Here is a 72,089-nt window from a genome sequence, read left to right on the forward strand (position 1 = left end):
ACCCCTTCTAAAGACACTTCTCGTTAACCTCAACATAATGAGGAAATTGGGAACCCTAGTGCTACCCCTAAAGAAACTCTTGTGTCGACTACTTCTCTAGCAGTTAGGAACAAGAAAAGAAAAATAGTTGCAAATGAAAAAGAGAGTGGTAAAAATAAAATTAAGACTCAAACTCTTGTTCCTAAGAACCCTAAGCCTAAAAAATGAAAATCTAGAGAACCTGTACATCATGTAGCCACTAAGAAAGTAAAAAGGGCTAATAAATCAATAAAGAAGCCTACGAAGAAATTAGAGAGGGTTGTTCAGAAACCTATAAGGAGTAGCCACAGGCTTAAGAAGATGTTTAAAAGTAAACGAAAACCAAATGAGGAAATTCTTATCTAGAGTACCGATACAGAAGAATCTCTATTTGATAAAGAGGAAGAGGAACTTCCTCATGAACAACCCCCATTGCTTCGAACACCTTCATCCCCATCATCATTTTCTCATCATACTGAAAAGGGAGAGGATGTTGAAAGGAGTTCATTGGAGAAAATAGAGGAAGTACTAGTTCATTATGGGGGAATACAAATTGACCTTAATATTGGTCTAGATACAAACGTTAATCAAAAGAGAAATACCCCTAAGAAAGACAAGGATGAGGAGCAATCGAGTAGTGGTTTAGAGAATCTTGCGGTAGCAGTAGGCTGAGACAATTAGGGTGAAAATACATATGCCACCTCCATTTTCATGGACCTCAGTTGCAATGGAACTATGGAAGTTAATGGAGGATAGAGAACAAGAATGGAAGGAAGAAAAGGAGCAGTTATAGAAGATACTCAAGGAGAAGAATGCAAAAATAGATAGTTTGAAAGCTCAAATGGAAAAGGCAACCACTCTTGTCCTTAAACTTGTTAAATCCAGACCACCACCTAAGGTCTATGATTTAGATCTAAGAGAGCTATACTTTTCTTACAAATTGTTTAGGGAACTTTCAAGCTTAAATTCCTCTCTTATTAGACCTGATGATTTCCTCTTTGCATATAAAACTTCCACTCCTCAACTAATAAACCAGGTCTGTGAATTTTATTTACACAATTATGATATCCCATATGATTCACAATGGAACCCCTTGTTCACTATAGGAGACATACATTTGAGGGCATTTATGTCCTACATTCATAATGGGAATAACATGGGTGTGCAATTTAAAGATTATCAGGAAATGGAACAAGTTTTCCACTACCCTTGTGAGTTGAAGTAAATGATCCTGACAAGATATTCTATAAATGGAACCAAAAATATTATAATCTTGAAGAGAAGGACATAGTCATGAATCTAAGAGAAGAAGCTCATGAAAAATATGAGGCAATGGTAGAAACTTCAGCTAGAACAATTTTTGGCCACCTAGCCTGGAGGTGGAATTTCTTGCTAGATAATTAGAAATAAATAGAGCCTCATTCATTATAGAATTATCATGCAACACACCGAAGATCATACACACATATATAGAGATAGGCAGGACATTATTGAAAGATGGATACCATTAAATTTTCAACCACCATTACTCTAGTGGCCCATTCCATACTGGGAAAACCTTGCATCTTATGATGATAACAAGAAAAATCAAGGTAGGAGAGCTTGGCCAAAGATCAGGGATTTTACTTGAGTCCCATTGTGAAGACTATAGGTGCAACTACTATGGGACATTTCAGGCTTCTAACCTAGTAGCAAAATCATAATCCTCTTGCTAGGGGACTAGCAGAAGATTAAGTCAGGGGGAGTGATGGGCCTCATTTTTTATATCTTATTTAGACCCTTATTTTTTTAAATCTCCTTTATATTTTCAATAGACATGATATTAGACAAGTTATGTCTGTATTAAACCACAACTTTAAGTAAACCTTTGATATCTTATAGTCTTTTTAAATGAATGCCATGAATGCTAGATAAATATATTTTTTGGCTATGAATGGTGATAAATGTTACATTTTAAGTGATCTTGAATGAATATAGACCTTTTCATTCTTAACCTCTTCAATGCAGTTGTTATAAGAATGGTTTTAGGTTGTTAAGAAATAATTTAATGCAAGTTGCCAGGTTGTAGCATAGCCGTGAAGATATTGGAAGTAGCAATCCGAGAAGGAGTCAATATCATTATAAACAATTAGCCAACTGTTATGACATTTGAAGACTCTTTGATTCAATCCAAGAGAAGACATCTTCTTATTCACTCATCATGTTTGTTGATGGAGTAAATATAGGAGAAACATGTTTTTTGTTCTCAAAATTTGATTCCCCTTAAAAACCCTTATAATAAAATGATAAACTTTGTCTGCAGAAGAGAGATCAAAGAGAAGGAAACTTTAGAGAAACATATGACAAGGTTTTAAAACCTTCTACACTTCAAACTTATCCAAAGTTCAGGCGGGTATACCTTATGTGAATTGAATTCACACTTTTAAAAGACATATCCACAGTAAACCAGTCTAAAAACCAATGAATCCTATCGCCTCAAAACTAACTGAAATAAAGAAACAAAGCTTATACTCATGTTCAGTATTGACCTACAAGATATGTAAAAGATAACCACAATTGATACCAGTGCCTTATCCAGGCCACAGAGTCATCTAAGTTTAAACAATAGTCCCACAATCAAATATCTCTGCACATCCCATCACCTAGGCTTCTATAAAACCCCACATATGCTTGACATACATAAGAATTTACCCTTATCAAACTAGACTGCATTCATCAAATTCAAAATCTCCCACAAGGAATTTACTGATAGAAATGCTTCATGCGTATTTAATTTCTCTCCTGGGGAGAAAAGCTAAGAAACACCTCTATTTAAGATTTCCTTACAATCCATGCTCAAATGAATAACCCTAGATTACTCATATTGAAAACAGTAAATATTTGCAAGTACACCAGAAGACAACACAAAATTTAGGTTCGAAAGTTGATAGTCTGTATATTGATATTAATTTTGAGAAAATATTACAAAACTCAGAGTATTCTCCATAGGACTAGAAAATCCCAGATATATTTCTACAACGTTTTCTTACAAATTCTTGCGATCATTTTTTAGAAGTCCTGGTATCCATTTATAATAACATGGATGCATACAAGCTTCAGACCTTTCAAAATAAAGTTTGTTACAAATAAGAGTTCTTTCCAAGAAGCGGTTACAAGTCTTTTTCAGCATATGCAGCTTCCTCTGCTTGTTGTTCTATTGCAACCTCTTCTAACTGCTCTACATCGAGCACCGTGTACTTTCTTGTCCATTCCTGGTATACATCGTTAGCAGGCCACGAGAAATTAATCACTTTTCCCTTCGTCTTGGCTAATCTTTTCCAAGAGTTTCTCATTTTGTTGACCTCTGAATTTAGAAAACCATAGCGTGATTTGATTTTCTCTATCTCCTCAATTGTTTTGAAAAATAGGGAAGTATCATCTGAATCAATGATTCCTTTTATTCTTAATGATAGGTTGGCATCTATTTCATTAAGCCATATTTGTTTATCCTTCAATTGAGTAGGACTGGCAAAACCCCTTGGGAGTAATTCAGATACTTGATTAGTGTACTCTTTCTTGTACAAGTTGATCTTTCTATCTGCATTATCTACTCCTTCTGCTAACTTTGCTAGATCCTTTGTCATGTCACAAGTGGATTTGATAATGGGGTCAGCCCCTGCCTCTTCATAAGATACACAAATAAGTTCTAGATCCTGCTCCCTGGGTTTCCACTTGTCAAAAATAGGCATCAGAATAGCCTTGTCTCCATTGAGCTCATTCCACATGTCCAAAATTTTGCTCATGTTGTTGTACATTAATGAGGACCCTATGGTGTCAGCAAAACTCAAAATTATAGCCCTCACTCTCTCTTCATATTTCTTTGCAAACAGGGCTTGAGCCTGTTTTAGCTTCTCCAACTCATGGGGAGTGATCTCAACCAATTGGGAACTAGAAGGTGTTGGAGATGGTGGGAATTCAATGATGGGGCTAGTAGGTGGAGGTTGTGCAAGAGAAGAGGCGATCATCAATGTTGAGGACTCACCTTGACGGTATTGTCCTGCCAACTGGCTTTTCAACCTGGCAATAATTCTATATTTACCCATTACCTCCTCCTTGGCATTGTTGTAAGCTTTTAAAACTGTCTCTAACTTAGCTTGGAGATCTGCCTTTTCCTTTGCTTCTTTCTCTACCACTGCAACACTGAACTTTGCAGTCTCTAGGACTGTGCTTGCAGCTTCTACTACCCCTATGTCTTGGACTCTCTTAACAATCATGCCTCCAAGGTAGCTTGACCCTGGGGTATCCTTTTTCTTTCTATTTTCATCTCTTTTCAGAGACCACATGACCAGGGCAACATTATCCTTGCTAAAGGTCACTCCTTCCATTGGCTTTGTCTCCTTCCTTACTGCATCAAGAATCAATGCATCAGCTATATCCCATTCAGGGAGAATCAACACACTAGCTTAATCCAACATCTCTCTTCCTTTCTCAAGAGTGATTGCTTTGAACTCCTCCATCATTTCTTGCTTAACCTCTTCCTCCACTTGGGTTGCATCCTTGAGAGGCTGTTCACTTAACTTTTTCTCACATATGATCTTGAATTGATCAATATTTTGCTTCCATAAAAACTGCATAAAAGCTCCTGATGTGACAAAATTACTGTCAGCTTGGAATTCTTCACTAGCTTGCTTAACAGTAAGGTCCAATTCTTGGCCCTTTAACTCACCATCAATCAAATCCATTTCAACACTAGGTGGCTCTTCGGGCATCCCCTCTTGGGTCTCCTCATAGGTATAGGCAATCTCACCAAGACTCCCTAACTACAATAATTGTTTAGCCACAGCTTGTTCATCTCCAATGTGGATAGGAGACTGAGATGGAGAATATTGAGGCTCGTCAGTTTCAATTTCCTTTCCCACTCTTTGTCTCTTAGGGGAATCCTGAATGTCAATGACATCTTCAATCTTCCTTTTCCCTTTTGAAGTGGAAGGATCGCCTGTCACTGGCATCATCATAGTGTACTTTGAATTCTTGCACATTACATAGTCACCAGGTGGGATAGCTCTAGCAAAGGCAAGCTTAGCCAAGACCATCTTAACCTTATCAGGCTCATTTTGCATTATCACCTCTCTCTTTTCTTTTAAGGTCTGCATGAGGTCTTGAAAATAAAGAATCAGGAATTTTATTTTCGCCTCAAATGGATTGAAGCTAGAAAGAGGGTCATAACTAGTGTCAATTTGATGGATAAAATCAAGGGCTTTCTTATATGCAACCCACTTCTCCTTCCTCAGTTCCTACTCATCTAAGCTGAATTCATTTCTAATCAGATCTTCTGGGAACTGAAATTGATGTGGCCTACCTCTACACACTGCTCTTTTTCTGAACATGTCGTTGAAAAAGTTTTCGGGGTATGCACATCTTGACACTACAATTGACAACCTATATGGCTTAAAGAATTCTTCAAAATATTTCCATCCACCCTTAGTGATTACAAAATAATGGGCCATGGTAATAGTTGGGAAAATTGTCCCTTTACCCCTATTAGTTAACTCAGCCTCCTGCACTCCTCCAATATGTCTTAATACTTCTGCAATCCCTATCTTTAATGGGACCTGATAGGGTAGTAAATAGGGGGTGCCTCTAAATCCAAACACTCTAAAAACAGTAGACACAGGGTACAAATATATGTCTCCCCAATTGTGAACAATCTTGATATCCTCTGCAAACTCCTTAGGTCTGAGAAACTCCAAAAGAGCCTTAGGAATTCTAGGGTTTTCTCTGCATAGAAGAATCATAATTTTAGATGCAAAGCATCTATCAAACTTTAGATAAATTGCATCCTCTCTATCCCAAGATAAAACAGTACTCCACAATTGCACTGGCATCTCCTCTTTATCCTTTATCTTGATCAGGTCCATTTCCTTTGCACAGTAATCAGCACCTTTCAACAAGAACATGTGCATTAGCATGGAATACCATCCAAATGGCCTATCCACCTTACCATTCTTGATTCCTACTAGCCCTTTATGAATTGCATCAGCAAGGTATGAGGCATAATCAAATGTTATTGCTAGGGAGGGGTTTAGAATTTGTGCAATCATTAACATATAATGGGTTGGCATATTCTTTTCAGCATCTTCTCCAAAGATCTGGCATAATGCCCAATACATACCTTTAGCTCTCAGAGTAAATAAGTTGAGAGAGAATGGTTCCATTGTGCTGGGGCCTACAACTGTTAACCCCCCTTATCTTTACAAAGAATTATTTCAATGGGACACTTCTAAGATGATCCCTTTGTGCGTTGTAAACTTGGGTTAATGACTCAAAGTCAATAGGCTCTAACAAGCTGGAGGACTCGCTAATTTTAAACACTTTCCTGAATTCATCTTCATTTATCTCAATCAAGACTGATCCCTTTATGTTCTTGATGCATCTTTCCACAGGGTAATAATTCTGTACAATCAGGGCTAACAGATCTACATCCATAAAAACACCTGGGACCGCAAGCTTTCCTACATCCTATTCGCATATGCCATTCAAAGGAGCTGGGGAATTCCTCTGCCCAAAACCGACTTTGAATATTCCTAAGCCTGACAATCCTATTTCAGGGTCCCTCAACCAATTCCCCTTATCATAAAGGCCATCTCCAATTTTTAGACAAGGGTTCTTGGGTACTAGCTCTTTGGCCTTAGCCCCAGCGTTGGTGGACATGGTTAATTGCTCTAAAAAATCATCATAGATATTTGGGTCCGGGTAATTCACCTTCCTTGTTAATTCTCTTTTGGGTGCCAATCTGGTCAAATAATTATACCATTAGAAGCTGGCACAGACCTCCAATGAAGTAATTCACACAACAGTATTTGAGAACAAACCAAGAGTTATTAAGAAAAGCACAAAAAACCTGTTTATTCGCCTGAAGAAAATCGCCCTGCAACAATTCGCTTTGCAACAAACTTCGATGAAACAATACTTAGCAATCAAGTTGATGCGGACTCAACAGGACAAGTTGGCATTTAAGTTTTTTAGAAATTAACTCTGCATGCTTCGGCTTTCTTTTTAGAATTGAATTCGCCAAATCGAGTTCAAAACTGGCTCCAACGGGTCATAATTTCTCTAAGTCTTTCCTCTGTTTCGCTCTTTCGCTATTTCGCAGAAAATAAAACCTGTTCTCTTTTCTTTCGCGAAACAACGCTGGCCGTTGGATCGCGGGAACTTACATCGCCTTTATCTCTGTTTGATCTCTTTGCTTTAGTGTCGGGCCCTACCTCCTTTTCTCCACTTGCGGACTTTAACAGTCGTGCACTTTTCCTTCGCAAAGCCATGCCAAGCATTAGATTGGACTCAAATCACCTGGTCTTTAACTCCAACCGGGATGGTCAATCTTACTTACTAACCGCGCCTCATCTTGACGGCTAACGGTTTTTGCCATTTCGCTGAAGTTAAGTTGCGGGCATTTTTGGGCCACGAAACAATGACAAGTGTTGGATCAATCTTGAGATGAATGCCTTTTAAGTGGACCCTTTATCCAGGAATTACTTACCCCACTTCTTCTCCGGTTAATAAACGCCACATGGCAGCCGGCCATTAGCCCTGGAAACTTCTCTGGGTTCCACCTTTAATCCGCCACGTGTTATCTATATTATTCCCACATAACTACCGGTTACACCTAGGTGGGCCCTCAACCACTTTTTTAAAACCATGTGTCACTCGACACATCACTATCGAGCTCTACAAAAGCGGCAGCTGTTATGCCACATCACGCCTCCGTGTGATTTCCACCTGTCTTTCGCGACTTTGCGAATATTATTCTTCGTTTGGCTTGCAGCCACGAAACCACGAGAACCGTTAGATCAAAATAGACCTGGTTGGCTTTTAACTTCAAACCCTGCCTGTCTTTGGGCCCACCCACCTTTTCGCCACTTCACGAAGGTTAACCTGCTAGCATCTTATCTTTGCGAATTCACGCGAGCCATTAGATCTCAAAAACTTGCTCGTTCTTTACTTCTTTCTACGACAACTGTGCTCGAGCCCACTGCAGACCGCCAACTGAGCGCCTCGTCACTGCTCTGTCACTGCCAGCTGGACCTACCACGTTCATTGGCACCTTTAGTGGGACCCTTTACCTTTTCGCTACTTCGCTGAAGGTAGAACTCATGCATCTCCTGGCCGCGAATCAACGCGAGCCATTGATCCTTTTCCAACCCGATCACTCTTTAACCAAAGAAGATCGCTTGCCTCTAGGACCCACCAAACCCTTTCGCCATTTCACGAACGTTAAAACACGTTCAACTTGATCTCACGAAACCACGCTGTCCATTCGATTAGATGAAACTTGATCGGTGTTTAGCTTCAGTCCAAACCTATATGCTGGGTCCACTTTTGCCTTTCGCTACTTTGCGGAAGCTAACTTCCGAGCACCTTTTGGTCGCGAATCAACGTGGGCCGTCAAATCAACAGATAGTTGCACAATGCTTATAAGGCCCGACAGACATTAGAAAAGGCAGATTAAAAACGAACAAAAAATTAAAACATTTAAAGGGACCGCCTAGGTAAATGACAAGGGGGGAACACTTTTTATGATAAATGGACCCATCACTTAAGTGAATAAAGTAATGTCAAATTAGAAGCCAAAGGGTTTTTATCAGACATTAAAGCGATTTTAAAACCTAAACCCTGAACCCCTTAGGACTCAAAACAATTTTTAAAGAACATGGGCGATTCCTGACTCAAAAACTTCATAAACTTAGCCAATCATGGGAAAAGAATACCCATTTTTTGAACAATGATAACAATGTTATGAAGACTGATTTCCATGACAAGCGTCCTACTCTGTTTCACTTTTTTTATTCCTTGTTTTCATGTTTTCAATAAAATCCCTCCTCCTGATCTTTAGGAGTGGAGTAGTTGAAGTAGTTAGATAATAAAATATCTTCTCCCCTATAAATTCAATAAGCCTACTCTAGAAAAGGCTAGTGTGAGAAGATATGCAATTTCTTGTTTTTTTTAGCATTAAAAATGAAGAAACAAGTTCATATTATCTTTGTTATCTATGTGAGTGCCTAATTAAATTATGAATACACAGTCTTTGAGTTTTGATTTAGTTGTTGGAAGAATCATCCCACGGGAGGCACTTGGTGAGGATTCCATTTGTTATTTTTCAGTTGGTTTTAATTATGATCATAAGCATAGTTTCAATGCTTGACTCCTCTTGCAGCCACAAAAACTTTGTTCAGTGATTGTTCCTATAGCCAAGGCAGAGAAAAACTATTTCTTTTACTACTTAGAGTTTTATTGTTCTTGAGCCATGTTTGTCAACATTTATCTCAGTAGAAATGTAGTTGATGGTTTCTAGATTTGATTGATTTCCATTATTTTCCTTTCTTGATTTTTGTTTTAGGACCAAGAAGCTCTTAGTGCACAAATAATGTTGTCCCATTTCAAGTTATATGTCCCTAGGTTGATAGGATAAATGAGCTTTAATAATGGGATCTAATGGCTACTTAGAAAAGATATTATGTATCTGAGTTGAGGTGTTATGGTCAGTTGTCTGTCCATTGTTAGAGACCAACAATGTGACTGTGGCATATATAGGAGGAATAGAAGGAGTAAGAAAAAGACCAATTCTAGGATGAGGAAGATGAATATTGATGGGTGTAGGGTCTCTAGGTTTACTCAAGCCCAATATAATCTTATTTTTTAATTTTTGGTAAGATAAGAAAATGATGTCATTTTGAGGCTTTAAAGGCTTAAGTTGTTTAGGCCAAAAGTAATCAAGAGTGAAATTTCCACACTTCATTGTGGGTTGGTAAAGGCTCCGATTAAGAATTAAAATTAATGCCATTATGAGGGAAGTTTAAACATTTATGAATTGTAGAATGGAAAACTTTCATGTAAGAGAGCCAACCATGTCCCAAATTCACATGAAATTAGTCTAATGTAGGAATAATAGAAAAAGAGTGTTGGATATTAGAGTTGTTGGAATGTGTTGTTGTCATTGATGTCAACATATTCTTGCATTGCAGAGAATTGGTTTGTTGCAGAGAGTTGAGTTGGTTTGGGTGATCTGTTGCAGATGTACTGATACAAATTAATGGGTTTTGAGATGCGTGTCTCTAGTTGATTCAGTATGAGTTTCAGTGTTTTGGAAGGTGATTTGGTCGAGTTATGTGATCTGGTGTGATGGTTGGTTTTTTTGTTGGTTCTGTGTTGCAGAGAGTTATGATTTATGGATTGTATTTCTTTGGAGTTGACTCCTTATGTTGTGTGGATTTTGGAGAGTGTTTGGGATGTTCATGTGTGTCCTCAGATTGGATGGTTCATGATTTGGAACTTCACAAGCATATCTTTCAGTTTGTTAGTTGGTGTTCTTGAGCTCCAATGATGGGATAATGGTGATTCTTGTTATCTGAGTTACTGTGGTTATTGTGGTGGAATTCACATTGCTTATTGATATTCTTTGATCGTGTTCTATGCATTTTGGTGGTATGTGTTGATCTTGGTGTGCGTTATTGAATATTTTATTGGTTCGGTGGTATTCTTCGTGTTATGCAATGTATTTGGTGGTGTTGCATGTTCGAGGATTTTATTTGGATCCATGCTATGTATTTGCCAACATTGTATTGGTTAGAGTATTGATTTATTTATCGTATGATGTAATTTTGTAATTAGGTCTTATGTGTTGAGTCGACCTTGTTTTTGTTTCAATGCAAATTTAGTAATATACTTTTAAATTTGCACCTAGTGAGGTTTGGCTTATTCACAATGTTCCATAAGCCATGGATTTTGGTTTAAGAGAAAAACAATTTCAATGGTAGAGAAGCTTGGTAGTACTCTTGAGGTTTTATGTCATGCAAGTATGGCTTGACTAAGTAACTATCTACACTTTGGGACATGATCTTGGAAGAAGAAATCCCTAGCAGTGATTATTGAAACCCTGTGAATGATTTTGGTTGTACATAATGAATATCTCCATAATAGAATATATATGTTATGCAAATATTTATCTTGTGGTTTCCTTATTAGTTTTTCTTTATCAAATTAGATAAAAGATTTTAGATGACCAAATTTTAGGAAACTTCTTTGCAAATAGGCTATTTCATAAGCACTACATGTATGACATCACATATAAGTCAAAATCGTTATAACTGTAGACAACTAAATTTGGCTAATTAATTTAATCAAATTTAAATCTCATTCTTCCAATTAATTAATTTCCCTATCCCTTTCTTCTAATATTCCTAATTAATTAATCTCTCAATCCTATTCGTCTAATTAACTAATCCAATTAATTAATTCCCCAACCCGTTTCCTCCTAATTAATTAATTATTATTTTTCTTCCTCCCTTTTTGATTAATTACTTTAACTAATTAAATATCCCCTTTCCAAGCCCATGGATTAATTAATTTGGTTCAAATTCCTATTTGAGCACATGGCTCCTAACTTTTGTCCCTAACCTCCTTCCAATCCTATCCTAACCAACCCTATCCTTCCAACCCACTTCCCTGGCCTACTAATCCCTCCAACTAACCTTATCCTATCCCTTCTAACCTCCTCCCCTCTCACATATGTGTGGACATTCTAACTAATTTTCCTACTTTTTAGGAAGATATTCATTTATTTGGGTGGTTATTCCCCAAATAGACATGTGTACATGTGTCCTTGAGGACACATGCCATTCCTTCCCAAGACATGTGTCCCTCCTTGACATGTGTCCTTGAGGACACATTTCATTCCTTCACAAGACATGTGTCCCTCCTTTGGGACACTTGTCTTTTCCCTTTGAGCCACTTGGCTCTCTTTGGCATGCCACTTGTCTTCTTTGAGGACAAGTGTTACATTTTGGGATCCCCTCTCCTTCCTCTCATCTCCTATTTAATCCCCATCATTTTAGACCAAATGAGGGACCTTTTCTTAATTATACCGGCACTCAGCTGGAATTATCACTCAACCCATCCTTTATCATTTTCATCCATCAATCCATTATCATTTGCATCAACGTAATGGAGCAATATCGAACATCTAAAACTACGTCATGAGCACACATCCAATCGTGGAATAATCAAATTAAAGCGGGAATTATGGTTTGCATTTGTTTATCATTTTGTTCTCCGTTTTAGTTTTACCATTGTAATCTTGAGGTGTATGATGTATTTTGTTTGTTCAGTTAATTAGCTTTCTTTTTAGCCCTTAGTTTATCACGCACATTTTTCATCGCACAATAACTCATATGACTTTCAATAAAAATGGAACATTCATTCAAACATGTAGGTCTATACTCTAAAACATGTTCACCATGTTTTTATGTTTATTTGTAGAATTATTTGAGTACAAAGATTGATAACTAGTCCTCAAAACAACATAAGAAAGACAAAAACAAAGTTTGTTTGACAATGCAATACTTATCCTTTGTGATAGTTGATAAAATAATCACATGCAACTCTTAAATGATTGATATAGGTGCAAGGATCTTGTAATTATTCCTTGTTCTAAGTATATGTATATGTAAGTACCACAACCTCTATCGAAAAGTTGGTATACTCACTGAAGACCAAATAATGATACACCAATATTCTCTTTATTTTTTTAGTGCATAGTTGTAGAGAAGGTTATATAGAGGAGTATAAATTTATTATAAGGTATTCCATTTGAAATATACATGTAGATCTATAACCCCTTACAAATGTAGATTCCTCAAATATAGGAACACATTTTCCCCTGCATATAGATGTTTCTTCCATATCACTTTTTTTAAGTCTTTTGAAATTAAAATGCGGCAATTACATGTATGGCTCATGTCTTATTATATAACATTTAAAAATTATAAGAAATTATACTTTCATTACAATCATTATTAGGAACTATTACAATCTTCTATATGTTTTTGCATGTATCAGCCTCTAAGTTCTTTTGACACTATATCTCATTATGATTGTTGGTATTTTCTATCATGCAAACTCTTAGTTTTTTAAGGGATCTGTAACCTTGATTTTTTTCATTTAGATAGTTATTGTTTCATTTGTTTACTTGAAATTGATTGTTGATTACATATGGGTACAATTGTTTTCCAAGATTGGTTGAAATTGGATGTTAATACTATGTCATCAAATTCATAGTCATGGTCATCTTCATTTTTTGTCACCTTATTACATCCTATTGACTTCCCATCTTCATCATTGGTTCATGCAATCCAAATGTTCCCCTAATTGAGAAAACATATACATAATTACAATTCTCATTGTCTAACAATCAATGTTTTACAATTTGCATACAAAATTGTTGTAAGTCTTTTCCATGGGTTTAATGTATTTTGTTTTGAATAAAGGAAAATCACCAAAAAGTAAGAGTGAGGCAAGGTGTGCTTGGGTCACTGGGTTATCTCATTTAATATAAAAAATCGAAGTGAACGAGTGCCCACACAAAATTATTAAATTATCTGTATGATAAGTAATCAAAATATAACAAACCTATAACAAAATATCTCTTTTGAATTCATATGAAATTAATGCTAAGCTTTGTACAAAAGATTATACATTGTTGTGTGATGTATGAACTCCAATTTCATTAATTAGTAAAATCTTTCTGAATTAGGTGTATCATATAATTAAGAGTGATATTAGGAAAATTATTATCCTTGCAAAATTTTATTAATTTTTCATATTTATGCCAACCCTATTGTAATTTATACTCATTGAATCCAAGTAATATTGATCTTTGCAAGGATTGACATAAGTATGAATAGCTAGAAGAAAATTTAACTATATTGAATATATATCATTCATCAAATAGTTCTCAAGTATAGTACAAGTATGATTTTATTTGTTTTTTAAGCTAGCCAATCAAATTAGATAATTTTAAAATATTTGTATGCATTTATATAGTTTTAATTTTGACACATAATTTTATAATAAAGATAATCTTATTTTTCTGTTTTCTTATTGACTTACCCTGCAAATGTCATTGAATAATTCATTTTTCAATGCTTTAATTTTATTTTTTTTGCAAGCATGGCATATAGATTTTGATGCCAACGAAAGATCTAGACAAAGCTTTTTGCATTGAATGCAAATTTTCATATATCTCATCAGATTAATGCAAATTCTCACAATTTGAATGTATATTGGAAACATCAAGCAATTCATCAAATAAATTGTACAGTAAATATAAATCTTACAAAATCCAAGGAAGAGTACGTGTAAGCTATTACAGTCGAAGCAATTACAAAACTAGATTTTTTTTCCTTCTTTCATTGAATGCAAGCTTGGGAAATCTTATCGGCTCAGTTGAAGATTTTTGTCTTCTGAGTTATGTCATTTAATGCGTATTTAAAAAAATCTGAAATTGGATACCATTTTTTTCATATGTGCTCGATTGCGACGCCTTGTACTTTGGATGATAATAACAAGCCAGCTGGAGAACAAGAGGAAAACAATTCACTAGGGCAGAACAAAATTCACTCAAAGTTTTCCAGAACCTACTTGATAAATTAATTAAATGAATCCATCCAAATCTACAATTGAAAAACCATAAGCTCAGATACATACTGTATTCCTTATATTTATTGGTGGCCATTGATGTGTATAGCAAGATTTCTTAAATCCCTAAATCTACTTTGCAAGTAATGCCAAACCCTAACCCCTCTCAAGGCACTACTTTTTATCACATCACCCATTCAACTGTAGAAACTTAATTTACCCAAACGCTTCAGTAGTGTAAAAAATATGTACAGACTTTTCGTGTATGCTAATGCAACATTAGATCGAAATGATTGTGTTCCCAACAAATCTTCATTTATACTAATTGCACAAGATGTTATTCCAGCCTACCAAAATATAAAATTGCAGTAGTATTGTATTTTACTTTCTAACAAGCGGACTTCTCCTTCTTAAAGATGTCAGTTATAAAGGAGCAGAGAAAACATAATGGAATGAAACTAAAAGAGACATAAACACATAATACAAATTTTTAACATGGTTCACTATTAAGTTGTTACATCTACTAGAAACGTGCACAGAGTAATCTTTATTAATCAATAATGCAAATACAACAACACATCAAGCATGAACCGTACTCAGGTATATATATATATAATCATATAGAGCCTTCAAGCGAAGAGTCTTCAGAAGACAAATGGTCGTGACTGTTGGGCTTCACATCCCAACAACCTCCCACTTGAAGCCCAACCGACACAACCATGCTCTCAACATTCCCTACATTTCCAATTCTTCATATTGCAATTAGATGCATCAAAGACTTCAATTTTGCCAAATTTTGCTCATAAATACTGCGAACAAGCCTTCTCCATTTCAAATCAGATTCAAAGATACCTTCTCCTACTGCAAACACAAACTTCCCAATTATTCCATAATCAGAAACACCACTATTGACAGGATTAAAATACATTCCTTCATCACGGGAACTTGCACCTGTGTTGCCCTTCTCTGCAACCCGGAACATAATAAATAGAATCTCGTCATCCTCTTCTGCTAAGCCACAAAGGTGGTTAAAAAATGAAGAATGCATATCCAGATTTTCTCCTCTGATGTAATCTGCTTCAACATCCTCTGTTCTAAAACATTGTTTAACGATTTTCAAAATAATCCTCTGGATTTCTTCATCCGGACACTTGAGTTTAATTTGGTCCTCCCTTAAATTCAAAATTGGCTCTCCTATACCGACCACCAAGTATACCACCGCAAAATTCTATTTTGACTTGTCTAGCCAATCCCTGAGGCGCTCCCATAATTTCAGGTGTGATAATCCTTCTACGTGTAATTTGACTACTATACTTTGAGAAATGTTGGTATCACGCAAACCTGGTCCTGAAAGTGTCCTGGCATTGAGAAATTCTGTGAGATGGCCATTGGTGAATCGACCCAGCAACCTCGGCCCTTGACCTAAATGTGGCATGCGTTCAAATGCCTTAACCTCTGTCATTCTGTCAAACAACAAAGTCTCACTGTGGTCGTAAATTCTCACCAAAACATTATTCCTTGAATCATCACCTCTGCTCATCACACTGTTAGCAGTACATGCACGATTTTTTCTCTTTGTTATAGTCATCACTCCAATCGAATGCGTGTCTCCAGCAGTGGCATTTGAAACGGATTGACTCTTTCTCTCTCCCGACTCCCTGTCCATGGGAATTTCATATCCACAACCTCTACCGCCCCTCGACATTCGCAGGTTCCCCCATCAAGTGGGATTGTTGTCTCTGTTCCACCCGCAATTTTACCAATGGAGTCCAACAGAGTGACATGCTCCTGCTCCTAAGCCATGTTTTCTAGCTCCTTGTCAAGTGCTGCAACAGATTTCTTTGGGCCCTGACTTCTTCCCCTGCCATGATCATGTCCAGTAGTGTCGAGTACAAGCAAGGTTAGAAACCTCTCCACTCCATCGAATTTCTCAGCCTCTATAGCTTCCATCACCGGCTGACTGTGTATTATTTTGTCCAGCCAGCTATGATCAAGTGTTTCAAACAGGGTTTGTTTGTCTAGCCGCTCATTCGTCTCTTCGACTTCCAAAATTTGAACTCAGCACACAGTGTCCTTGTCCTCAGTATTCATTTCTACTGGCACATCCACATAACCTCCTTCTGAAACATTGTCTAAAGTGGTAAAAATTGTATTGAGGGCAGCCAATTCCTTTTTCATCTCTTCATTTCGTTTTTCTGCAGAAAACTCCCACTCTTTCATAAGTTTCTCTCGCAAATCTGCCATACTGTATATTCGGTCTGTGAGAATAAAATTTTCCTCCCACGGTCTCTCAATTCGTTTGTACAGGGAATCTTCTTAGTTGTTGGCCTCACCTTCTTCAGGGTCATCTTCATTCGCCAGATTCGAGACTCCATCCTCCTCACCCCGGGAGGCATCCTTCTCATTCTGGAAGGCAAACAAACCACTCTCTTCTTCTTCAAACAACGAATACTTCAAACCCTCTTCTTCTTCAGCTGAAGTCTCCTCATTTTTCCAGCCATCCCACCAATGAACATCACTCTCTACCGAGTCTAGATTGCCAAAAAACAATTCGATGGTTGATTCGGCTTCATCATCTGATTCTGCCTCATCATCTGAAACTTCACCTTGTTTGTTGATAACATAAAAGCACCCAGCTTCGGGATTGAACAAAAAATAAGGGCACCCATCTCCAGGATCAACCACCCAATCCCATCTCTGCTCAACATTTCACCATAGCTCTGATACCAATTGTTAGTTATAAAGGAGCAAAGAAAACATAATGGAATGAAACTAAAACAAACATAAACACATAACACAAGTTTTAACGTGGTTCACCACTAAGTGGTTACGTCCACCAGAAACGCAGGGAGTAATCTTTATTAATCAATAATGCAAATACAACAACACATCAAGCACTAACTGTACTCAGGGATATATAAAATCATATAGAGCCTTCAACATATGGCTTGTTTGGTAAACCTTAGTTTTTTATGCTATTAGTAATACTAATTTTTAAAAGATTTAGCATAAATATAGTTGTTTGTTGATTCAACATTCTGTTATAGATGAACATACAACAATTATTACTTCCATAATACCTTGTTCCATGAAGATTGTTGTCAAATGGTTCAAATATGTTCACCTGAAGACTGTTATGATGATTATTATAAGCAACAGGAAAATATAAATTTTAAAATATATCTGGCAACCATTGTGCTTATAGCAGCAAAACATATAAGAAAATACCTTAATTGCACTTCAAGCAACAAAAAAATATTAATTAGATTAGATTAATATTAATAGTATTATGTATATTTTATTCGCACAATATTTATTTCTAAATTTTAAAAATAAATATAAAATATTCTTTTTGGAAATATAATAAATTAGATTAAAGGTTAAACAAGCATACACATAATTCCATAACTGTATTTCTCACCAAATTGATTAAAGTACGAATAAAATCATATTCGTATTTGATATATGCATGAATTTTGATGTTCAATCAATTTATTATTTCACTGACAAATATGTATTGGTTGTAATAGCTTAATCTAATAATGTTATAATCTTCTAATATTGGTCCTTACTTGAATACATGTGTGATTTCTATTACTTTTGTTTGTGAAAATTTCATGCCTTAATGAGCTTCTATTAAAGCAAAAACCAATCTTTTAAAAAGGATGAGAATTTTGTCAAATATGTTTACCTGTATTTATCTATCTTGGATACATGGCGACTATAGCAGAGGACACAAAAGGAATAATCATTGACACCTGTCGTCTCGAGCATTACTGCTCACAATGTCAAACAAAGTTCACTACAGATTTACTATTTCTACTAAAAAAAATTATGGAACTAATTATATACTTGATTTGTATATTTTCTACTCATCATTTGTTCAAACTGTTCCAAAATTAGATACTTAATCATATTCAACTGACTCAATTACTCAGTTAAACACTATACTTCAATTGCTACAGATACTTGTAAAACAATTTCATCTACTCTACTACCATAATGGATAAGTGACTCTATATTTTCCCATATTTATGCATGTTTTTCCAATGCAACATATATTTTCAAAATGCATACCTATGGTACAATTGAAGTAATGATGGAAATATGCTTCTATTTTTATTTCTATGTTCAAATTTATGCTACCAAATATTTTTGCTATTGTCCACATCTACTTTTGTATTTATGCATGCCACTTTATTTTGATGTCTATAACAATGTACATGCATCATCCATTTTACTTTTGACTGTCAGCTTGGCCTTGTTTTCCTTACCATCGGCCATATGGGACAAGTTTCAGCGACTGGGTCACATTCTTAACATCTAAATTGTGGTCAACCTCAAATGTATTGTACTTAACTTCAAGCTATTGAGCAGATTCAAATATGTGTAATGTTGTTTCAAGAGTTCTCATTTAACATGACAACATAGCCCCTTTCATATAAGTGTTGAACCATTTATACCTTGCATAACTATTGATGATTACGATTGATTAGAACAATTATTTGACAAATTCATTACCACATTGATTAGAACAATTCTTTAACAAATTCATTACCACATTTCAAGTTTTTACTTAAGGTATCAACTTTATTCATATAATCAATGAGATAAGTACTAGACTAAACTCATTTCAAGGTATTTACAAACAAGCTTTAGGAATCATATTATCACTTTTGTATTGTATTTCACCACCACTTAAATGGGTTACAACTTGAGTTATATACTATATTTCAATAACAAAAATTCATGCCTTTGTAATTAATTTTTGTTTGACACACTTGTATTATTTTTTTGGTTTTTGGAACTTGCTATATGATTTTATTTATATATCCTTCTTATAAACTTCCCGTGTACCATCAATTGTTATAGTAATTAAGATATTTTCATTTAAGGACATTTTGTCCATTATTTCAAATCAAATAATCATGGTTATTATTGTCAAATGGATAGTTGTGGTTAATGATTGTCAATATTGATCTTGATGGTTGACTCGTTAGTCATTTATGCTCTGGTTACAAAAAAATATAAAAAATTAACAAAATATTTTTTAGTTTTTATTCTTAACAATGTGATATTTCTAAATTTAAATGGTGTACATCAAAATGATATAGTTACATAATTTTGTGAGGGATTCTAAAATAATTAATATTAAATATGTTAAAAATATTAATAAAATTTATCAATTATTTCGATTATATCTAAAAAATATTATTATTTTACACTAATTAGATTTTATTGAGAAAATTATACAAACAAGTCTACGCATAAAGTGTTATTCTTTATAAAATCAGCATGAAAATTGCACCTACATTACAATCTTGGTGTAAAATTTGTAAAGAACCTAACATCAAGATAATATTTCAAAATTATATGCTCAAAAATAGACTTCTACATAAGATATTGTAAATTAAATTAATGTATCTTTTATGCACATATAAAATTATGTTATTAAATTATACTTTCTTATATAATAAGTTATATAATTCTCTATCGGTGTAGCCCTTGCATTTCCTTCTGATGCAAGTGCTAGTAGTTAAATTCATTGAAATGCTTTCCCATTTTTTAATAGGAATAGATAGGGGTTGTAATACACCAGCAAGTTCATTTTTGTTTTGTTGGTAAACTTGGTACTCACGAACATACTTGAGACTTTCATCCCCTTCCAACAGAATTTCTCACGCATATGCCTGTATGTCCTATAAAATCCAAGGCGATCAGTCATAGGAGTGTCATGAAATGTTTTTAGAACCTTAGTTTAAGGTCAGATTCAAGAACTAAAAACAATCTCTCCTTGTAAAATATGAGATCATCCCTTACCTTATACCTATCGTCATGCAAGGAACAATCCAATATGCTATTGGCAAAGGCATTCTTGACATATTCAACATGAATTTTCTCTTCTAATATGTTGCTATCTTTGTAAGTGAGCATAAATGAGGCCTTCTTGACAATGCATTAGCCACTACATTCCTTTTCCCTTTGGCATATTCAATGTTAAAATATTTTTTGTTATTTGTCAATTAGATCCTTCTAATTTAGTAAGTATAAGGTGTGGGAAATTAAGGCTTCAACAACTTAATGGATAATAAAGCCACTAAATTCACTTGGGAACAACCTTACATTAAGGGAAGGAAATTGAACTTGACTGATCCAATTTGAAAAGGATTGAATTCAAATCAAGTTTATTCTTCCCTTGTTAGAGTTGAAATTGAATTGTAATTAGGGTTGAATTGTAATGATAGATCTAGGACAAGCATTGGAAAATTGATATTAAATAATAATGATAGAATGTTCTAGATATCATGTAGAGTTGTAAACCTAGATTTGAGGATGGAAAATAGATCAAACCTGTGAAGGAAAGTTGAGGTAGAATTGTAGGGACCAAGGGCAGTAGGTCGCCTTGGTCCTTTGAATATCGGGGGTAGAAAGACTGGATGTTTTTTGGATTATGATAATGCACATAATCTACTATCTAAAGATCGTCAAAATTTCTTAGGACCAAAGGGAACCAAATGCCTCGGTCTTCCACCTTTTGTGCCTTCAAAAGCTTAGTCTAGTTGTTGTTGTCTACTTTGTCAGATTCCTTGTTCACAACTCTTTAGACAATTCCCTGCACACAGAAAGAAAGAAATATGGTTTTTGATGGGATTTTTCCTTAGGTCAAACCCTGGTTTAGGAATTAACCTTAAATTGAATTGAAATACTGAAATAAATGTTTTATCATAATACCTTAGATCCACAATGGTTGATTGAAGATTGATGATGCAATGCTCTTTGAATGTGCTCACAAGTATTGATGTAATAACATGACAACACGCAGGAGACACAAAAACAAAAATATGCTTGCATGAAAGTTGATGTGATTTTCTCCATGATGCTTGAAGAATATGGTGGGATGAAATGCTACCTTGAATACTTGAGAATGCTTGATGATGAATGCTTGTAATGATCTCAATTATGCTAGTAGTGTCTTTTAGAGTCTTCAATCCAAAATGAATTGATAGGATTCCTTTATATAGGGTTTCCTAGGTAAATTAACGATTAGGTCGACCTCCAATGGTCACATTGAGGAATGAGGACCAAAACACATCAGGGAGGGAAAGTGCCTTGACCTATTTAAATTAGGGCATGTTTAAGGGGGACCATGGTGCCCTGGTTTGGACAAGGGTGCCCCAAGAACCCATCTCCTCCCAAAACAAGGCAAACAAGGTTGTTTTTAGGAGGACATGGTCATAGGATTGGGTCCACTCAACCATGCAGCCATGTGACATCATATTTGAGGTAAAAAGGGCTAAAATGGACCTAGGGGAGAACTAGGATGAGACATGGTAAAGTAGGGGCACAATAATGAGGTATGAATTGTACTAGGTTACAATTTATGATGCTACAATAAGTACTTGATATTATTACAATCAATTTTCACAATGAACATCCCTTCAATAAGGTATTGTTTAAATTTAACCAACACATGTATAATGACTAACATCTCCTTATCATAGATGGAGTAGCTCCTCACATCTCCTCTCAACTTCTTGCTCTCATATGCAATTAGCTATATGTTTTTCATATAAGGACAACCCTAATACCTTCACCTAAAGCATAAAATTCAAGCTCAAATGGCTTAGAAAAATCTGGAATAGCTAAAATAGGACATATGCTCATCAAATGTTGAAATGATCAAAATAATTGTGCGTTGATTCATATAAGGCAAAGCATCCTTTTTTTATCAAAGCTATGAGTGGAGAAACTAAATGTGAGAACTCTTTGACAAACCTCTTGTGGAAACCATATAGCCCAAAAAAACCATTTCAACTATGTAAGATTAGTGGGTGGAGTCCAATCATGTATAGCTTGGATTTTTTCAAAATATATACCAACTCCCTTAGAGTTGATTGTGCCCACAATACAACTTTATGATTACAAAATCACATTTTGACTCCATAGAAAATAATGACTCACCCTCAAGAATGCCTAGCACCTCATCTAAATTCCTCAATTGTTCCTCCACAACCTACTAAAAATTAGGATGTCATCAAAGAATATCAACACAAACTTGCATAATAGCTTATTGAAGATCATATTCATACAAGACTAAAATGTAGCATGTTCATTGGTCAAACCAAAAGGCATGACAAGAACTTAAAGTAGCCAAAGAGACATCTAAAGGTTGTTTTCTCTATGTCCTCTTGAACCCAAATTTGATGGTATCCAGATCTCAAGTTTATTTTTGAAAAATAGACTGCTCCATGTGGCTCATCAATAAGCTCGTTTATCTGTGGGATTAGGTACCCATTCTTGATAGTTTTCTTGTTCAAGACCCTATAATCTATGCATATATGCATGGTTCCATCCTTCTTCTAAAATACAATTGAAGAAGAAAATGGATTCTTATTGTTTACGGTGAAAATGGATAACAACAATATTGAAAGACTAAATGAATTCAACCACAAAACCCTAGCCTAACAACAACAAAGATCCACCATAGCATATGAAGATTACCTAAGATAATGCAAATCAAATGAAATCACAAAGATTATACCATCACATGTCCAATAGGGTTTGAATCTCCATTGTTCCTATCTCCATTGATCTTGATTGATATATTTGCTCTCAGATTTTATATGTGCACAAGAGCTCAACAAAGAACGAAAATGTGGTTGCAAGTAGGATCGCATATGAAAGTTTGAAAGCGTAGTGTAGTCGATTGATCAGTCAGGATGCATAGGGTTGATAAATGAAGGAAGCATCTCCTTATATAGAAGACACTATAAGAAATGGAGGGATGAGATTGAGAGGTGTAAAAGATAAATGGCCGGCTATGATTAGAGGGTAGGTAAGGAAAATAAGAAAATAATGAGAGGGTAGGTAGTGTAGGAATTAAGAGATGAATGACATGTGTCATGAGTAGAAAAGGCTAAATTAATTAAATAAATAAAGATTTATTTAATTAATAGAAGTGGGATCAATTAAATAAATAAGATATTTATTTAATTTAGTAAAAGGATAATTTAAATAAATAAATGTATTTATTTAAATGAGAAGTAAGGCTAGAAGAGGATAAATGAATTAATTAAATAAATAAAGATTTATTTAATTAATAGAAGAATTAGGCTTAAATAATTAAATAAATAAAATATTTATTTAATTAGATAGGACAATTTTAGGTGTCTACATTTTGCCCCTCTTTGAGACAATGCAGCTTGTCGCGTTGTTTCAAAGAAGATTAGATGAATTGATACAAAGTTGCCCCAAGATTGGAATGGTATGCCCCCTCGAGAGATTGGATGAAAATGTCTAGAAAGATCGCAGACAATCTCTCGATAAGAAAGAAATGCTAGAATGGACAGACCGGATAGAGTGACAGAGTCACGGGATAAAGAAGACTGACTCAGGAAATGAGGGCTAGGGCTAGGGCTAGGGCAGTCTATAAAATAGACCACGAGGGGAATACATCCTCATTGTCATCCACACATCCAAGAAATCAGAGTGAAGAGAGAAAATAGAGCAGCAATAGTCAGCAACGATGGCATTGGTGCATAGATTCGATCGCGTTCGTCGATTTCAAAGGCCAGCAGATGCAGGAGAGTCGGTAAGTACCGCAGAACCTCCTTTGTATGTTGTCATAATAAATGTTGTCATAAATGCATCTTAGGTAGTGCAATAAATGCATTTTAGGTATGTCAAACAATGTCAAAAAATGCTGAGGCGCATCTGTGTTGGTGCTAGGTGCGTCTAGGTTAGCTAGGCGCATCTGTGTTTGTGTCAGGCATGTCTATGAATGAAAAAGCGTTTATGTCAAATGTGAGCGTGTCTGTGTTGTGCAGGCACGTTTGTGTTATGAAGGCACATCTGTGCAGAGCATAGGCATGTCTGTGTATTTCAGGCGTGTCTATGCAGAGCAGGCGCGTTTATGCAATATGTAAGTGTGTTTATGTCTTCAAGGCCGAATCGACAGTTCTGTAATGAACATACACTGTCGATTGGATAAGCTGCTAAGAGGATACACTCAAGTAGGTCCTCTAGGGAAGACTAGAATAGCAGATAGGGCTAGGATTGACAATTCTGTGATAGAACATACATTGCCAATTAAGAAACTACTCAAGAGGATACACTCAAGCAGAGGCCCTAGGATAAGATAGATCGAGGCACTTTGTGATGAACAGGGAGTACCAAGATAGAGTACTTTATGATGAACAAGGAGTACTAAAAAGAGCAGCACTTTGTGATGAATAGGGAGTGCAAATATGAGCAGCACTTTGTGATGAACAAGGAGTGCAAGATATGTAGTACTTTGTGATGAACAGGGAGTACCACTAGGATCAATAGCAACACTTTGTGATGGATAGTGAGTGCCACTAGGATAGAAGCAACACTTTGTGATGAATAGTGAGTGTCATGAGGATAGAGTATCATAAGCACTTAAGATAAAAAACAACATTTTGTGATGAACAGGGAATGCCACTATGTCTGACATGATTGGTTTGCTTGACTGCAAGAGTATCTACCTATGTTGGAGTCACGGGAGAGATTCACATCGACTCAGAGGTTACGACCAGAGCTAACATTTGAGGACAGAGCCACGATTGAGGTTATGGGTCTGCGATTCATTCTGTATGTGCCTGAGTTTCGGGCGAACATGGGATTGCTGACTGCACTTGCTGAGAGATGGCACTCTGAGACATGCACGTTCCATTTGCCGATGGGTGAGATGACAATCACCTTGGAGGATGTGTACAGGATTCTGAGGATATCGATCAATGGGGAGTTGATACCCTATGATCAAGACAGAGACAGGGATGCTCTGAGACGAGTGTTCCAGGATCCAGGACTAGAGATGAGGGCTAGACATGTGGCGTGGGATGCCATGACACAGACCGGATTGGCATTACCAGCAATGTTGGGAGGAGTGATCAGTGGGTTCATGTGTTCAAATAGGGCGACACGAGGGTCGGCTATGGGCTGGGGGAGCACATTGGAGACATTGGTGACATAGCATACCAGATATGCCTAAGGACCGTGCGTGCTAGCGCATTTGTATTATGAGCTCCATCAGTTTGCATACCATGGATCCATAGGATTGGGTTGCGGAGTGACATTATTACAGGTATGGGCTTATGAGCATCTGCCAGTGACCCAACCGATTCATTTCAGAGGCAGGGGCCATGGGCACAGTTTTGTTCATTTATATGATATGATTACCTCGCAGCCACGGATCGGAAGACTGGAGCACTGGCGTAGGGTCATCGATGAGATTGACACTGTGGTATGGAGACCATACCAAGAGTGTGAGGAGTGGGAGGATGACGCAATGGAGCTGCCATATACATTCAGGAGCAGGTATCTGATTGGGTGGACACCCTATGTGCTGGAGAGGCAGTTGGTGGACAGGGTATGCAGGTAGTTCGACAGGATTCAACGGATGCCACGGGGTTCTGGGATGTATGCTCGGACAATGAGAGATCAGGCACACTTCGAGCCGTTATTATCATATGATCAGGCAATGATACAGCTGGTAGAGATGGTGCCCATGCCTTGGCATATGTGGCCAGAGATAGAGGATGCAGGGATGGATGCAGAGTATACTGCATATTTGGCTGCGCATCCATTTCCTCTACTAACAGATCTAGGGGAGCAGATAGATGGAGATGGCGGGGGGGATGAGGATGATGATGGAGATGGTGGGGGTAGAGGCCGACGGAGGAGGCAGGGGATGATAGGAGAGTGGAGAGTGGCTTCATGAAGAGAGGGTGGAGAGGAGAGACAGGCGAGTGGTGAGAGGCCAAGGTGGTTTACCATTACAGGTGCCAGTACCACAGGGTCCCAGGCAGGTACAAGGACAGGGACGAGGATAGGGGCAGGGGCAGCCACATGAGCAACCATAGGTATAGGGGCAGGAGCAGCCACAAGTACAGGGGGGAGAGGAGGAGGATGAGCTACTAGAGTTGAGGGAGATCTTCCAGGGACAGGTAGATGAGATCCGGGATGGAGAGGGAGACAACTAGGCTCAGGAGACAGCTGAGGGACACAGAGTGGGAGCGGGATCAGTCCATTCAGTGCTATATAGAGGCTGAGATGGCACTGAGGGCAGGGAGGCAGGCATCAGAGGACACAGGAGCTGGTTATGCTTATGTTCTGCGAGCTAGGGAGGAGAAAGGCTACTGGAGAGACCTATACTATGGAGTCGTGCCACCAGAGCAGTGGGCTAGGAGCTTCCGGAGACCATCGCAGATAGTGACGACCACTGGAGGGAGGGAAAGGAGACAGGCATCTAGCTGTGGGGTTATGGGTCCTCCACCACCACCAGATAGAGGGGGCAGGAGGGATGATCCTGGGGTGGGTCCTTCCAGGGCTCAGACTCCATCGAGGCCAAGCGGCTCCGAGGGAGGGAGTTCATCATAGCCTTAGAGGGCTCCCTATGTATCAGTTTTGTACCATTTTGTATGATGATGTAGAAACCTTCAGGTGATTGTAGCCATATAATTTTGACATCATTGTATCATGACACTTATGATTATATATATATGTGAGATGATTCATCTTTGCGGGAGCTATATGCATGTGTACCTATGTGATGAGATGTTCCATGATGTATGTTTCTATGTGATGCTTATGTTATGTTTTATGATGATGATTATGATATGGATGCAAATATGTACATGATGAAATGCAATATTTTTTGTTCTTTTATGTTTTTAAATATGTTATGCATATGTAAATGTGAATGTATGAAATGCCAATGAATATGATAATGCAAATGACTATTTACATGATAAAAATTTAAGATGTCCTAACATGTGTTGTGTATAAGATGTGATGCAATTGTGATATCTATATATATGTATGAAATGCCTAATATGTGGTAATGCAGGTGCAAACTACATGAAATGCAAATGTTTTTAGTGTGTCATTATACTCAGTCATGTGATAGCGGGCTACACGGACTCGGGAAGGATGATGGAAGTCAATCAAGAAAGGGGAGACATAGTGTCGGTATGAACTAATTAGCACACGTTATCCATAGTTTTCACCATGGATACAGTTATTTATAGTGGTTCGAAAGAGGTGGGTTTTCCTCACTACCACTTGGGTCGTTCTCTCCTCACTAGTAGTCCTAATGACCACACGAGGAGACAAGCCCTCTAAAGATGAAACAAAAAGAGTCTATTGCTCAAGACACAAAAGACACTAGTTCAATTTTAGTGCACCGATTGAAGTGTTTGATAATCTATGTAAACAAGGCACACAATAAAGATCAAAAACCCTTGCCAAAATTTTGTAACAAATATTTGTTAGTAGTTTTGCAATAATACCCCTCCTGCAAGCACACAAGTTAGGTAAATTTTAGATCCAAAAGACTTTGTGAAATAGGGGCCTTCAACAATGCGTTTTTTTGACCAATTAAAAGATCTGATTCATCATAAAAAAAGACCACTTATAAAATTTCAAGAAATTTCCTGAAATGTAAGAAAATCCAAAAAATTTGCTAATTTGCTCCAAAAAATATTTTTTTATGAAAAATCATAAAAAATTCATATAAAATGCAAAACTGATCCAAAAAATCTGACATTTTTAGTGGACAGTCATGATGGTCTTTCAAACCTACATAAAAAAATTGCTGCAACAAATCCAATCAATTTGTGAGATATGAGCAAAATAATGCAAAACCCTAATTTTCAAAGATCCAATTTTTGAGGAATGATTTTGCATCAAATTTAAAATAAAAAAAAACACAATTTGTGTATAAATTAGAGAGCTTTCCAAAAATATAAGAAAATCCAAAAAAATCGCTAATTTTCTCTCAAAATTAATTTTTCATGAAAATACATAAAAAATTCATAGAAATTTCAAATATGCTCCAAAAACTCTGATTTTTTTAATGAAAATTTATAATAATGTTCTTGACTTGCAAAAAAAAATTGATGCCAAAATTCAAAGCCGTTTGTGAGATCTAATCAAAACAATGAAAAACCCTAATTTTTAAAGATCCAATTTTTTAAGAAATATTTTGCATCAAACTTAAAATCACAAAGAACAGATTCTATGTATAATTATGAGAGATTTCCAAAAATGTAAGAAAATCCAAAAAAATCGCTCATTTGCTCTCAAAATCAATTTTTTATGAAAATTCATAAAAAATTATGAGAAAATTAAAATATGGTCCAATAGATCTGAATTTTGCTTTGAGAGCTCTTGATACTGTTTTCAACCTGCAAAAAACATTTCGTGCAAAATTTCCAAGCCGTTTGTGAGATATGATCGAATCTCTCCAAGATCTTGATTTTGTGTCCAAAACCCTAGCTGCACAAGGTTATTCTCCAAATTGTTTTACAAAACAACAATATATGGTTAGGAAAACCTGCAAAAAAAACACAGATCTAACAAAAATCCATGTCCCACAGGGCGTGCCAAAATGTTTATGGTGAAAATGGATAACAACAATATTGAAAGACTAAATGAATTCAACCACAAAACCCTAGCCTAACAACAACAAAGATCCACCATAACATATGAAGATTACCTAAGACAATGCAAATCAAATGAAATCATAAAGATTATACCATCACATGTCCAATAGGGTTTGAATCTCCATTCTTCCTACTCCATTGATCTTGCTTGATATATTTGCTCTCGGATTTTATATGTGCACAAGAGCTCAACAAAGAACGAAAATGTGGTTGCAAGTAGGGTCGCATATGAAAGTTCGAAAGCGTAGTGTAGTCGATTGATTAGTCAGGATGCATAGGGTTGATAAATGAAGTAAGCATCTCTTTATATAGGAGGCACTATAAAAAATGGAGGGATAAGATTGAGAGGTGTAAAAGATAAATGGTCGGCTATGATTAGAGGGTAGGTAAGGAAAATAAGAAAATAATGAGAGGGTAGGTAGTGTAAGAATTAAGAGATGAATGACATGTGTCATGAGTAGAAAAGGCTAATGAATTAATTAAATAAATAAAGATTTATTTAATTAATAGAAGAAGTGGGATCAATTAAATAAATAAGATGTTTATTTAATTTAGTAAAAGGATAATTTAAATAAATAAATGTATTTATTTAAATGAGAAATAAGGCTAGAAGAGGATAAATGAATTAATTAAAAAATAAATATTTATTTAATTAATAGAAGAATTAGGCTTAAATAATTAAATAAATAAAATATTTATTTAATTAGATAGGACAATTTTAAGTGTCTACACTTACTATGTCTAATGTGTACAATATTCAAAACATACAATTGAATGTTGTTTTGCATTGATCTTCTTCTTTACATGAATATGATAAAATACCGATTTAAAATCAAATTGAAAAAAGATTTTAACATTAGCAACCTTTTCTAATAGATAAGATTTATCCGGTATAGGATAAGGGAAATGAATTTTAATAGCATTTAGAGGTCTATAATTTATTACCATTCTTTTTTCCCCCTTTTCTCAAATTCTTTATAGACCATAAATGTATACCAATTAAAATTAGTTTGTGAATGAACAATATACTTCCCTTTTTTAATTTCTTCGATTGCTTTTGCCATATCAAGATAGTCATGTGTCGATATTTGAATCTTCTTACCACTTTTCATCTTAACATTTTCCCAAAAATTTTAAGGATCTTCAAAGCATATATCCTTGATGATTGCAACCTTTAGTTCCAGCAGTGACTCTAGTGTCTGGATTCTATTTATTGCTGAATATTTTTCTGAAGTGTAAAGTAACCTTGGTGTACCGACCTTTTCTCCATTGCGGATGAACATTATACTTTTCTTAGTACAACCATAAGGTGTGTATCTATCAATGAAGTTTCCACCAAAGATTACATCAATAGCATCTATTTCATGGCAAAGAAATCAAATTTAAACCTTTTTTCCTTCTACTTCTATAAATTATTGATGTCTATACTTGTCACAGGTAAACTCGTTACCTTTGACATCATGAGCTGTATAAGCAGTCACTTGCATTAACTGTTCCCAATTATCTAAAAAAAATTCTTTGTAAAATGATAAGGAGGCTCCAGTATCAATTTGAGCATCATATTCTTTGCCATTTATTATAATGTTGGTATATTGGGAAAACTTTCCCGTCAAAAGATGTACTAAGTAGTGAGATTAAGGCCAAGGCTTGGGATCTAGAAGAATAGACATGAATACCTTTACATTTCGTGGAGGTAACTCTACTTCTTCGTTTTCATCTTCTTCTTGAATTTGTGTGAGATCTTCAAGTTATGGGCTTTTTGTTGTGTTTTAGTGAATGGATTGCAACCATATGTATCAATAAAGGATGGTGCAATATGTTGTGCTTCATGCTTAGTGAAATTTTGTTGATATTTGCAATCATCAATAAACCATAGGATTTGTGCTTTCACAAATGGGATTAGATTAGAGGTGGGGCATTCCTTCAAAGTAATGTCTATGAGATCTAGATATATAAAAAACTTGTCAACAATATTATATGGAAGTCCTTTAAGATATTTAGTTTTTGCCATTTCAATCTATTTTTCATCTTTCAATTGATATAGAAGTTTTTTTAAGAGATTTTGAATATTTAGTATAATCTTTTTAAGTCACAACATTTCATCTACAATATATCCTTTATCAATCTTTCTCTTTTGCAAGTAGCTTTTGGACAAAACTCGTCTATTAAGAGCCTAATAGACAATTAATAAGTATAAGATGTATTCATTGTTGATGTTGATATCCTATCTATAGATTTATTGTTGTTTGTATGATGAACTTATGATGAAGCTTTGCATCATTTTCAGCATCAGTTTTATTTGTCCGCCATTATCTAACAATTCCCCACATATAATTGGCAACCAATTTACATGTATTTTTAGAATCAGTTCCTAATAAGGCACCTATGATTACAAAAGTGTTGATCCAAGATTGTATTGGTTGATGAGGATCTTACACATTATCAATGACAAGATGCTAGGGTTGTATGGAACAAATAGTTCTCATCATCATCAAGGAATCAATAGATTTCTTAGCTCATTTTTCATGAGATTGTGGAAATTTGGAATGACAAGAGCATTTTTTTTTAGGTTTTTTCTCCCGATTGACAAGCCAATCTAGTGATGTTGACACCTCATTCAAATAATTAGCTAGACTATCAAATCTACTTAAAATAGAGGCATGCCTTGGTTCAGATGGCTATACATAATCAACTACAATTTGAATAGCATCTCTTGATTTATGTAAATAATTCATGTAAATAGGAAAATGGATTAACACATCAAAGCCTAAGTTATCCAACCACAAAACATAACAAGTTATGAAATTAATCCTAATTTATTCAATAGAAGAATGGAAAATCAAACATCAAAAAGGAAAACCATAACAAGTGTTGATGCCTTCTCCATTGACCTCCATTGTTTCTCTTTTTCCTCCAAATGTGTTGTGGATTTCACCTGCAAAATTAGTGTGATGAAGCAAGATGATAGCAAAATCGCTAGCGTGAGGATAATTGAGATGTGGTTAAGATTGAGTGAAAAGAGAAGTCAATTTATAGATAAATTATCTCCAAAATTGATGAGCATTTGAAAAGGGCAACAAATTGGAAATTTAGCATGATTATTACAAAATTATGACAAATTGAATGACCAATTTCATGACAAGTTTCTATGTGAGAATATGACAAATTGAGAGCAATTTAGGCCTCCAAATTATGACAAATTGGCCACAAATTTTGCTCATTGATTTATGACAAAATTTGAGAGAAAATAGCTTCAAATTGGCCATTGAAATAGCTTCATAAATTGTGACATGATTGAGCATTAAAAAGGGAGAAATTAGTGGGAAAAGTTAGGAGGGAAAATTAGTGGGATTTTGAAATTCAAAAATTAGTAAAATAGGTGGAAAAGGGGAAATTAGAGAAATTAGGAAAAAGGGAAAATAGGAATATTAGGTGACATTAATTAATAAATTCATATTTATAAATTAACTCACAAAAGACTAATTAGCCAATTAAATGAAGTATTTAATTGTGACACAAGAGATAGGATCCTAAGAGAAATATTAGTAAAGGATTAATAATTAAAGAATTATTAAATCCTAAGAGAGAGACATAAGTCAAGATGATGTCCTGAAATAATTATCATGATCAGGATAAGGATTTAATGATTGAATTGATTGATTGATCATAATGATTGAAATGACAAGGACAATTGACGAAGATAAATGATTGATGGAAAATCAATTGATGATTAATAAATGATAATTGATTGATAATGGTTAATGACATGACATTGAGAATTGATTAGGATTAAAAAATGATGATTATATGAAATTGATAGCTAACCATGATCATGAAATGACAACTGAGATTGCCATCGATAAGACCGAAATTGAAATGACTAAATAGGATTGAATAGGAAGAGAAAGAAGAAGAATGACACAATGTTGACAAATGATAAAGACCAAATGTGCAACATAGAGGAAGTGTTAGTAAAATGTGAAAACCCTAAAATAAGGTCACGCAGACATGTTAGAGTGTGACACCACAAGCGTTGACCATTATTAGATGCTTACAATTCAATATCTTCTCATATTGTGTCTTAAGTTGTTCTAATGACAACTTGGTGTTCTTAAGACCATTGTGATTGTCTATAACAATATTACCAATCTTTTGTACATTATTATGAATAATAGCAACTAAATCTTTTAAACGAATATATCTATACAATAATCTATATTCCGCTACAAATATTCACAAAATCTTGAAATATAATTTCTTTGTTTAAATTCATTTGATGGTTCTTTCTCTCTAGTTATGTTGAGTTGGAAAGCATGTTGAAAAAGGGAAACTATTCCATGTTTTGACTTATAGCTCCCTCTTACGGGAGGCCATCTTCCATTCTTGTAATAAAAATCTTCTTGTTCTTTATACCACTCAAGAGTTTTTTTCTCTTGGTAATGTATAAACCATGTTACATAATGAATGATATTTCACAATTTTCTTCCCCTTGTCTTTATTTGGAACAAGTTCTGATATGTTCTGCAAAGGATCTTGTCCTTTGTTGATGGGGGTATCATCTACCTCAACAAATAACTGAGATTTTCTTCAACTAGAAGAAGAATGAATGAAGATCTAGCATTTTGAAATGAATCTTCAAAAGGATTATTATAGATACTTTTGGTAGATAATGATTTGAGTAAGATAGTAATGTAGTTTTGGAAAATAGTATGTATTGGCTTAGTAGACTCTAACAACTTTGGTGCAACATGCTACAATTAAGCCTCCATCCTACCAGGATCTCTATTATATTTGTGTGGCCTTTATAAAGTTGAACTTCTCTATTAAGGGTTTTAGCATAAGGCAAGTTATTGATCACAAAATAAAATAAAATAAAAAGAGACATAGATTATTAACCAATAAGGTGATCTATACAAGCATTCAAATTTCAACCCCAATCTTAAATTTGCATGCTTGCTAATGAGGATGTTAGTGCTTCAACAATATAAAGTTTTTTATGCAGATTTATAATGCTAGAATCATTATTATCTAAACCTGTTAGTTGTGGTCCAAAGAATTTTAATTTTGACCTTATTTTAATGTCTACCGAACTCTCATGCATAATATAAGGGTGGGTATACAATTTGTATTCAAAAATAAGTTGTTTTTGATTATCTAAGAATGATCTATTAAAAAAATACATGCACAGAGAGGTCACTTACCTCATTTGATCAAATATCTCCTAGAAGAATTCGATGTGAAGGAAGATAATGCATTTACTACCATTCTTGGTTTCCTTCCTCTCATTGATTATGGAGTTGTATCCCTCCATTAACATTTTCCCTCTTCCTTTATTATTCACCTATGTGGGAATCTCTTCAGTCTATATGCCTCAAATTCAACGATCCCACAAGTCCCCTTCCAAGTTGTATTATTGATGCCATTTCTTTAGAACTCACTTGATTGTTTACTATTGTTATCCTCCATGCAATAAAGGTCTTCAAAGAAACTCCCACCAACTCGACCTATATTTGTCCCTTACTTATTGCATTAAATTTTCCCCTCTTATGTAACCATCACAAAGTCTCTCTACACTACGAGTTACAACAACCGCAATCTCTAAATAAGATTCTCAAATTTTCTATTTTTGAATTTAACCAAATAATGAATTTACATACTATTAATAAAATTATAGCCAAAATAATTAATAATTGTAATTCTTTTTACTTTTTATATATTCAAAACATTATCTTTATCAAAGATAAATCTTTTATTTCCTAATTATTTTTAAAAACAAAAGAAAGTAAGTCTTTTTAATATTAATTCTTATCATTGCTTTCACACTATAAATTCAAAATCATTAAATTATTAAATAATAAATTAAGAAAACAAGGTGTAGTGTTGTAAATTGTACACCCTTGCTAGGGTGGTACAATTTCACACTTAGGTTAGCACCCGCCTTAGTGTGTCTTGCATTTTGCATTTCTCATTCCCCTTTAAGCATTTAATTAATTAATTTAATTAAATCTAAGGTCATGTCTCATCACTTTACATATTATAAAGTTGGGCCCTTTACCCTAAGCGTGCCCCTTTTCATCTTATTCCTCCAATGAATCATTTAATCAGAAACCCTAATTATGTCTTATTTTGATAGTTTAGGCACGATTTCACATATCAAAACGTCTCAAAATTAGCTGTAATTTTGGGATGCGCTCTAATATCATCATATCTAACGACCAAGAAAATTTGGTGAAAAGTTGGTTGGACCGTGGCGGGAATGCACATGGTTCGCGACTTTTTCCCTGAAATTTTGGGAGCACAATCCTATGATATAATAATGCTTAACCCCAAAATATCAGTGGGAAATTCAAATCCTAGGTCGGCGTAAACATGAAATTAAGATCTAGGGTTTCATACTTAAGAGCTCTCTTTCTTCATTTGAATGGGTCTTCTTCTAAGAATCTAAGAATAGGTTTTTGGAGCATTAGAGTCTTCTTTGCAACGAAAGAGTAGATCTTTGAAGTCTTCAACAACATTCAAAATTCATCTATCAAACATTCATCAAGCATCATTTTATCAATTGGGGGATTGTGAAGATGCAGAAGAACGATAGGAGATCACCGACTGACGATTGGCTTGTACCTCTCCCTTGGGGTTGGGTTTGGTTTCATGTTGTTTTCATGTCTTTGCATAAGCTTCATTTTGATTCACATTCATTCTTTAGATCACTTTGCATTATGGATTTAGAGCATTTACTTTTTCAATTATAAGCAATTGGGGTTTACTCTTTAGGGTTGCTCTAGGTTGTTTACTTTCATTCTTAGGATCTTGCACACACACAAGGTTCTTGCACACACATTTTCAATACATTATTGGCTATTCGTGGAGGTGGAAATCACCAACACGGGGGTTTGACTAAGGCAAAACTCTGTATATCCACCCCAAACCCTCTTTTTCAGCTTCAGGTACAGGTTCGGATCCGAGTGTCATTGGAAGTTTTGGGACCGAAAGAGCACACAAGGATAGTTCTGGGTTGCAAATCTTGGAAAAATCCCCAAGGATAGGGGCGTGGCACCCTGGTCCTGCCCAAGACAATGGAGTGGTGCCATGGTCCTACCCTCTGTCAGCAAGACTTGGCAGAACAACACTTTGCAGGTCTCAGAATCCCTCCTGTCAGTTGCAACTCTAGAATTGCAGAATTGGGACAATGGCATGGCACCCTAGTCCCGAACATTTCTGCTCAAATTTCAGACACAAGTGCACCTCTAATTTTTCCTTTTGATCTGTACTTTTCAGCAGTGTATCATTTGCTCTTTAATCTGCATTCTCAAATTAGGATTTGCTTGCTTACTTGCTTTCTAGGTTAGATTGCATTTTGCATCATTCCTCTCTCTCATTTACAACAAAGGAATAGAAAACCTAAGAGGTAATCCATGGATCTCTCTTTCTCATAAGAAGTAGCCGACATGAGCTACCTCCCTAGGCTCTTTCATATTCCATGAGTGTGTATGAGAGTGGGATTAGGGTTTCCATACTTAGTCTCACTTTTTTCCCTACACACAAGGGTTGTGACACTTTGTGGCAATTGTCTCTATAATTGCAGAATAAATCTTCTTTTTGGGATAATGAAAATTTCAAAATGACAAGGATTTTTTAAGTACAACTTAATATTGTTTAAAAATAATGAAGTACAATTCAATATTGTTTAGAAACAATATTTAAAACTAATAAAATTAAAATCAAAGATTGAATTATATTTTAACTTCATTTTTCTTTTTGATTGCTTTCTTCTTGTAATTCTTCTATATATATATATATATATATATATATATATATATATATATATATATATATATATATATATATATATATATATATATATATATATATATATATATATATATAACTTACAAAATATCATAAAATCTAAAAGCTTTATATTAGCAGATAGTTGTCACATGCCATCAAATCTTAGTTTTAGATCATACTAACTAGAGCCATATATGGCATCCTACTTACTATCTAAAGTCTATTGTAGGTATGTCTGATTAAATACATATAATACAAAAAATAGTGGCACTTGATTGCCATGATTTGCATGCCATCACTGAAAACATATAAGAAACTAATCTTGTTGTGCAGTTGTATATAACTATATCTTTATGCATTACATCCATGTCTATTGAAATGACCCTATAACCCATAGCAAAAATAAGAGGAATGCTTCATGTTCTCAAGAGTTCTAGCTTTCACTATAGTCATCCACGTCTCTTCACTCAATAGGTGGATCAATATCCAATAATATCTCATTGGAATTCACCACTTCAACATTAGATGATTCTCCTTGATTGCAGTGGAACCTAACATTGCTCTTCTTCTTCTCCTTCCCAAGCTGCTTGGCCTACTTGTCCTTTTCTTTTTCCTTCAACTTTCTTTCATTGTATGCCTTTACAAATTCCCTTAACCATTGTACAAATGGTATGTTTTCTTCTTTGTTGTATGACCAGGTGTGCCCATACATGACCTCTGATGAGTTTACCTTTATTGTACCATCCTCAAGAATCTTTATGAACTTGAATCTTGAAATGCACAATGTAGTTGTTACCTGAAATGCAACATTGGTAAAAATAAGTCTCTTGCAAGACTCATTAAGTGCCCTCTTATTTCCTTGAAAGTTATCCTCGTTCCTTAATAACCATGTATGTCAAATAATTTCAATAGAACAAATTAACCAAAAAAAATTACATACATTGTTTAGACCATGAATATGCCCAATCAAAATTTCATTGATCACAATTCCATTATGCCATCCTTTAAAGTTATAACAAAAGAGATTCTAGATTTATTTAGCAATAAAATAATCAAAGAAAATGTGTTTTATATTTTTTAGGTTTCCTACACACATTACATAAATCATCATTGCTATTAAACATTTTATAAGGTAATCAATGCAACAGATTTAACCATTTAAAGCATGCCCCTTTGGGCTCCATGCAATTATTCCAAAGCTTACTGAAAATGTTTTGCTAGCTCTTGATAGGCCAATTAACTTGCCAACCCTAATTAAGATATTCAAATAGATCAATATGATTTCAAAGAGTCCTATAAATCATATTTGCACTGGTCTTATGTAAATCAATACCATCTGCCTACTTAATCTTACTAAAGTTGTCATCATCGGAAAAATAGATTTGAGGGAGGAACAAAGGGATACGAGCATATCTTAGCATGGTATAGGTTCTTCGATTGGACTAAGGGAGGTCAAACTCTTGGATGAGGGATGCCCAAGATCTTAATTGCAACATACAATATGTCTTTGAAGCTTTTGATGCCTTAGACAAGCCAATTCTCAGCAAAGAAGCCTTGCATAAGATAAAGAGGTCTACCCTTATGATATAAATTGTACCAAATGGATGTGTCTCTATTGATATTGTTACACTCAGAGGTGTTCTCTTTGTTAACAACCAAAGTCTTGATCTGCTCCCCTGCCTTTCAGATGGATCTAAAAATCATTAAGAGGAAGCATCTTCTAGGCCTTGGCCTGCTTAGGAATTGAGAGGCTAATATTATTTATTTATTTATTTTTTAGTAATAATGAGATTTTTATTAAAATTTCAAAGCTATACATATTACATATCCAATTTTCCACCATTGAAGCAAAAATTAAAACATTGTCGTAAACAGTATTCTTCCCCTTATACTAGTCATTACTAGAACTCCTATAAAAATCTAAAACAACCCTATTGTTCCATATAGACAACCCCCAACTAAAACTAAAGCTATATAAACATCAAAATTTTAAATAACAAGGCCTTCCACCATTGACCCATATACAACTAGCCCTATACGAAGAGTTTTGAGACATAATTTTACAAAAAACCATGCAATAATCACTAAAAACCCCAAAAATACTATTTTTTCTTCACAACTTTCAGCGGTCTATTATTCCAATATTCCTTGAGCTTGGACCCTAACTCTTTCTCCTTCCCTGCCTCTGCATTCTTCCTTCCTTTCATGCACTCACGCTCATTTTCACGAATGAAAATCTTTAGAGAGTCCCACTTGATGTAAGCTTCGGCCCTACACTCATCTCTATTCATCCCCTTCGATCATCTAATGAACGACATCAATTACTATAGTGTCTCCTCTAACTCCCCATGCTCCATCTCTATAGGAAGGAACCCAACACCAATTGTAGCCCGTAGAGATAGTCTTCAACCACACACCTTTTCATCACCCACTCCACTTCTTCTTTCTTTCCCACTTCCAGTCCCTAGGCCACCAACATTGAAACAATGTCAATGTTAGTCTTGTTCCTATGGTCCATAGAGAAGAACTCCTCACCAAAGAGAACTTCTAAAATTTGCAAAAAATTCTCATCTTTGAACTTAAACAAACCCTTTAGCCTCTTCTCAGAAATATTTCCCATGAAGGCTAGTTGTTGCTTCGATGTGATGAGAGAGAAAGTATCCTCCATTATTTGGGAAACTTGCCACTCATTGCTTCAACTATTCTCCACTTTGCACCCTTTGTGGGATTTAAAAACTCCCCAAGACAAGCCCCATCACATCTGACTACCACCTTGCCATATCATTAATACATCCTAAAGATGATAGCGTACAATTACATGCTCAATCTAATATTGAGATTATGAAAATCCTCTATCGTACTCCACCCTTCGTCATTCAAGGACAATACCCAATTTGACAACTTGTTAGCTAGTTCATTTTCTGAGTCAGCCACATGGCTAACAACATAATCCTCAAAAGTTTTTAAAACAAACTTGGCAATGTAATGAATTTATTTAATTTTCAAGCATGAATATCCCCTTTATTAATTGCATTGATAATAATTTGTGAATCACCTTCAAGGTGAATTTTTTGCAAACCCAAGCCCTTTGCCTTCTTTAGAGCCTCAATTGTGGCTTGTGCATTGACTTCATTATTTGTGCCCTCCACCAAATTGGTTGCTCCAATTGCAATAATATTACCTTCCCAATATTGGGCCACAAACCCAACACTTGAGGGATCAGGGTTACCCTTGGAAGCTCCATCAAAATTGGTTTTGTACCACCTTGTCTTTGCCCTAGACCATTCCACCTTCAAAGGTATTTTTGAATTTGGATTAACTTGACAAGGACCATTAGCAGGCTGAGGCAAATATTATTTCTTATCATAACCTTCCAAGGTTCTTCTCCCATAATAGATGTTGTATGAATAGAATCTTCTGACATACTTGGATTCTCCTTGCAAGAGATAGATACTCTGTAATCCACTTCCCCAAATTATGTTTAATTTTTCATTTGATCCAATATGATGCAGGAGCATCCCCGGTTCATAGCAATCTTTCATCAACCAAAAACATTTTCCTTTCTGTTTTGCTTTTTGTTTGCAGTTTCACTTTTCCTTTCTAGATGTGTCCCGGTTTTGGCTCACCGGATCCTATGGAGTTGGATTCTACTTGAAGACTTGATCATCTTTCTTGCTTCCAGACTGCATCGCATTTGGATCATTTTCTAGCATGATATTGATACCAGTTTCCATGACAGTTTCCTGTTACCGGCTGATAGTCCTTTGTTACGGTTGCCTGGACCTATGTTGGGTGATCTACCAGAACCCCTTCTGAATCTTGTAGAGCCTTGGGCGTTGATTTTGATGTTCCTTGGCATATGGCCAACCTTTTCCCACGATCTACATTCCATCCTTTGGATTTTTTGGAGGAATCTCTTAGCGGAGGCCGACCTTGTTTATTTTGCATGTTAGGTCTTGTTCTTCAGGTTTTGATCCCTTTTGGGCCACTCGATCCTTTGGATATATATGTGTGTGTGTGTGTGTGTGTGTGTGTGTGTGTGTGTGTGTGTGTGTGTGTGTGTGTGTGTGTGTGTGTGTGTGTGTGTGTGTAATTGTAACTGCATATTAGAATGTAATAAATCAAAGAATCAAGTAGCTAGATTATGCGTAGAAGATAGATTTCACGATTCAAGGTCTCAATTATGACCTATTTTGTATGTTCTACCAGGCCTGTGAGCCGGTATGTTGTAACTTGGTTGTTACCTATTGGATGTAATCAATTTTTATGCAATAAAACAATTTGTTTTGCATTGCCTCCATCATATCTTTGTGTTTCTGTTGTGTTTACTCTTGTTGACCGATCCGGATTGATCTCCTTGAGGTCCCTCCTCGTTGGTGACTGCTTCAAGTTGTATCAGAGCGAAGTTTTGTTATGGAGGTTGCGTGTCCTGAAATTTTGTTGTAGGGTGGTGGATTGCGGATCTGACCTGCAACTGCAGAGGACTAGTGTGAACGATGGCATGAAGAGGAGCTAGGAATGGTGGAGCGTGTGGGAATGCAAACCTTGTTGTGATGGAGATGTTGAGAGGTATAGCAGCCCAGTTGGAAGCCGTGGAGACAGCCCAGAGAAGAGGTTGACATATTGAAGATGTAAGTGAAGATGAAGGAGAAGAAGCCCCGATAGAACAAGCAAACCTACTGGCGGTTAATCCAAATGAGGAAAGGTTTTTGAGGGTTTTGAGTAGGGAGAATACTAAACCTCATTTTACCCCACCAGAATATGATGGGAAGTAAGATTCAGATGAATTGATGGATTGGATCTTAGAGATGGAAAAGTATTTTGATTTTGAAAACACTGCAGAAGAGAAGAAGGTGAAATATGCCTGCACCCGGTTGAAAGGTCATGCATCTATTTGGTGGGAGAATTTGCAAGTTGATAGACAAAGAAGAGGTTAAGAAAAGATTAAGACATGGGATCGGATGGTGGCTAAGTTGAAGTCAAAGTTTGTGCTGGAGAATTATTAAGTGGATTTGTTCCAGAAGTTGTAGAGTTTGAGACAAAAAGGAATCTAGTGTGAAGGAGTACACCGAAGCATTTTACAAGTTGAATATCAAATCTGGACATGTTGATAATGAAGTTGAACAAGTTGCAAGATATTTGAATGGATTGCGGTTGTCTATACAAGATGAACTTAGTTTGATCAAATTGGAGAGTGTTGAGGAGGCTTACCAATATGCCCTAAAGGCAGAAGAGAAGTTGAACAAAAGACACAAGTAGAGGCAGAGAGGCAAAGGTGGAAGGTTTACCAGAGGAAGATTTCAAGGAGAAAGAGGAACCAATACAGATTAGAGAAAGGACAAGGAAGTGAGCAAAGAAGGTAATTCATACTAGAAGGATGATAGAAATTTCTACTGGAGGAGAGAACTAGATGGTTACTGGAATGAGAATTTTGGAAGACAAGACAAGAGGACATTCAAAGGAACCTGCTTTAAGTGTGGAGGAGAAGGACATCATGTATTCAAGTATAAGAAGACATAAACTACTGAAAGAGCAGCAGTGGTGGAAGAAAACCCCACCGGATCAGATAATAAACCGGAAGATGGAGAATTGTTGGTGATGAGGAGAGCTTTGTGTCATACCGGAGGAGATGAAGAGCCCTTACAGAGGAAGAATCTATTCAAGACCAGATGTAACGTATCCAATAAATGTTGTAAATTTGTTATTGATAGTGGTAGTTCAGATAATCTTGTTTCAGAAGAGATGGTGAATAAGTTGAAATTGGAGAGATTGAAACACCCTATCAGATAGCATGGATTCGGGATGAACATAAGTTGTAAGTAAGTGAGCAATGTTTGGTGAAATTGAAAATTGGTAATTATCATGATGAAGTCTTGGGTGATATTATGCCTATGGATATTTGTCACCTTTTGTTGGGTAGACCTTGGCAGTTTGATAGACAAGCAGTACATGATGGGAGGAATAATACATACACTATTGTGGCCAACGGGATGAAGAAAACCTTGTTACCCTTGGAGGAACCTTTGAAGATTGAAGTCTGTACAAATGCTAGAATATGTTTGGTAGATGGAAGGAAATTCCTGGATGGATTGAGACATGAGACTGTGTGTTTTGCCTTAATTCCTAAGAAGACTGAGAAACCGGAATCGGAAGGAGAACACTCAAAAGAAATAAAAGATTTGTTGATAGAATATGAGGACATCATTTCAGATAATGTACCTGATGGATTGCCACCTGTGAGAAGTATTAGTCATTGCATGGACTTGGTTCCCGGAGCTAGTTTGCCTAACAAAGTTGCACACCGGTTGACACAGACAGAGAATGAAGAACTAAATAGACAAGTGCAGGAGTTGTTGAAGAAAGGTTTACTCAGGGAGAGTCTGATCCCTTGTGCAGTACCAACAGTATTATCACCTAAGAAAAATGGAGAATGGAGAATGTGTACCGATTCCAGAGCAATAAACAAGATCACAGTGAAATATTGGTTTCCTTTGCCTAGGATGGATGACATAATGGACTGTTTGAGTGGAGCAAATTACTATATAAAGATAGATTTGAAGAGTGGATATCATTAGATCGGGATAAGAGAAGGTGATGAGTGGAAGACAACATTTAAGACAAATGAAGGACTGTATGAATGGTTGGTGATGCCTTTTGGATTGACTAATGCACCAAGTACTTTCATGAGGCTGATGAATGAGGTATTGAAGAAATTATTGGGTAAGTTTGTTATTGTGTATTTGGATGATATTATGATTTTCAGTAGGACAAAAGAGGAGCATTTGTTGTAGTTAAGACAAGTTTTGCAAAGGTTGAGAGAAGAGAAGTTGTTGATTACTATCAAGAAGAGTACTTTCACGAAGGATGAGTTAGTCTATTTGGGATTTGTAATATCTGAGGATGGTTTGAAGATGGACCCTGAGAAAGTGAAAGAAATTGTTGAATGGCCTACATTGGAAAGCACTGGAGAGGTAAGATCATTTCATGAATTGGTTAGTTTTTACCATAAGTTTATCACAAATTTTAGTTCAGTTTGTAACCCTATGACTAAGACCATGAGAGGAGATCAAAAGGAATTCAAGTGGACCACTAGAGCAAACAATTTTTTTTAACTATTGAAGCAAAAAGTGACTAGGCAGCCTGTGTTGGCTTTATCGGATTTCAATAAAGTATTTCAAGTGGATTGTGATGCAAGTGGAACAACAATAGGAGCAATCTTGAGTCAGGAAGGGAGAGAAGTATCTTATTTCAGTGAGAAATTGGAGGATGCCTGAAGGATATATTCAATGTATGATCAAGATTTTTATGCCATAGTTAAAGCCTTGAAGAAGTGGAGACATTACTTGTTGCCTAAGGAGTTTGTGTTGTATACAGATCATCAAGCTTTGCAGTATTTGAACAGTCAGAGTAAGTTGAATCAGATACATATGAGATGGGTAGAATTCTTCAAGAGTTACACCTTTGTGTTGAAGCATAGAAGTGATAAATCTAACAAAGTTATTGTTGCATTGAGTCAGAGAAGGAATTTGTTGACAGAGATGAGAGTGACAGTATTAGGATTTGAAGATTTGAAGACCTTGTATGATGATGACCTGAATTCTGTAGAACCTTGGAAAGCATGTAGAGAACTAGTTATGGTAGATAGAAGCAAGTGGCTGGATAACTTCATTCAGGATGGGATGTTATTCAAAGGAGTTTAGTTGTGCATACCTAGGAGTTCTATGAGTGAGAATCTGATAAAGGAGAAACACAATGGAGGACTAGCTAGACATTTTGGCATTGACAAAACAATAGCATTGGTGAGTGAGTAGTACTTTTGGCCCTAGATTCATAAGGATGTTAAGAGATATGTGTAGAGTTGTAGAGTTTGTCAATTTGCAAAGGGTAGTAGTCAGAATGTGGGATTGTATAAACCTTTGATAGTATCGGTAAGACCTTGGGAGGATATAAGCATGGATTTTGTACTTGGATTGCCTAAGACACCGAGAGGGAATGATTTTATATTTGTGGTAGTGGATATATTCTCAAAGATGGCTCATTTCATACCTTGTAAGAAAACATCAGATGCATTGCATTTAGCAGACCTGTTTTTCAAGGAAGTGGTGAGATTGCATGGATTACCTAAGAGCATAGTTTCAGACAGAGACACTAAGTTTGTTGGCTATTTTTTTAGAACACTTTGGAAGAAGATCAAGACAGATTTGAAATTCGGTTCTAATTTTCATCCATAGACTGATGGATAGACAGAATTTGTTAATCAGAGTTTGGGAAATTTGTTGAGATGTTTAGTGGGAGATAAAACCAGAAGTTGGTATTTGATCCTTGCACAAGAAGAGTTTGCCTACAACAATTCTGTGAATAGAAGTACCAGAAAAACACCTTTTGAGATTGTTACCGGAGTGCATCCTAGAGGTATATCAGAATTGAGCGACATTGGCAGTTAAGACCGGAGAAGTTCAGAAGCAGAAGACTTTGCAGATCACATGGCAGCATTGCATATTCAGGTTAAGAAACATTTGGAAGACATGAACATCAAGTATAAGGAGAAAATAAAGGAGAAGAAGAGACATGAGGAATTTGAAGTTGGTGATGAAGTGATGGTATATCCGAGAAGAGAGAGTTTCACGATTGAAACTTATAACAAGTTGCAGATGAAGAAGTTTGGACCTTACAAGATTTTGAGGAAGTTCGATTCTGGAAATGCATATGAAGTTGAGTTACCAGATAGTCTAAGTATTTCACCAATATTTAACATTGTAGATGTTCATGAGTACCATGAACCAGAATTCAGTGAGGACAACGTTGCAGACTTGGAGAAAGTGTTACCCCAAAAGGAATCTAATCAAATTGAAGAGATTTTGGACAATAGGATTGGGCATAGTACCTGAAGCAGTCAGTATAAGGAATATCTTGTGAAGTGGAAGGACATACTAGTTGAAGATTCATCTTGGATTTCTCAGGCAGAGGTAGACCGCCTTGGTTTCCCTCTGACCTCGAAAAAGTGAGAGGCTCACTTTTTTAATAACCCTGGATGTTTGATGCAGGACCATCCTCGGTTCGTAGCAATCTTGCATCAACCAAAAATATTTTCCTTTCTATTTTTCTTTTTGTTTGCAGTTTTAGTTTTTCTTTATGTATGTCCCAGTTTTGGCTCACCGGATCCTGTGGAGCTGTATTCTACTTGAAGACTTGATCATCTTTCTTGCTTCTAGATTGCATCACATTTGGATCATTTTTTGACATGATATCGCTACTAGTTTCTGTTGGCAATTTGGAGGAATTGATTATGTGTTGCATTGATGTTTGTTATTGATGTCAACACTAGTTGTTTTGTTGTCTACCGACTTTCGATAGAATGGTTGGTCTCTGATGTTGATCTAAATATTTGTCTCTGGTTTTGATCCGGTTGTTGGAATTGGTTTGGATTGGTTATTCATGTGTTCTTGATGTGTATCACATTCAGTTGGTTCGGGATTTGATGATTTGGATGCTATCATATGTTCTAGTAAGCCTTTTGGTTACCAGTAAGGGTTTTACTGGCAGCGCTTTGTTGAAGATCTTTTGATGAATCTAATGTGGTGTTGGTGTGGCTTCTAGAAGGTTATCAGGATGCTGATGGTTATCATGTTTGTGTTCCAGTTGTCCATGGTGTTTTATTTGGCTTATGATGACCTATTTTGGGTCTGGTGGTTATTCTGTTAGGTTATGAACCAGTTTATGTAACGTGTTGGTTGATGCTCCTGATGCGTCACCAGTTGGATTTATTGTTTGGTTTATGTTGTTTCAGTCTTAGGATGACTTGGCTTATCATTCATTTTCAGGATTATGTAACAAATCTATTGTATTATCTTTTAGGTGGACAACCTAATTGTTTAGGTCTTGGGTTGGTATAAATATAATGTAAGATCGGTTTGTAGATCATATATGTGGTGGGTCAAGGTTATGGGATTATCTGTGTGCAAAGAAAGTTGTAATCATATGCAGAGGTTTTGGTCGATCATAAGTGGTTGAATTGGGTTTGTAAAAGAGGTTTAAGACCTCTGGTATTGAGCTTAACCAGAACTTTACTTAGGCATAGGAGATGATATTCTTGCAGTTCATTCATCTTTCCAGATTGTACTCTAGATTTATTTTGTAGTTAGTGAGGCTCCTTTTGTGATGAGCAGTGCGCTCTAGGTTGTTGGCCTTCCTGCATGTGTAGTCCCCTCTTATTGTAATCACATACTTGTTGTAGAAGTATTATCTGGCTGTGGGTAGGCTTCTCATAGTGGTTTTTCCCCTTACTGGGTTTTCCACGTACAAATCATGGTGTTATGCGTTATGGATGGTTGGTAATTCTTTCCTATGATTTATGCTTATTCTTAGTTGTTATATCTGCCATTTCGGTATTTGATTTATGCATTCCGATAAAAGGTCTTGTGTGCTTAAAGTTGTATAGTTTGTTGACATTTGATTCACCCCCTCTCTAAGTTGTCCATCGGTTATCCTAACAATTGATATCAGAGCTTGGTCCTCTCTGTAGAAGCTTAACCGCTTGAGGGAGATCTTATGATAACTAATAGTTCAACAACATTTGTTTTTTGGAGAGAAACCCCTAAGCTTGATTCAACAAATTACAGGGTATGGAAGATTCAGATGGAGACTCATTTGAGATGTATTGGGAAAGAGATTTGGGAGGTCATGGAGAAAGCCTATACTCCTCATAATCTGACATTTGGCTATCCTCCTCTGGCAACCTTGGATAAGGACATTGAGAATGATTATAGAGCTAGAGAAGCACTCTTAAGTGCACTTTCTAATCAAAAAATTATGGGATTAACTGACCAATCATCTGCGAAGGATATATGGGATAAGTTGGAGGCTCTGAATGAAGGTGACCCTACTACTAAAATTGCTAAACTTGATGGTTACTGGGTGAGGTATGAGAATCTGAAGATGGAAGAAGATGAAAGGATCACTGCTTTTATGGAAAAGGTTAATGAAATAGTAATGGGAATTCAGTGTTGTGGTGGATCTCTAAGCAAAGATGAGATTGTTTCTAAAGTATTGAGAGCTTTTCCACTGACTTACAAGATGAAGGCTACTGCAATTAATGAGCTGAGAACAATGGCTAACACTTCTGTTAACAGAGATACTTTGATTGGAAAATTATTTGCTTTTGAGCTTGAAGAATTTGGTCCTCAAGGAGTTGCAAAGACTGAATCAACTTTTCACACATCTGGATCATTAACCGACAAGAGTGATTGGAAAGCTTTATATGCGAAGGAACTAGAGGAAATGAAGAAAGAAGATAATGAGTTTGAGCAACTTGAAGCCCTATTTGCTAGAAGAGTACCTAAAGGTCCCACAGGAAGTAAGTATGAAGGAAAATCACCTTTTAAATGTTTTGCATGTAATAAGATAGGTCATTTTACATCTAGATGTCTTGAAAGGAATTCAAGATTTGAAGAGAAAGCTAGAAGATCTTTTAGGCCTAACCATGATTATCAGAACAAGCATAAGTACAGGAGAAACAAAGGCAAATCTTGTTACTATGTGGATGAGGAAGGTGTGATTGATTTTGATGATGAACCAGCACAAGATTCAGCTAGTGGATCCAACAATGGAAAGGAATGGGTATTTTTGGTTATCAAGGAAGATGCTCTGGCACTTATTATTCAAAATGAGAAAAATGCCCTTGCTGCTAAAATTGAAGACAAGGATGAATGGGTGATAGACAGTGGATATTCACATCATATGACTGGAGATAAAAGGAAGTTTCTATCATTGCAAGAATTTGATGGTGGACTGGTTAGATTTGGAGATGACAAAGCATGTATGATCAGAGGAAGAGGAACTATATCATTGGATGGTAAGCATAACATTGATAATGTTTATTATGTTGAAGGTTTTAGGCATAATCTTTTGAGTGTAGGACAGTTGGTGGATAAGGGATTTCAATTACAGTTCAAGGATGGAAAATGCAAAATCATTAACAGATCTGGATTGGAGATTGCAACCGGTACACAGACTAAAGGTAACATCTTTCATTTGAACTCCGGTGAGAAGACATGTTTGATTGCACAAGCTGATAAGAGTTGGTTATGGCATAAGAGGTTGTGTCATGTGAATTTTGATTGAATTATAAAGACCAGTTCAACTAAGGTTGTTAGAGATATACCTAAGATTGTGAAGCCCTATAATCCGGTATGTAAGGAATGTCAAATGGGAAAGCAAGTTAGAACTTATGTTAAGAGTATACAAGACAAATCTAATGATGTTCTTGATCTTATTCATATTGATTTGTGTGGTCTTGCTAGAATAAAGTGTTTTTCAAGGTGATAGATATTTCATGCTAATCATTGATGACTATTCTAGAATGGTGTGGGTTACTTTTCTAAGGGAGAAATATGAAGCTTTTGAAAATTTTAAGATATTTAAAGCTAAAGTTGAGATAGAGACAGGGTTGAAGATTAAATGCTTAAGGTCAGACCAGGGTGGTGAATTCACATCCGATGAATCTAACAGTTATTGTGAGAATTTTGGGATAAGGAGATAGTTGTTTGCTCCTTGGACACCTCCGTTGAATGGTGTTGTGGAAAGAAAGAACATAACTATCTTGGATGCGGCCAGAACTATGATGATGGAAGCTAATTTGCCTCATATCTATTGAAGAGAATTTGTGAGCATGGTGATATACACATTTAACAGAGTTCATATCAAAGGAGACACCAATAAGACACCTTATGATTTATGGTTTGGTCATACACCTACAGTTAAGTATTTCAGAGTCTTTGGTAGTAAATCCTATATCAAAAGAGATGATTCCATTGGAAAGTTTGATCCTAGATGTGATGAAGGGATATTTCTTGGTTATTCTAATGAAAGAAAAGCATATAGATGTTATAACAAAAGATTGTAGAGAATTGTGGAAAGTGCTAATGTCAAGATGGATGAGTTGTACAAAGGTCAAATCAGAACTTATGAGAGAGAACTGGAAGTGGAGATGATCATAACTGAACTGGTAGCACCTATACTGGAATAGAATGTTGAACCAGTTACCCCAACAGTATCAGAAAATTCAACAGTAACTGAAGATTGGAGCAAAGGAACAGAAAGTCAGAAGACTCCTAGGTATGTAAGGTTAAATCATTCAGAAGATCAGATCATTGGAGATAAGAACAAAGGAGTAATGACAAGAAGAAAATTGGCAACTGATGAGGTATATTTAATTTCTCAAGTTGAACCGACGTCAGTTATTGAAGCTTGTAAAGATGAATGTTGGATGAGAGATATGGAAGAGGAATTAGATCAAATTGAGAAGAACAACACATGGACTTTAGTTCCCCAACCTAAAAATAAGAATGTTATTGGAACTAAATGGGTTTTTAGGAATAAATTGAATGAGGATGGACAAGTTGTGAGGAACGAGGCTAGATTGGCATGTAAAGGATATTCTTAGAAGGAAGAAATTGATTATGATGAGACTTTTGCTCTGATAGATATATTTGAAGCTGTGAGATTATTTCTTTCTTATGCTGCCCATAAGAAATACAAGGTTTATCAAATGGATATTAAGTGTGAATTTTTTAATGGAGATCTTGAAGAGGAAGTTTATACTAAGCAACCTAATGGATTTTTACTTTTAGATGACAAAATCATGGTTTGCAGGTTAAGGAAATCTTTATATGGATTGAAACAACCACCTAGAGCTTGGTATGCTAGAGATTTGTTGAAGAAATTTGGTATGGAAAATTCCAAACCGGTTGGTACCCCTATGGTTACAAGTGAGAAATTGACAAAGAATGATGTATCAGCTTCGATAACTCCTACAAGGTATAAATATATGATTGGAGGTTTGTTATATTTGACTCAGACTAGACCAGATATAATGAATGCAGTTTGTATTGTATCAAGATATCAGAGTGATCCTAGAGAGAATCATGAGAGTGCAGTGAAAAGGATTTTCAGGTATTTGCAAGGAACAACTGAGTATAGTTTGTGGTATCCTAAAAATGATGACTTTACACTATGTACATATACAAATGTTGATTGGGTTGGAGATGTTGATGACCGGAAGAGCACATCCGGTGGAGCTTTCTTTCTTGGAAAGAAACTTGTTTTATGGATCAGCAAGAAACTGTCATGTACTTCTTTATCTATTGTTGAAGCCGACTATGTTGCTACTACTACTAACTATACACAAGTTCTATGGATGAAGCAAATGTTGAAGGATATAAGGGTAGATTGCAATGAACCAATAGTTATTTATTGTGATAACTCTCTTGCTATTGACATGTCAAAGAATTGGGTATTTCATTCTAAAACTAAGCACATTTCTATCAAGTATAATTTTTTAAAGGAGGTGGAAGCAAATGAAGTCGGACTGGTTTATGTGAACACTAAAGAGCAAATTACAGATATCTTTACCAAACCTTTTCTTAAGGAATCATTTGAGTACTTCAAAGACAGATTGGGAGTTTCTGCCCCTTCGGTAGAGACTTGAGTGATGTTGACTAGCATTAGTCCGACATGCATTATCAGAACTATCATTCATTCTGGATCAATGTTTTGGTGCTACTACTCAAGGGGAGTAGTCAGTTGTGTGGTTCAGAGGTTTTATGACTTTTCTTTGATGTTTATGTTAGATTTCTGGCATTGATGTCAAAGGGGAAGAGATATTTATGTAAAAAACAAAGCTTAAAAGGGATATCATTCACAGGGGGAGTTTGGCCAGTTGGTTCAGAACTTCATTGTCATATCATTTTGGGGAGATTGTTGGATGTATTCCTTTGGGGGAGACTTGTTTAGCATTTCTTGGCACTTGGATGTTTTTCACATCTAGTGTTGCCATCAATGCCAAAGGGGGAGACTGTTAGCAATTCAGAGATATTGATTATGTGTTGCATTGATGTTTGCCATTGGTGTCAAGACTAGTTGTTTTGTTGTCTATCGGCTTCCAGTAGAGTGGTTGGTCTTTAATGTTGATCTGGAGATTTGTCTTCAATTTTGGTCCATCTGTTGGAATTGGTTTGGATTGGTTATTCATGTGTTCCTGATGTGTACCACATTCGGTTGGTTTGAGATTTGATGATTTGGATGCTATCATATGTTCTAGTAAGCCTTTTGGTTACCAGTAAGGGTTTTACCAACAACACTTTGTTGAAGATCTTTTAATGAATCCAATAAGTGGTGTTGGTACGGCTTCTAGAAGGTTATCGAGATGTTGATGGTTATGATGTTCGTGTTCCAGTTGTTCATGGTGTTTCATTTGGCTTATGATGACCTATTTTGGGTCTAGTGGTTATTCTGTTAGGGTATGGACCAGTTTATGTAACGTGTTGGTTGATGCTCCCGATGCGTCACCGGTTGGATTTATTGTTTGGTTTATGTTGTTTCGGTCTTAGGATGACTTGGTTTATCATTGGTTTTAGGGATTATGTAACGGATCTATTGTATTATCTTTTAGGTGACCAACCTAATTGTTTAGGTCCCAGGTTGGTATAAATATAATGTAAGATCTCTTTGTAGATCATATATGTGGTAGGTCAAGGTTATGGGATTACCTGTGTGTGAATAAAGTTATAATCATATGTAGAGGTTTTGGTCGATCATAGGTGATCGAATTGGGTTTGTAAAAGAGGTTTAATACCTTCGGTATTGAGTTTAATCGGAACTGTACTCAGGCATAGGAGATGCTATTCTTGCAGTTCATTCATCTTTCTAGATTGTAGTCTGGATTTATTTTGTAGTCAGTGTGGCTCCTTTTGTGATGAGTAGTGTGCTCTAGGTTGTTGGCCTTCCTGCATGTGCAAGCCCCTCTTATTGTAATCACATACTTGTTGCAGAAGTATTATCTGACTGTGGGTAGGCTTCCCACCGTGGTTTTTCCCCTTACCGGGTTTTCCATGTACAAATCATGGTGTTATGTGTTATGGATGGTTGGTAATTATTATGTGATTTATGTTTATGTTTAATTGTTATATTTTCTATTCTGGTATTTGGTTTATGCATTCCGGTAAAAGGTTTTGTGTGCTTAAAGTTTTATAATATGTTGACAACTGATTCACCCCCCCCCTCTCAGTTGTCCATCGGTTATCCTAACAATTTCTTGTTATCGGTTGACAGTCTTTTGTTACCGATTGCTTGGACCTATGTTGGGTGATCTATCGGAACCCCTTTTGAAGCTTGCAGAGCCTTGGGTGTTGATTCTAATGTTCCTTGGTGTGTGGCCGACCTTGTTTATTTTGCACGTTAGGTCTTGTTCTTCGGGTTTTTATCCCTTTTGGGCCGACTGGATCCTTTGGATATATATATATATAATTGTAATTGTGCATTAGAATGTAATAAATTAGATAATTGTATATAATTGTTTTTCTTTTGTGTTTAGTGACCTTTAGTTTTCCATGTCCAACAAGGATGTATATGTCCCCTTTAGTTGCCTTAGAAGTGGGTTATGGCATAAAGCCATGTTGATGCTTCCTCTCAATGATTTCTAGATTGGGCCTTTTCCCACTAATGCCTACGAAATCCAATCTGTGATATTTATTTTCTTTAGGGATAGGCATAGGCTCAGGGTCCTCATCCAATTTATGGCTAATATTATGAGATTGATGAGTATTGCCAGCTTCCACCTTATGTTGAACAACTTTAACAATATTTGAAACATGATCAAGTATTCTTTCTTGTTTAGGTGTAGTTGAAATTTTCAAAAATTGCTCATGACTATTGGAGGCCATGTTCAATACATTAGGGGATTGCAAGTGCATACTAAGGTATGGGCCCTTTAATACGTAGGGTTCTCCTTTATTAACATCCTCACTTTTATATAAATTGCTACATTCAACTTCATTATGCATTCTCTTCAGTAGTTGAGAGAACATTAAAATTATTGGGATAATTGAAGTTCCACCTTATGCATTTTGGGGGCCTCTACTCTATTGTGCATCTGCCCTCTCCTATTGTCTTAACCCTTGCTCTCAATCTCATGAATGATTCTTTTGATAATGGGCCCAAATTTAGTGTGTGGGTCAAAGCCTTCATTCCTTGGGATTAGACTTGAATATATTGGTATTAAGCTTAAGAAAAACAATGTCATCATTGCAATTTTTTTCTTCGCGATATTGATTCTTAGTAGCATTGTCCTTTCTAATTTTGTCCATCACTAATTGTTGGGCATTCTTATTACTAGGTTTCCTTCTCTTAGGGATTGGCATGAAATTGCTAAGGCCATTATTGACAGGGGGCGGGGAAAGCACTTGGGATAGGAATTTTGATATAGTAGAGTGAGGTGGGGGAAGCGAAGTAGCGTTGAAGGAACCAAATTCAAGAGAACCATCCAAGGGTTTGGAGCTTATGGGGGTGGAAACATGGGTTAAAGATTCACTTTGAAACACTTTTCTAGGCTTGGGGTGTCTTAATTTCTAGGTTTGTTAGGCTAACTAAGGGCTAGGGCTTCCTTCATAGAATCAAGTTTGGATTTCAAGACAACCCTGAGGGAATCCCCATCACAGTTTGGGGAAATAGGGTTGGAGACATTATTCAGAGGAGAACCTTTGGGATTGCTACTATTAATAGAGCCATAATGGCTCCATTGACTTTAGAGAGGTTGGATTTGGCACCTTTAATCATAATAATAATAGGGCAGTTTCTGTGCATATGCCCTTTTTTAAATTACATAAAAAGTGTGCATTGAATCCACTTAGGACCTCAAATTCATAAGGGAATATTTCATTGTCCATACAAATTTCTCAAGTATATTGATGCTAGGTTTAATGGACATTAACAACCTAGCATCAAGATGTAGCACAGTGACCTTGGCCTAATCTTATCTACTGAATTTTCCCACAAAGGAGAGTAGATTAGGTATAAGGTTCAACATCATAGGCGGGATATTTTTAATACACAACCATCTAGGGCTCAAGAGAGCCATAATTTCATCATTGACAACCTCAAGAGTCCATGTTAGGGAAGTGCAATTGCCTATGTTCCAGTATTGTTTACAGGCAACTAATTCTTGTATTTTGTTATCCTTGAAAAATAAAATGAATAAGCCCTTTTGGACCATTCTACAAAAAGAAATATGAATCCCCATCTTTTTTAGCTAGACATTCCTAATCCAATCATCGAGGAATCTTTTGGTCGAGGTTTTGTTGTAGTCTATGGCTACTAAGAAAATTGAAATGTTGTTTAACCTAGTTTTTTCATTGTTAATAACTTTCGCATATCAGTGCTCTTCACTAGATAATAGAAAATAAGTAGATATTGATAGCATCTGGAGAAGGTTGGCTAGGGTTTCAAAGAAAAATGGAGGTCGAGTTTTTCATAATCGTGGTCAGACTTGGGGCTATTTGAACAAAGCTTGGCGCCCATCTGGTAAGGCTTGGGAGGATCAAGCTCATGGAAAATCCAAAAGGCTTTCAAAAAATTATGGTTAGGAATTCGACAGACATCCAAAGTTTCAGTAGAAAAAGGTTTTTCAAGGTTTCATAGAATGGGCAGTTGAAAGCTTCAAGGAGAATAAGCACAAGTTTTGGAGAGTAAAAGAGAACATTGGTCACCAAAACAAGGATAAGGTTAGTATTGAACCCTCCCATCTTAGTCTCTTGTTGTTTTTATAGAAAATCCATAATGGAAAGAAGCAGTGGATACACTTAGAGAAAGGGCCTTTTTCATGAAATGGGTAGGGGAATGGCTTGCTTTTGTTAGGGTCCGAAGATTGTGTGATGAGCACTGGGGATTTTTTTTTACCATTGATCCCCTTCTACTTAATCATTTGTCGTACAACTTTTAATAAACAGGATATTCTTAATAATGGCCCTTTCATGATGAGGGGAATGGGGTTTTTCATCCAAGATCGGTCCCCCAACTTTAACCCTTTGAAAGCAACAATTGAAGAAATTCCTATATGGATTGGCTCTATAATATTTCAAATGAATATTGGTACCTTGAAACCCTAAAAATAATTGAGAACAAGATAGGAAGATTTGTCTATGTGGACTAGGTTGTGGAGAAGAAGGATTTTAGTATTTATGCTTGTGTATGCTTGTATTGGAGACCTCATCCACCTCTTCCTAGTGAGATTGAACTCTGTATAATGGATGACAAATGGCTCCAAATAATAGAAGTGGAGGAAGTGGTAGAGAATTGTAAAAAATGTAAAAGCACGAGACATATGACGAAGGATTGTATTGTTGACAAGAAAGGGAAGGATTTGGTCAAGAATAAACTCCAAAACATAGAAGCTGAAAGGGTAGGAATTAATTTGGAGGATGGTGAATCCTTTGCTCTTAGGGAAAGAGAAATACTAAGATCACAAAGGGAAGAAATGGATACACTTTTTGACAAGGGTGAAACCTGGGTAAAGGGATTGAGGCCCTCATCACCGACTAATGGTCAACATGCCTCTAGAGTGAATAAAAGTCAAATAAAAATGTTGTGAGATTCTCCTCCTCATAGTAAATTCCAATTGAACGAGGATGTACACATGGACAACATAATCTACACCATCCTGGATGATGAATGTCAAGGATGGAATCTTGTGAAAAGTGGAGTGACAAATGAGGAGAAACAAGGCTTGAAGGAGAATGTAGCTAGGCATGAGAGGCAAGTATTTGAATCCCATTTAAACTCTTTGAATGTGTCCCCGATCCCTTCCTAGCTCCAAGCTAGCAATAATACACTGGTTCTTGTTGATATTAACTGTGAATAAAACCATGGTTCTACTTCACCCACCTAGCTTATCAAAGGTAATAGTCTGGGGGTGAGTCCAATTTAATGTAGGGGTGTTTCAGGAAGAGTAGATCATGATTAGGAAAATCAAGCTGGACTAATAGATTGCTCGATCTTTAAAGATATTTAAATCTCCCCCTATTAGAAATATTGAACAACAACTGGAAGATGCATGTGATATGGGCTTGTCAAGTGATAATGAAGTATATTTTGCCTCCTTGGATGGTGAACCAGAGGATGACTTCCTGGGGATGCAGGCCAAAGAAGGTATTGTAGAGAAGCGTACTTTTGAGCAGACTAAGATAGTCCTGAATAAGGCCCAAATGAGGGAGAGAAAGAAAAGAGGAGCAAAAACAATCAAAATGTGGTTAGAAGCTACAGGTAGTGCTAAAGGTCAAAGCAAATTTAGATCAGGAACTATGCCTTATCCCAGGAGCCATGAAGATCCTTTCATGGAATGTCAAGTGTTGCAATGCCCTTGACAAATGTCGCCTGATCAAAAAATATTTTGATCAGACATGCCCAGATGTGATCTTGTTGCAAGAAACTAAACTAAAAGGTACATAGATTGATCTATTTATAAACAAGATATTTTGGTGGAAAGGGTTCTTTATGGAATTTGAAGGTTTCTCGAGTGGCTTTGGGGTCCTTTGGAATGAACAAACTATAGTAGTACATTTACGTAATCAAAGTAAGTCTTGGCAATGTCTAGATTTTTATTCTAAATTTCTCAACAATTCCTTTGTCCTTTGCAATGTATGGTCCTACTAGCATTCCCAAGAAAGGAAGGTGTGGTAGGTGTATATGGTGAAAATGGATAACAACAATAACAATATTGAAAGGCTAAATGAATCCAACCACTAAACCCTAGCCTAACAATGAACAAAGATCCACCATAACATATGAAGATTACCTAAGACAATGCAAATCAAATGAAATCACAAAGATTATACCATCACATGTCCAATAGGGTTTGGATCTCCATTCTTCCTATCTCCATTGATCTTGCTTGATATATATTTGCTCTCAGATTTTTATGTGCACAAGAGCTCAACAAAGAATGGAATGTGGTTGCAAGTAGGATCGTAGTGTAGCCAAGTACTCCAAAATCAGTCATTAGTCATTAGGGTTTGACAATGAAGGAGGCATCTTCTTAAATAGAAGACACAATATGAAATGGAGGGATAAGATTGAGAGGTGTAAAAAGAGAGGTCGGCTAGGATTAGAGGGTAGGTAGAAGAAATACCAAAATAATGAAAGAGGTAGGTAGTGTAGGAATTAAGAGATGAATGACATGTGTCATGTGTAGAAAAAGATAATGAATTAATTAAATAAATAAAGATTTATTTAATTAATAGAAGAATAAGACAATTAAATAAATAAAAATATTTATTTAATTTAGGAAAGGGGTAATTTAAATAAATAAATGTATTTATTTAAATAAGAAATAAGGCTAGAAGAGGATAAATGAATTAATTAAATAAATAAAGATTTATTTAATTAATATAAGAATTAAGCTTAGATAATTAAATAAATAAAATATTTATTTAATTAGACATGACAATTTTAGGTGTCTACATTTTGCCCCTCTTTGAGACAATGCGGCTTGTCGCGTTGTTTCAAAGAAGATAATATGAACTGATACAGAGTTGCCCCAAAATGGGAATGATATGCCCCCTCGAGAGATTGGATGAAAATGTCGGAAAAGATTGAAGACAATCTCTCGATAAGAAAGAAAGGCTAGAAGGGATTGACCGAATAAAGTGACAAAGTCACAGGATGAAGAATACTAACTCGGGAAATGAAGGCGAGGGCTAGGATAGGCTATAAGATAGACCACGGGCAAAAGACATCCTCATTGTCATCCACACCCTTACAAGATCACAGTGCAGAGCGAGAAAAGAGCAGCAACAGTCAGCAGCGATGGCCTTCGTTCATAGATTCGACCGCGTTCGCCGATTTCAGAGGCCAGCAGAGGCAGGAGAGCCGGTAAGTACCACCAAACCTCCTCGTACTTTCACGCATTTCAAGTTTTTGTCATTAATGCTCAGTAGGTAGCAATAAATGCGCTAGGAATAGGGTACCAAAAAAATGCAAAAACGCGCAATCGCGTCTGTGTCAGTGCCAGGCGCGTCTGTGTCCAACAGGTGCGTCTGTGTCAGTTCCAGGCGCGTTCAAGTCTGGGACCGCATTTGCGTTGATTGTGGGCGCGTTTGTGAATTTTAGAGGCGTTTATGTCATGAAGTCGCGTTTAGGTTCCATAGGCGCGTTTGTGCATAATGTAAGCATGTTTGTGTTCAGAAAGCGCGTCTGTGTCGCAGAAGCGCGTTTGTGCAGTCTAGAAGCGCGTTTATGAGTTTAAAGCGCGTTTATGTGTCAAAATGCATGGTTTTAGTCTTCTAAGTCAAATCGGCAGTTCTGTGATGAACATACGCTGTCGATTGGATAAGCTGCTGAGAGGATACACTCAAGCAGGTCCTCTAGGAAGACTAGGATAGATCAAGGCACTTTGTGATGAACAGGGAGTACCAGGATAGGCAGCACTTTGTGATGAACAGGGAGTGCGAATGTGAGTAACACTTTGTGATGAACAGGGAATGTCACACACGTAGTACTTTGTGATGAACAGGGAGCACTACTAGGATAGATAGCAACACTTTGTGATGAACAGTGAGTGTCACTAGGATAGATAACCATATGCATTTAGATAGCAAGTAGCATTTTGTGATAAACAGTGAATGCCACGATAACTGACATGATTCGATTGTTTGACTGCAGGAGTATCTGCCTATGTTGGAGTCACGGGAGAGATTCCCGTCTACACAGAGACTGCGGGCAGATTTGTCGTTTGAGGAGAGAGCAGCTATTGAGGAGATGGGCCTCAGACATGTACTGTATGTGCCTGAGTTTCGGGCAAACATGGGTTTGCTGACTGCGCTGGCGGAGAGATGGCACTCCGAGACCTGTACATTCCACTTACCGATGGGGGAGATGACAGTGACCCTTGAGGATGTCTATAGGATTTTGCATATACCGATCGATGGAGAGCTGATTCCATATGATCGAGACGGAGACAGGGATGCCCTTAGACGAGTGTTCTAGGATCCAAGACTGGAGATGAGGGCAGGACACGTGGCATGGGATACCATGACATGGATAGGATTAGCACTACCAATAGTGTTGGCAGGAGTGATCAGTGAGTTCCTTTGTATCAGTTTTGTACCATTTTGTATAATGATGTAGACACCTACGGGTGATTGTAGCCATATGATTTTGAGATCATTGTATCATGACACTTTATATATATATGAGATGATGCATCTTTGCGGTAGCTATATGCATGTGTACCTATGTGATGAGATGTTCTTATGTGATGCTTATGATATGGATGCAAATATGTATATGATGCAATGCAATATTTTTTTATTTTTATTTTTTAGACGTGATGCATGATGCAAATGTGAATGTATGTAATGCAAATGAATATGATAATGCAAATGATTATTTACCTGATGAAAATGTAAGATGTGCTAACATATGTTGTATGCAGGATGTGATGCAATTGTGATATCTGAAATGCTTATATGTGGTGATGCAGGTGTAACTATATGAAATGTAAATGTTTTTGGTGTGTCATTATACTCAGTCATGTGATAGCAGGCTATGCGGACTCGAGAAGGACGATGGAAGTCAATCAAGAAAGGGGGATGGAAGACAGAAGATATGAACGTGAAAGAGCTTCTTGTGCGTTATCATCATTGAGCTTTATTATGGCAAGATAGGTTATGACAATCGAGGCATTTGTTCGACCCAGAAAGTCATTGTACCCGTTTGCATGGAGGTAAGACAGTCACAAACAAGGAATGCCCCAGTTCATACTAGACTCACAGTGTCCTCATATCCTTGGACAAGTCATAGCATTACTAAAAGACAATCCACAGACAACAAAAGAAAATGGGTGACGATACCCCATCCTCGCCTTTCTAGTCAAAGACATCCTGGAGATAGAATCTCTAGTCAGAGACATCCCGGAAAAGCTAAAAGACATGTCACCAAAAAAGATGAAATCAAAAGAAAACCAAGACTCGACACCAACATCCACTGTAGTCCTCAAGTTTAGTGTCTCTTGTCACTTGTATAAGTCTTATTTTATTGTGGTCACAATGTTCACTTTCACAGAAAGGATAGATAGCACTGAACCATAATGTTGTCTAAGTCTGTTGAAAGATTTGATTTGTTGAAGCCCATTGTTGCTGCTGTGTCTCATCTAAAACTGACCGAATCCATGAAACTGATACTTTATTGCGGAGAAGATGAAACTTTATTGCGGATCTGTGATGCAAATGCTGCTTTATTGGGGATTGTGCGCGGATAGACTTGAAGGAAGCTAGAAGAAACTGTACTCCTTGAAACATGTGATGTTCTCAGGTCCACACCCATCACTAGACGTAGGATTTTGCCTTAGCCACAGATAGGATCTGATTTATTATGGATGGAAAGGGAGGCGAAAAGGGAGGTTTATTATGAATGGCTAACCACTCTTGGGTAGATCAATAACAAGCCATGATGGGAATGGGTAAGTTTATTATGAATGAATAGGTTGTGAGTGTGTGCAAAGTGAAATGATGAAGAGAATCCTGAAGGAGGGAGGAGCAAAGTCTCTACGCATGGCGCTGGTGACCCATTTTTCACCATGGTACTTGCCCAGGGCGCCACCGAAGTGGTTTTCACCGTTGGACGAAATTATTTCTCTTTACTTTTTTCATTTTTTCAATTTTTTTGTGTCACAAGGCGCCTGTTTGCCAGGTTTTCACCAAGTAACGATTTTTTTTGTTTTATAATTTTTTTTGTATTTTTGATTTTTTTGATTTTTTTGTATTTTTGAATTAGGATACTCTGAAGAGCTATGTGTAAAACCTGCGAAGGTGCATGCTGTTGATAGGATCCTCCAAGGGTTCACCTTCTGTAGTTGAGAGCTGATATGCTCCAGATCCATATACCGCTGTGATGATGTAAGGACCAAGCCAGTTTGGTTTGAACTTGCCCTTCTTATCTCTGTCTTGTTGATTCTTGGGGTTCTCTCTGAGGACTAAGTCACCTAACTCAAATGTGCGAGGCTTGACTTTGTGATTGTAGCTGCGACTCATTCTTTGTTGGTAAGCCTTGAGATGATTAAAAGCAATGTGTCTTCGTTCATCCAGCAGTTCTAGTTCTTGTAAGCGAGAGACCCTGTAATCTTCATTGTTGATTATGTTTCTCAAAGAGACCCATAAAGAAGGTAACTCGACCTCAATAGGCAAGATGGCTTCAGCGCCGTAGACAAGTGAGTAGGGTGTAGCTCCTGTAGGTGTGTGGACACTTGTGCGATAGGCCCAAAGTGCAGGATTGAGTTGGATATGCCAGTTACGGCCAGCGTCGTCAACTGTCTTTTTGAGGATTTTAAGAATTGTTTTGTTAGACGCCTCAGCTTGGCCATTACCTTGGGGGTAATATGGTGTGGAGAAACGATGAGAGATATGGAAGCGCTCACAGAGTTCCCGAACATCCTGATTTTTGAAGGGACGCCCGTTATCAGTGATAATGGAAGTGGGAATACCATATCGGCAAATGATGTAGTTCAGGATGAAGGTAGCGATTTGTTTCCCTGTAACTTGTGTGAGAGGCACGGCTTCAATCCATTTTGTGAAATACTCTGTAGCTGTGATAATGAATTTATGACCATTGGAAGAAGGAGGGTGAATCTTGCCTATGAGATCGAGTCCCCACTGACAAAAGGGCCAAGGAGATGCAAGTGGCTGTAGTTCTTGTGCTGGTGCATGTATGAGGTCTCCATGAATTTGACACTGCCTACACTTCTTGACAAACTGATATGAGTCTTTTTCCATAGTAGGTCAGTAATATCCAGTCCTGATGAGTTTCTTGGCCAAGGTAGGACCACTAGTATGCGGACCACATATCCCTTCATGCACTTCTCATAACGCAATCTGAGCTTCGTCACTCTCTAAACATCTAAGAAGGGTGCCATCTAGACCTCGTCGGTATAGGATATCAGCTAGAATGACGTATCGAGAGGATTGGCGAATGAGAGTGCGGCGTTGGTTGTTCGATAGATCGGGAGGTAAGATATTGTCGCGAAGGTATGTGAATATGGAACCATATAACTGGGATTCAGGACCAAAAACGCATATCATTTCAGTAGGAGTGATCTCGTATGAAGGAATCAACAGATTATCTACCAGGAACTCATAGCAGGTCTCATTTTGTGGTAGATCAATGAGCGAAGCAATCGTAGCCATGGCATCTGCAGCACGATTCTGTTCTCTTGGTATCTGCTCAAAATCTATCTTTGTGAAGTGTTGTTTCAAATCATCTACCAGTTGTTTGTAAGGCATTAGCTTTTCATCTTTTGTTTGGTAATCATCAGTTGCTTGATGGATGACCAGTTGAGAATCCCCAAAAATGCGAAGTTCTTGGATCTTCCATTGAACTGCAATTCTTAATCCAGTTGTTAATGCCTCATATTCCGCTATATTGTTGGTGCAAGGAAATGATAAGCGGTATGACTTTGGTATAGAATCGCCTTGGGGAGTTATAAAGAGAATACCCGCTCCTGCTCCATGCTGTGTGTATGAGCCATCAAAGTATAGTTGCCATGGCTTCACATGTGGTATTGTTAAAATTGCTTCATCTGGAAATTCTGACTGTAGAGGAACATCATCTATCATGGGAGCATCTGCCAATTGATCTGCAATTGCTTGTCCTTTTATTGCTTTTCTGTCTACGTACTCGATGTCAAATTCACTCAGAATCATTACCCACTTGGCCAGCCGCCCAGTAAGTGTAGCTTTGTTGAGAAGATATTTTAGTGGATCAATTCTGGCAATCAACTTAGTCTTGTGAGTGAGCATATAATGGCGTAATTTTAGTGAAGCAAAGACCACAGCGAGACAGGCACGCTCGATTGGTGTGTAATTTAGCTCATATCCCACCAGTGTGCGACTGATATAGTATACTGCTTTTTCCTTGCCGTCAGATATTTGTTGTGCTAAGAGTGCCCCCAGTGCCGTTGAAGTAGCTGATATGTAGAGTAACAAAGGTTGATCTAGAATTGGTGGCATCAAAACTGGTGGGCTCAAAAGATAGTCTTTGAGCGTCTGAAAAGCTTGTTGACAGTTCTCATCCCATTTGAACTTGATGTTCTTGTGTAGCAGGTGCTGGAAAGGATTACACTTATCTGCAAGTTGCGCTATGAATCTTCGTATGGATTGGAGTGTCCCTTGTAAAGATCGAAGTTGACTGATGTTCCTCAGTGGCGGCATGTCCAAGATAGCCTTGACTTTTGCTGGATCGGCCTCGATTCCTCTTTTAGACACAATGAATCCTAGGAGCTTCCCTGAGGTTACTCCAAAGACACATTTCTTTGGATTTAATCTTACTTTGTATTTTTCCAGCCGATCAAAGACAACTGAAAGTATGTCCAAGTGTGTATCTCTGTCTATTGATTTTCCCAAGAGATCATCAACATAATCTTCCACTGTTATGTGCATGAGATCATGAAAAATAGTGGTCATCGCTCTTTGATAAGTAGCGCCTGCATTTTTCAGCCCAAAAGGCATGACATTCCAACAGAAGGTTCCCCATGGACAAGTGAATGATGTTTTATGTTGATCTTCAGGCACAATCCTGATTTGATTATATCCAGAAAATCCGTCCATTAAAGATAGCATTTCATGACCTACTGTGAGATCAACGATCAAGTCAATGTTTGGTAATGGAAAGTCATCTTTCGGACAAGCTTTGTCGATGTCTCTGAAATCTGTACATATCCTTATGCTGCGATCTGGTTTACTGACAGGTACTAGATTGGAGATCCATTCGGGATAATCAATTGGGCGTATGAAACCGACATCCAATAATTTTTCCAGCTCTGCCTTGACTAGTAATGCCACTTGCGGGTGCATTTTCCTTAATTTCTGTTTTACTGGCTTTGCCCCCGGTTTGACTGTCAAATGATGCATTACCAGATCCGGATCTAATCCAGGCATATCAGCGTATGACCATGCAAAGTTGATTTGTCGTTCCTTGAAGAAGCTTATGAATTTTGCCTTCTCAGACTCTGTCAAGGATTGAGCCAGGAATATGTTGTGTGGAACCTCTTCCATACCAATGTTTGTCTTTATAGTCTCCTCTACCAACATGGATGATTTTTCCTCATATGATGCTGGGAGAATGTCGAGCCTTCCATCTTCGGGTGCCTCAGAGAGGTTTTCGCCCTCAGATACATCCTTTCTTTTTACTTTTTTGGAGTCAGATAGCGCCACAGTGTGGTTTTCGCCATAAGACCCTTGATTTGTTCTTATTTTCACATTTTTGCGACTAGAAGGCCCGACACCCTCACCAAAATATGCCATGTTGTTGAGTTCTATGGTGTATCCTGCTTTGTGGTCTCCAGGGGGAAGATCATCTCATATGCCAAGATAGTCGATAATAGCTTCATCATTTTGAAATGTATCAAATTGTGCTGGTCCTTCATGATCCCAGTCAATGAGTTGGGGGTGAACAAGGGGAAGTTCTTTAGTGTTTTCAGAGTTTGCAGGGCGAAGAGTGAAGATGTGGTTATATTCAGGTATGTCAAGACAATCGTCGAGGTCATCGATGGCACTCTCCTCATCAGTTTCGATCGCGAGAGAATCCAAATTATCGTCACTAGTAGCGCCTTCAGGGACAGGTGTCCTCATCCTATGCGATTTCAACCTAGGACCTTGAAACGAAGACTGTGCGGGATCCTTATGGGTTGGTTCTTGACCAACTCTGAACTTTTTTGTAAAATTCCTCCTCTTTTGTGGGTTCATCTGGTTCTCTGAATGTCTCGGTGAGCTCATAGTCACTGGAGGATTTTTCTGAACCCCATTCCCATTCATTAGAATATGTGGAATAGTAGTCCTCTTGTTGAATTTCGGCAACTTTGATTCGCAATGCCTCTTTTGTTCTTTTATTATGTATCTTGGAATTCAGAAAACCAAGTCCCTTTGAGCGTTCCCTTCTTGTAGTTAACTCAGGTTGTAAGGGCTCCATGACGCCTTCTTTGCGTAACCTGAGAGGGCTTTTTCCATCATACCCGAATCTTTGCAGAATTTTGAAGCCTTTGCCATAGTTCTCACAGGGTATAATAATCTGATCTTGTGTGTCCTCTTCAACATCTTTGTAGAGCATTTTGTATAAATTTTCCTCTTCTAGTTCACCCCATCTTTGAAAGGTAGTAGGATCCCATTTGAGTATCATGATGGAGATTTGCTTGTTAGGATTTGGCCTCCCATATTCTTTTGGAGAACTCATGACTTGTCGTAAAAACATTGTCTGATTCAAAGTATATTCTCCCATGCCTTTGTCTTCAAACTTGCTTCTAAGTTCACCTTGTTTGGATGTCGAGGGTTTTAATGACTCAGGATCAATGTACGCCGAAGAAGGAGTAGCCTCACAATTACTGGGAATTATAGTCTCAGTATGTGATCTCAAGTTATTGCAATATATGAACGGATTTGGATCACCGTTGACCGTTACCTCGACTCCATTATGAGGAAACTTAATGCATTGATGGTATGTCGATGGGACTGCCCTCATTTCATGAATCCAAGGACGTCCTAGCAATATGTTATATGTGAGATCTAGATCTAGGACTTGACAAACCACGTCCTTTGTGACCGGCCCAATTCTTAGCGGTAAGGTAACTGTGCCCTTGGATGAACGCTCTTCATCATCATAGGCCTTGATGGTGATTTGGTTTGTAGAATTCACAGCTTTGTCAGAATATCCCAATTGTCTAATGGTGCTCAAAGTACAAATGTTTAGACCTGCTCCTCCATCTATCAGGACTCGCTTTATTCGATGTTTATGTATAAAGGCTTCAACGTGTAAAGGTGCATTATGTGGCTGACTTATGGAGGCGTCATCAGCTTCTGTGAATGTGAGGGAGTGTGGAACGGATAGGTATCCCACCATGGCTTGGAACTGGTCCACATTCAGATCAGTAGGGACGGCAGTGTCTCTCAAGATTTTGTCAAGGATAGCTTTATGAGCAGGGGATATGCGTAGAAGCTCCAGAATGGAGATGAGCGCGGGTGTCTTCCCTAACTGTTCTACAAGGTCATACTTAGGCTTGATTGATGAAGAATTGGTATTCTTAGTTGAGGCACCTGGCAACGTAATCTTACCTCGACGAGTTGTAACATGACATTCAGAAGTAGACTCAGAGGAAGATCCCACACCCTTTAGGACAATCTTGGGTCTCTGAGAAGGATTCTTAGGATTTTTGTTCTTGATAGTAATAGTAGAAATATGATTGTCCATCGAGATGTGATTGATAGTAGAATCATAATTGTAAGGTGCTCTAGTGTAATTGGCTTGATCATCTATGACTTTGCCTTTTCCTTTGTCGTGTTTTGGGAACGGTTCCTTAAACATCTCATGCTCTTGATTAGATGAATGTCCCTCAATCTCAATGTCGCCTCTATCAATGAGATCTTGCACAATGTTCTTCAATCGATGGCAATTACTTGTCTTATGACCCTTGCTCTTATGAAATTCACAAAACTCATCATCATTCCACCAATTAGGTTTGACCTTTGGCTCATATGGAGGAAAATCTGGAACTGTTATCACTTTGTTCGCCACAAGCTTTTTGAATATTGATTCAAGTGGTTCTCCCAATGGAGTGTACTTCCTTCGTGGTCTAGAAGTTGTTTGAGTATTCACTTGATTGTTTGTAGAACTTGATCCTGAAAAGATGAATCTGGGTCGCATCGTATTGGCATCAACAACACCATCATTAACTGTATTCTTGTTCTTATTCCAAAATCTTGGCTTGTCTTTTCCTTTAAAGTCATCTTTGTTTTCTTTAAATATCTTGATAACTCCTTGTTCAATTAAGACCTTTTCTGTTGCTAGGCCTTTTTCAATAACATCCTTGAATGTAGACAAACAAGCTTTTCTGAGATCATAGCCAATAGCCTTGTTAACATTTTGTGTGAACATTTCCACCATTTGTTTCTGCGGGATTTCGCAAGAGCATCTGCTAGCTAAGTTTCTCCATCTTTGTAAAAATGTTGCAAAAGATTCTCCTTCCTTTTGTTTAGTATTGCACAAGGTAGTAACTGAGACATCTGTTTCTATGTTGTAGGAGAAATGCTGAATGAATGCCTCTGCCAAGTCACCCCATGACTTAATACCGGGAGGTAATTGAGAAAACCATTCCATAGCTTGATCGCCTAAGCTTTGTGGAAACAACCTCATCAAGTATGTTTCTTCTGCCGCTACCTCAATGCAGGCTGTGAAGAATTGTCTTATGTGTGCCTTGGGGTCTCCTCTCCCTCTATATTTGTCAAATTTTGGCGTCACAAAGTGTGCAGGAAATGGGGGCATTGGAATGCTCTTATCAAAGGGATAAGGACATATATCTCTCATAGTGTATGTTGGTTTTGATGAACTCATGTCCTCCATCTTCTTTTGTAGATCTCTAATTTGTTGTTCCAAATTATTCTTGGGAGGAGATTGATTTCTTGTAGCATACCCCATGTTTGAAACACCCATTTGAGGAGGAGCTTGTTGCATGTATGGATGATACTGATCGTAGACATGTCCATATGGAGGTCTATATTGATGTGGCATATATGGAGCACTTGGCATAACTTCATGTTGAGGGACCCCATATCTGTTTTGTGCATATATACCATACTCAATAGGCATTTCATTTTCCATTGTGTTGCCCCCAATTTTGACATGAGGTCTCCTTGTGTCAAAATTTTGAGGATGTCTTTGAGTATCCACTTGTTTTGATTGATCCATACCTTGAGCATGTAATTGTGCATATTTGTCTGCATAAGGCCTCCATGATGGTCTTTGAGTGTAAGTATCATACGTTTGAGCTTGTGTATGTGGGATTGCTAGTTTTTGAAGCAAAACTGATGGTGACTCAGGCATCATATTATTCGGTCCTCTATTTCCTCCACTATTTGGTCTCCTTTGATCCATGTTGGGTTGAGTTTGTTGTGAGGGTCGACTTTCCATAAGTTGAGATAAGTCAAAATCATGCGGTATTTTAGCTCCACTTTGTGCCATCATGTGTAAAAAGTACTGACGATCTCTCCTCATTATCTCTTCAACCAATCTATTGAAATGAGGATTCATTATGGATTCTTCTATGTCTGCTGATAGTATTGAAGAGTTGTCAAGATTGTCATTGTGTGTAGCATTGTTGTTTATAGTATTTGCACTTTCCACATTTGGATTGTTTCTATAAACATTCATGTCTGGTAATGTAGTGTGCTCAGGATTGTAGAATAAATCATTGTCATACTCATAAGAACTCATGTTTGCGGACTCTTGAGCTTCTTTAGCTATTCTCCTAGATTTTTGAAGACGGGTTTCAACCATGAACTAGGTGTTTGACCAAGATGTGAGAGACTAGATGGAAAATGAAAAGAGTATGGAAGACCAAGAGTTGTATGGAGTGTAAATGAATCTTGAGGTGTACTTGCAATGTCCAAAGTGTAAGACCAAGTATGTAAGTAGTAGAGTAGGTGTGACTTCCAAAGAGAGGATCATTTCTCTTGATGAGGTAAGCTGACCTTGACTCTAAGTAAGACCAAATGAGACCCAAAGGTAAGAAACCTTGATGAGGGACCACTTAGCAAAGTGTAGTTGTATGTAGTGTGTTGAAAGAGTATGATGAGGACAAGCAAGTGACCTTTTGACTCAAGTTTAGACAAGTATGACTGTAAAATGAGATGTGAAGCAATGATGGACTGTATGAGACCCAAGAACAGATTGAATGCTAGATGAAACTTGAAGAAACAACCTAGGAAGCTCAAGTATTCCGAAACTGATTTCTCTTGTTTGTTGGACTTTGAAATTTGCAATTTTGAACACAGACGCGACTGTATCCTTCACAAACGCGGTTTTCGGACACAAACGCTACTCTGTTAAACACAGACGCGATTCTGAGATTTTCCTGTTTATGTTTGCTGGACTGTAAAGATTTTTTGCAATTCTGGACACAGACGCGACTGTATACTTCACAGACGCGATTCCCAAACACAAACGCTTCTCTGTTGGACACAGACGTTGATAAAAACACAGACGCTATTATGCCCTTCACAGACGCGCTTAGACTACGCAGACGCGGTTAAAACAGACACAGACGCGTTTCTGTAAACTTCGTGCAATTTTTTCAATCTGTGAAGTTGTTTTGTTGTGACCAAATCCGAATGTTTGACTGTTTTTCGTGACAAGAGGACACAATGTTGTTGAGGACTCAATGTTTGCAAGTGTTTAGACTTCAAAATGACTCTAAGAAAGTGTGTTGTTTGATGTAAAATTGTTTTGCATACACTTGAAAATGCAAAAGACACAATGTTTTGTTGTTTGGTCTTGAATGTTTTGAATGCTTAAAATAAGTCAAGCACAATTCTTATGGCTGGCCAAGACAATAGTTGTTGATCCCACATGGGGTTTTACCCCCGAGGCTACGCTATTCAGAGCGGATACTTAGATGCTTGACCTCACTGGCTCCACCCTCGGCACTCACTTCTCGGGTTAGCCAAGCATCAGTCCCCATGAAAACTCCCCATGGCGAACTTTGTATCTCTACTAAGAACCGTATGTGTGTGGGCCGCTACCAGAGGTCCGACCTCCTGCCCCAACAACTAGAAGGATTTGGGCTTCTAAAACAAAAAGGTGCTAGTAAGGGCATCCGCTCGTGTGGCCATACATGCGGCACTTTTAGCTCTGTAAATACAGAAGGCTCCCAGCCGGTAGGGGTTACGCCCTACAAATGATCAAATAAATTTGATCAAACGGGTTTATGGGGAGACATAGTGTCGGTATGAACTAATCAGCACACGTTATCCATAGTTTTCACCATGAATACATTTGATTATAGTGGTTCGGAAGAGGTGGGTTTTCCTCGCTACCACTTGGGTCGTTCTCTTCTCACTAGTAGTCCTAATGACCACACGGGAAGACAGGCCCTCTAAAGATTAAACAAAAAGAGTCTATTGCTCAAGACACAAAAGACAATGATTCAATTTTAGTGCACCAATGGAAGTGTTTGCTAATCTATGAAAACAAGGCACACAACAAAATTACAAAACCCTAGCAAAGGCCCTGCAACAAAATTGTTAGTAGTTTGGGTTGTTTCAAATGATAACCCCTTCTTGCAAGAACACAAGTTAGGTAAATTTTAGCAAACCCAAAAGACTTTGTGAAAAAGGGGCCTTCAACAAAAAACGTTTTTGCCTCCAAAGCAAGCTGCACAAACTTAGTTAGCTAGATTTGCAAGGGTTAGCCGAAAATAAACCAGATCTGAAACCCTAAGTATAAAATCCGAAAACCCGAATCAAAGAAAAATTTGAAAATTGCAAAACAGAAAGCACAGACGCAGTTATACCAGACACAAACGCGTCTGTATGACACAGACGCGGTTCTGTGATTCACAGACGCGCTCACAGAACGCAGACGTTTTTTCCGAACACAAACGCGGGCAGATTCAACACAGACGCGTTTTCAATTCACAGACGCGGCTCCAAAAACCTGCAAAATAAATTCTGACAAATACAAACGCGATTCACGATATTGCAGACGCTTCTGAAACACAAAAACGCGATCCGAAGGCTCGCAGATGCGGAAAAACCTAAAATGTCGTCGAAAATTGTCCGATCTGCAACTTCAAAAATGCAAAATCTGCAACAAAAATGTTAAATGCAAAGGGACAAGTGTCCCACGGGGCGTGCCAAAATGTATATGGTGAAAATGGATAACAACAATAACAATATTGAAAGGCTAAATGAATCCAACCACTAAACCCTAGCCCAACAATGAACAAAGATCCACCATAACATATGAAGATTACCTAAGACAATGCAAATCAAATGAAATCACAAAGATTATACCATCACATGTCCAATAGGGTTTGGATGTCCATTCTTCCTATCTCCATTGATCTTGCTTGATATATATTTGCTCTCAGATTTTTATGTGCACAAGAGCTCAACAAAGAACGGAATGTGGTTGCAAGTAGGATCGTAGTGTAGCCAAGTACTCCAAAATCAGTCATTAGTCATTAGGGTTTGACAATGAAGGAGGCATCTTCTTAAATAGAAGACACAATATGAAATGGAGGGATAAGATTGAGAGGTGTAAAAAGAGAGGTCGACTAGGATTAGAGGGTAGGTAGAAGAAATACCAAAATAATGAAAGAGGTAGGTAGTGTAGGAATTAAGAGATGAATGACATGTGTCATGTGTAGAAAAAGATAATGAATTAATTAAATAAATAAAGATTTATTTAATTAATAGAAGAATAAGACAATTAAATAAATAAAAATATTTATTTAATTTAGGAAAGGGGTAATTTAAATAAATAAATGTATTTATTTAAATAAGAAATAAGGCTAGAAGAGGATAAATGAATTAATTAAATAAATAAAGATTTATTTAATTAATAGAAGAATTAAGCTTAGATAATTAAATAAATAAAATATTTATTTAATTAGACATGACAATTTTAGGTGTCTACAGTAGGAACTATTTGATATCATGAACATGGATGACATTGTTGTTTACATTTTGAGAGGAGAATTTAATACCACTCTCTTGTTGT

This window comes from Cryptomeria japonica, chromosome 6, assembly GCF_030272615.1.
Source record: "Cryptomeria japonica chromosome 6, Sugi_1.0, whole genome shotgun sequence".
NCBI lineage: Eukaryota > Viridiplantae > Streptophyta > Pinopsida > Cupressales > Cupressaceae > Cryptomeria > Cryptomeria japonica.